This window comes from Oncorhynchus clarkii, chromosome 12, assembly GCF_045791955.1.
Source record: "Oncorhynchus clarkii lewisi isolate Uvic-CL-2024 chromosome 12, UVic_Ocla_1.0, whole genome shotgun sequence".
Classification (NCBI taxonomy): domain Eukaryota; kingdom Metazoa; phylum Chordata; class Actinopteri; order Salmoniformes; family Salmonidae; genus Oncorhynchus; species Oncorhynchus clarkii.
In genome coordinates, this window is record NC_092158.1 from 81360085 (window position 1) to 81430698 (window position 70614).

At 42.4% G+C, this 70614-nt stretch overlaps 6 protein-coding genes across 8 annotated transcripts in view; 3 read left to right on the forward strand and 3 right to left on the reverse strand.

Annotated features, from left to right (window-relative positions):
- The first annotated feature begins 2409 nt into the window (after positions 1–2409).
- Positions 2410–29956, forward strand: LOC139421451 (growth arrest-specific protein 7-like). Of its 3 annotated transcripts, XM_071172372.1 has the most exons (14): positions 2410–2648; positions 4785–4905; positions 6510–6587; positions 9517–9605; positions 12039–12101; positions 17677–17775; positions 18415–18530; positions 19682–19756; positions 19885–19963; positions 20710–20838; positions 21443–21566; positions 23605–23684; positions 23817–23915; positions 27831–29956. In XM_071172372.1, exons 4-14 carry the CDS (start codon positions 9549–9551, stop codon positions 27942–27944), a joined length of 1035 nt encoding a protein of 344 aa, XP_071028473.1. In that variant the 5' UTR covers positions 2410–2648; positions 4785–4905; positions 6510–6587; positions 9517–9548; the 3' UTR covers positions 27945–29956. The 3 variants fall into 3 exon arrangements, with proteins under 3 accessions (XP_071028473.1, XP_071028470.1, XP_071028472.1); XM_071172369.1 differs by lacking the exon at positions 27831–29956 and having other exon boundaries at positions 23817–25453; XM_071172371.1 differs by lacking the exons at positions 2410–2648; positions 4785–4905; positions 6510–6587; positions 9517–9605 and having other exon boundaries at positions 11242–12101.
- A 1057-nt stretch (positions 29957–31013) lies between these two features.
- LOC139422301 (recoverin-like) lies at positions 31014–32557 on the reverse strand. The gene is made up of 3 exons (XM_071173494.1): positions 32026–32557; positions 31556–31667; positions 31014–31403 (listed from the first exon to the last, which is right to left on the reverse strand). Exons 1-3 carry the CDS (start codon positions 32404–32406, stop codon positions 31285–31287), a joined length of 612 nt encoding a protein of 203 aa, XP_071029595.1. The 5' UTR covers positions 32407–32557; the 3' UTR covers positions 31014–31284.
- A 5618-nt stretch (positions 32558–38175) lies between these two features.
- LOC139422302 (germ cell-specific gene 1-like protein) lies at positions 38176–43399 on the forward strand. The gene is made up of 5 exons (XM_071173495.1): positions 38176–38476; positions 40219–40266; positions 40960–41112; positions 42761–42872; positions 43087–43399. Exons 1-5 carry the CDS (start codon positions 38176–38178, stop codon positions 43397–43399), a joined length of 927 nt encoding a protein of 308 aa, XP_071029596.1.
- A 1368-nt stretch (positions 43400–44767) lies between these two features.
- LOC139422303 (heparan sulfate glucosamine 3-O-sulfotransferase 3B1-like) lies at positions 44768–49973 on the reverse strand. The gene is made up of 2 exons (XM_071173496.1): positions 49525–49973; positions 44768–45439 (listed from the first exon to the last, which is right to left on the reverse strand). The coding sequence occupies exons 1-2, from the start codon at positions 49971–49973 to the stop codon at positions 44818–44820; spliced, it is 1071 nt and encodes a 356-aa protein (XP_071029597.1). The 3' UTR covers positions 44768–44817.
- Positions 49974–60178: 10205 nt separating this feature from the next.
- LOC139422566 (dehydrogenase/reductase SDR family member 7C-B-like) lies at positions 60179–63592 on the reverse strand. Its single transcript, XM_071173711.1, has 6 exons — positions 63582–63592; positions 61371–61527; positions 61138–61250; positions 60863–60941; positions 60530–60676; positions 60179–60447 (listed from the first exon to the last, which is right to left on the reverse strand). The coding sequence occupies exons 2-6, from the start codon at positions 61522–61524 to the stop codon at positions 60179–60181; spliced, it is 762 nt and encodes a 253-aa protein (XP_071029812.1). The 5' UTR covers positions 61525–61527; positions 63582–63592.
- Positions 63593–67193: 3601 nt separating this feature from the next.
- Positions 67194–70614, forward strand: part of LOC139421452 (splicing factor U2AF 65 kDa subunit-like) — a 7551-nt gene continuing 4130 nt past the window's right edge. The window contains exons 1-7 of the mRNA XM_071172373.1: positions 67194–67476; positions 68220–68415; positions 68549–68652; positions 68816–68967; positions 69094–69210; positions 69321–69459; positions 69582–69661. Coding sequence (XP_071028474.1) covers positions 67428–67476; positions 68220–68415; positions 68549–68652; positions 68816–68967; positions 69094–69210; positions 69321–69459; positions 69582–69661 — 837 coding nt within the window. The 5' untranslated portion in view covers positions 67194–67427. The remainder of the gene's footprint in view (positions 67477–68219; positions 68416–68548; positions 68653–68815; positions 68968–69093; positions 69211–69320; positions 69460–69581; positions 69662–70614) is intronic.

Genomic DNA, 70614 nt, shown 5'->3' on the forward strand with positions numbered 1-70614 from the left:
AATTCTGGGGCGGAGCTTAGCGAATGGTAATTTGCTGTTGAAAGCAATTTGAAGTTTAAAACTGTTACAGGGCACTCGGTGCACCACCAAAACTTCCTGGAGTGACAGTGAAAGGGCTTTGCCCACCGGGCCACACCACTGAGTGAGAGAGATAGGCCCTAAGTAGGATGGATACAATAGGCAGAGAGATACATTGACATGCAGAGCCGAGTGTAGAGAAAATCAGTCAGCGGTGAGGATTTAACACTAGGCCAGGCTCTTCCTTTAGTACCCCTGTCTCTAACCAGCTTCAGGTGCTGCACTATAATAATCCCCCTATTGCAGGTAGCACAAAGTGGGGTTAATGCTCTCATTCATTCCCAGTCATACCAATGAAGCCACAGAAGGGCATGCTAACAGCAAGAGCCCAGACTCTCCTCTGTAGTGGTGGGAGAAGGCCTGTCCTGTTGCTTTGTTGGTATTCAATGGGAACTGAGGATACTGGAGGGGAGTATACTCTATAAAGAGCCTCCTCCCAGGGGTTGCAGTGGGAGCACCACCGCAGAGGATTGTGGGATTTGGCAGGAGATATCCAGAGGATTTTGTCCTTTTAAATTCTTTGAAAGCTTGGACGCCGTTCCGCTTTATTCAACAGTTTTTTGCCAGGGGACATGTGAAATCGCTACAGCTCAGGGAAGTGAGATAAATCACATGTGATACAAATCTCAAGATAAGAATCTGTCATTTACATTTCTCTGGGAGGATTAATTAGTTAACGACTCATGTCTCCGGCAAAAAGTACCAGTTCACTGCTATTCCATGGTTCAGAGGATGGTATGCTGCCTAAGATGCATTAGGTCAGGGTTAGTAGTGGCCATTATACTTGTATAAAGTCTGATTTATGTTAAGCTAATGGACATTGTGCTCCTTGGTGATACAGTATGTTCATGATTTGTCTGACATAGTGTAATCACATACAGTATGTCCTTATTGGGAGCTTGAGGAAGGATAATGCATTTTATGAGCTCATGATAAATGACTGAGGACAGTTTTCTGCAGCACAGCATGGCTCGTCAATGAAGACGAGGTGCTTTGTATTGTACTCACTGCAAACTGCTCACTGCAAGCCCAGTGCTTTATATCAGAAAGAGAGACAGAAAGGAATCCCTTTTATCTTGTACATCAAACGAGTGTAGATATCAGCAGGATCTCTCTGCTTTATCATTCCATTAATATCCTTCTCTCCTCTCCTCCCTTTCCCCCTCTCCTCCCCCTCTGTCCCCACACTCCGCAGTGGATCTGGGGTAGGGTCGTGACTAGCAGCCAGTCACCATGTTAGAAGTGGTACAGGCAGAGTTCAGCAGGCCCTCTGTCAGATACAGCAGACAGCTTTGACTGGGCAACACACTGTTGCTAATGACAATGAATTGTTGGTCAGGCCATCCCTGTAGATTAAAGAGGACTTTTGCCTTATAAAGTACACTGCAGTAAATTCTGCAGTCGCAATGTGACCAGGAGATTTATGGGTGTGTATGAGCCTTCTGGGAACTGCTGATAAGGTCCAAGAAGCTGTTATTGTTATTTATCCAGATAGTGGATCATTGTGAATAACACCCTCCAACCAAGGGAAGGCACTGTGAAAGCCCTGAAGAAAGCACTGTGAGCCGAAAAGAATAGCTTCTAAATAATAACAGCACATCGGAACGGATGTTGTTTGCTTATGTGAGAATGCTATTCATTGACTACAGCTCAGCGTTAAACACCATAGTACCCTCAAAGCTCATCACTAAGCTAAGGAACCTGGGACTAAACACCTCCCTCTGTAACTGGATCCTGGACTTCCTGACGGGCCGCCCCCAGGTGGTGAGGGTAGATAGCAACACATCTGCCACGCTGATCTTCAACACTGGAGCTCCACAGGGATGCGTGCTCAGTCCCATTCCTGTACTCCCTGTTCACCCACGACTGCATGGCCAGGCACGACTCCAACACCATCATTAAGTTTGCAGACGACACAAGAGTGGTAGGCCTGATCACAGACAACGAAGAGACAGCCTATAGGGAGGAGGTCAGACACCTGGCCATGTGGTGCCAGAATAACAACCTATCCCTCAATATAGCCAAGACTAAGGAGATGATTGTAGACTACAGGAAAAGGAGCACCGAGCATGGCCCCATTCTCATCGACGGGGCTGTAGTGGAGCAGGTTGAGAGTTTCAAGTTCCTCAGTGTCCACATCAACAACAAACTAGAATGGTCCAAACACACCAAGACAGTCGTGAAGAGGGCATGATAAAGTCTATTCCCCCTCAGGAAACTTAAAAGATTTAGCATTGGTCCTGAGATCCTCAAAAGGTTCTACAGCTACAACATCGAGAACATGGCTGCATCACTGCCTGGTACGGCAACTGCTCGGCCTCTGACCACAAGGCACTACAGAGGGTAATGCGTATGGCCCAGTACATCACTGGGGCTAAGCTGCCTGCCATCCAGGTTCTCTACACCAGGCGGTGTCAGAGGACGGCCCTAAAAATGGTCAAAGACCCCAGCCACCCCAGTCATAGACTGTTCTCTCTACTACCGCATGGCAAGCGGTACCGGAGTGCCAAGTCTAGGACGAAAAGGCTTCTCAACAGTTTTTACCCCCAAGCCATAAGACTCCTGAACAGGTAATCAAATGGCTATTTGCATTGTGTGCCCCCCCCAAACCCTCTTTTTATGCTGTTGCTGCTCTCTGTTTATATCATATATGCATAGTGACTTTAACTATACATTCATGTACATACTACCTCAATTGGGCCGACCAACCAGTGCTCCCGCACATTGGCTAACCGGGCTATCTACATTGTGTCCCGCCACCCGCCACCCACCACCTACCACCCACCAACCCTTATTTTACGCTACTGCTACTCTCTGTTCATCATATATGCATAGTCATTTAACCATATCTACATGTACATACTACCTCAATCAGCCTGACTAACCGGTGTGTGTATGTAGCGTCACTACTTTTATAGCCTTGATACTGTATATAGCCTTTTTACTGTTGTTTTATTTCTTTACTTACCTATTGTTCACCTAACACCTTTTTTGCACTATTGGTTAGAGCCAGTAAGTAAGCATTTCACTGTAAGGTCTACCTACACCTGTTGTATTCGGTGCACGTAACAAATAAACTTTGATTTGATTTGATTTCAAGGGAACATGTGCAGTGGTGGACAAATATATTGGAACCCTTGAACTACTGAAATAAGTTAAAATGGAACCATTTTTGTCAACATTGCAGAACCAATTTTTTTGGGGGAAACTTAATTTTACAATGTTATTTAAGAAAATTATTTAAGTAAATAAATATATTTATAAGAACATTTCAACAAATGGCATGGACAAAATAAATGGCACCCAGGAGCTAATACTTGGTTAAACAGCCTTTGGCGAACATGACTGGAAAAAACACTTCTTCAGCTGCAAACTGCTCCAATTTTTCAATGTTTAAGTGAAGCCTTTCACCAACTGCTGTTTTCTGATCTCACCATAGGTTTATGATGGGATTCAGATCTGGACTCATTGCTGGCCACTGCAGGAGTAAAAGTCTAAAAGTATTTGGTTTTAAATATACTTATGTATCAAAAGTAAAAGTATGAATTATTTAAAACTCCTTATATTAAACAAACCATACGACACAATTTTCTTGTTTTTTTATTTACGGATAGCAAGGGTCACACTTCAACACTCAGACATCCTTTACAAACAAAGCATTTGTGTTCACTGAGTCCGCCAGATCAGAGACAGTAGAGATGACCAGGGATGTTCTCTTGATAAGTGTGTGAATTGGACCGTTTTCTGCCCTGCTCAGCATTTAAAATGTAATACTTTGGAGCACTTTGTCAGGGAAAATGTATGGAGTATAAAGTACATCATTTTCTTTAGGAATGTAGTGAAGTAAAAGTTGTCAAAAATATAAATAGTAAAGTAAAGTAAACGACTTAAATAGTACTTTAAAATATTTTTACTCAAGTACTTTACACCACTGACAGAGACACAGTTTTAGAACACTGGGTTGAACATTGCACTCCAGAACACCTTGATAATCTGCTGATTTCATGATGTCTTGCACACGTTCAAGGCCCCCAGTACCAGAGGCAGCAAAGCAAATCCACAGCATTTTCAAACCTGCCCATGTTTAATTGTAGGGAGGGTTTTCTTTTCTTTGTTTGCTTCCTTTGCTCATCGATAAACATAAGGCGGATCTGTGTTGTCAAAGAGCTCTAATTTTGTTCCATTAGGCTTGTTTAGGTGGGGGTTTGCAGAGTGCAATGGGGCTTTATTTTGTCTCTTTCAGCAGTGGGGTCTTCTCAGTTTACCAACAACCACATGAAGGGTTCCAAGAAAAGAACACCCTTCCTGCAATCAAACAAGCTTTCCCTTTGCTTGCCACAGTTCAATATTTCCTGAATGAATCATTATATTAATTATGACATTGTTCCTAATTAAAACAGATCTTTCCTACACAGCTGTGTCTGCGCCTGTGATCAGCCTGCTTTAGAAATGTGGGAGTACTTTGTACTGTAACTGGGTAGAAATGAGGCTGATACAACCCCTCGTTGATATGCAGATACGTAGTATGGAATATTATGTATACTAATCAAGTGCACAAATCAATTACAGTAAAAAAACAGAACAAAACCAACATTTCTCAATGAATAGTTAATATTTGTACTCACCATTTATATGAGCAAGACTGGGAAACAGTCCCAGCTTATATGAATTATCTGGTAGTGAAACGAGTGGTATGTTTGTGACAGAAGCCAGCGGCCACCAGCCCTGCACCGGGGGATGAGAGTAAGAGTGTCCCTCTTCCCCAAGGCTGGAGATGTTACAAGTCTCCCGAGGGATGCAGGTACTACGTCAACACCGGCAGCAAAGGTAAGCCAGGCACACAGCTCCACCACAACCCTACTGACATGCTCACTCATGTGAGAGGAGGATCAATATTATGAAGGGGGTGGAAGAAATCTGGCAGGTCCTCCACTCCTATTGGCTGTGATTCACCTTCTGCCAGCACCATAGATTTCTACAATACCTCTCTGACTATGTATATATAATGTATATATCTGCATTATTACTGTAGCTATATAACCTGCCCGATTATGCTGGAACCAATACATATTTTATCCTTTCACGAGCAAAAACAGTGTGATGCGTCCACACGCATAAAGCTTACTTCATTTTTTTTACTGCGTCAGGTTAGCATTCACAGATATTTGCCTTAACAGCCTTCTCCAGTGTGTAGGTTCACATCTTTTTAAATCAGAAACCATCAGTTCCATTTGTCAGTGTTTTGTTTGGTAACCATAGTTTCTAATTCTGCTGTGAAATGCTGCCGTCTCAGAGAGCTCATTACCCTTCCCCATCATCAACATCTCTCCAGCGCATTCATCTGAAGGAGGGCTTTTAACATCTCATCCACTTTCATCTGATTAGCCCAAATGTGTGGTGATGGCCGCCACTGCTGCAGGAACCTCAGCAGCTCTACCTATGTGTTCCACAAAGCCGTCCTGTGTAATGACATTTAAACAACCCCTGATTACTAGACAGAAGAAATACCTGCTTGTTTAATACCAGGGCTAAAAGGCAGCCAACCTTTTATACAGATGCTTATCGGACCCTTTTCATTTGGTGGTATGATTCTGCACTACACAGACAGAGCTGTGTGTGTGTGTCTCTGTGTGTGTGTGTGTGCGTGTGTGTCCCTCAATGGGATAGGAGCCAGAGAAAAAAACTGTTTCCCACAGGACAAAGCCAGGCTTCACCCACGGCAGCTCCAAAACTCTGGCAGGACACTGCACCTTGGCACACCACACACTGTAGTAGAGATAAAGACCCAGGGGCTATTTTATAAAACCACATGCTGTAACACTCATTATTATACTGAATTCTATCGTGGACTTTAATTCAACTGCATAATGATTAGAATGTGTTTTTGAATTACACTGATTCGAGATGCTATTTTTAAAGGGCACTCAGTTGTATTTTCAAGCAAATCTAACACTTTTATTACTCAAGAGCATGTAATGTACCGACGTTATCAGATCATTGTTTTTCAGTGTCTCTGCCTGATTGAAAGTCAAAAAGCCTCTCTAACACTGTCCAGATAACAAAGGACTACTTGCTCCACTAACTGAAAAGATGTTTCTTTGATGCCCCGGGAACATTCTCAGAGAATGCCAAGAATCTCAATAGTTTTTTCTGCAAGTGAATCATTCATTTCAATACTTTTCATTTCAAGTATTCTCGTCTTGTTTCTCTGTTCTCAACTGAACGAGAACACTGATTATCAGAACACTATAGTCGCCTTCTATAGTCCTGTGTAACCATGTCCTCTACAATACTTTCTGAACATTTCTGAATGGTTGTGCTCTCCACCTGTGTTCTTTAGAGTTTCATTCAGCGTTCATGGAAACTGTGGAACTGTGTGTCCATTGTGCCTTACTCCTCATTTGGCTTTAACTATTTATGTGTCCTTCCAGAAACAACATGGAAACGGCCCTCTGCTACTTATGGAACCCCAGTGAGACCACCGGCACAAAGGAACTCCTTACCAGAAGGTAACATCAAGCCTCTTCTGATTTAAATCTACCATATCTATTGAGTTAAATAAGTGTCAAAGTGTTGCTTGCATCGATATAGCAATTCCTCTTCTTCGCTGTGTAGTAGCTGTACAACTGAAGCCTTAGCAATCTAACTTGACCTAGCTCACTGGAACACTTGTTGGCTTATTTAGGGGCATTTCAGGTTCTGCCTCTCATTACTGTATGTCCGAGGAACACCATCCCAGGCCAGTAGATGGTATTCCACTGCTGGCATGTTCTCTCCACACACTAGGAGAACAACCAGGGAGAGAACAGCCAGCTGTAGGGATTTGTCAGACCAGACAAGGCTAATCCTCCCAGAAGGGGCGCGGGCAGTAACGGAGCCCAGGTTGAGGGATCTCTCTGCCTGGCTAGTCCAGCCCGGATCCTCCCTGGGCTCCGGATGCCCCGGCCCGGCACTGGAGACGAGCCCCAGGAAGTTAGGGATTGGGTGGATTGGGGGTAAGGTTAGAGAGGGTGAAGTAGTGTTGAACAGGAGGTGGGCTCAGATTACACTGCCTGTATCTGAGTCCATAACTCAGTCTGCTTGGATAATGCAAAGCATTCATGGAGTCAGCCATGGGTCTAGAATAAGTATGATGGCACCTCCATGGGCTCCCTATCTGTGGCAGAGCATTCTGTTGATGATACCACAGATACCTAGTGAGACTTCGTACCATTCCATTTTAGCACACTGTTGTTCTGAGACCTCGTAAAATAGCTTGATCCCTTGATATATATTTCTGTATATGTCTCTCTAACAGGGTATCCCCGTCTGATCCCTATTCACCTGGTCTCTGCTCCATTATGTGTGAGGTAGAGCTGGGTCATTATGTCGTGTCTTTACATGGCTGTGGTGCTCAGCTTCCCTCAGCGGTCATTATGTTGTGTCTTTACATGGCTGTGGTGCTCAGCTTCCCTCAGGAGTCATGCTGATGTACAGTTGAAGTCAGACGTTTACATACACTTAGGTTGGAGTCATTAAAACTCGTTTTTCAAACACTCCACAAATTCCTTGTTAACAAACTATAGTTTTGGCAAGTCGGTTAGGACATCTACTTTGTGCATGACACAAGTAATTTTTCCAACAATTGTTTACAGACAGGTTATTTCACTTATAATTCACTGTATCACAATTCCAGTGGGTCAGAAGTTTACAAACACTAAGTTGACTGTGCCTTCAAACAGCTTGGATAATTCCAGAAAATTATGTCATGGCTTTAGAAGCTTCTGATAGGCTAATTGACATCAATTGAGTCAATTGGAGGTGTACCTGTGGATGTATTTCAAGGCCTTGCTTGACATCATGGGAAAATCAAAAGAAATCAGCCAAGACCTCAGAAAAAAATATTGTAGACCTCCACAAGTCTGGTTCATCCTTGGGAGCAATTTTCAAACGCCCGAAGGTACCCAGTTCATCTGTACAAACAATAGTACGCAAGTATAAACACCATGGGACCATGCAGCCGTCATACCGCTCAGGAAGGAGACGCGTTTTGTCTCCTAGAGATGAACGTATTTTGGTGTGAAAAGTGCAAATCCATCCCAGAACAACAGCAAAGGACCTTGTGAAGATGCTGGAGGAAACGGGTACAAATGTATCTATATCCACAGTAAAACAAGTCCTATATCAACATAACCTGAAAGGCTGCTCAGCAAGGAAGAAGCCACTGCTCCAAAACCGACATAAAAAAGCCAGACTACGGTTTGCGACTGCACATGGGGACAAAGATTGTACTTTTTGGAGAAATGTCCTCTGGTCTGATGAAATAAAACAGGACAACAAAGTCAAGGCATTTTAGTGGCCATCACAAAGCCCTGACCTCAATCCCATAGAAAATGTATGGGCAGAACTGAAAAAGCGTGTGCGAGCAAGGATGCCTACAAACCTGACTCCGTTACACCAGCTCTGTCAGTAGGAATGGGCCAAAATTCACTCAACTTATGTGGAAGGCTACCTGAAACATTTGACCCAAGTTAAACAATTTAAAGGCAATGCTACCAAATACTAATTGAGTGTATGTAAACTTCTGACCCATTGGGAATGTGAATAAAAGCATAAATAAATCATTCTCTCTACTATTATTCTGACATTTCACATTCTTGAAAAAAGTGGTGATCCTAACTGACCTAAGACAGGGAATTTTTACTAGGATTAAATGTCAGGAATTGTGAAAAACTGAGTTTAAATGTATTTGGCTAAGGTGCATGTAAACTTCCGACTTCAATTGTAATAATACTCTAGCTCATTTTGAGATGGGCTTCCTTGATATGCAGAGACAGGCCATGAATCACGGCTGATGAGGAACCATTAGGACCCTGTAGGATGTGAGTAGGGACATTACCATAGACATATGCAGGGCTGTGACACACACACACACACACACACACACACACACACACACACACACACACACACGCACACACACACGCACACACACACATACACACACACACACACACACACACACACATACATACACACAGGATCATCTCCCTTTAGGCCGTTTGCATTATTTTAAGGCCATTGTTTTCTTATGGGCCAGAGGGAGAAGAAGATGAAAACACCTATGAGATATGCTGTGTACTGAGCCGTAGCCCAGTGAGATGGACTAAAGCTGGGACAAAGGAGGGATATAAGGGAGTGCAAACTGCTTTCTGTCTGGATGATGAATAGGGATGTATTATTCCCTACTGTTAGGATGCAAACGACTCCATAACATTAAGATGTCACTTGAAGACATTAGCACAACCTGACTTTTTCACTATGATGGATTGGTACCCAGTCCGTCACATGAAGGAGTTGTATGTTCCCCCATCTGTTTATGGTTCTGAACTGATTCAGTAATGAGCGGGTTTAATCTGTCAATCATCTCAATGACATTTCTGATCTTTTCCCCTGTAGTCAATGGAACACGTTACACCACAGGAAGTGCTATGCATCCCACGGACCCCCCTGGCGTGCCCCTACGGAGAACCACTATGGACAAACAGGTGAGACTTTCAACTCAGCAATGCAGTCTGCAATACCCTTTTTAAAAGGGACTTCACCTGATAAACCTATATTTTGTCCAACCCGTTAAGTCTATTACTGTTGGAACATTGCAATCAGCTCAACGTGTTGATCGGAGTGAAATAGTTGTCTGATATTGAATTCACATCAACATTAAGCAGCTCAAACTCAATAATGGTTCCTGTAACACCTATAACATGTTGCAGGCAAACTAATGAACATTTTTACTATTTTAATGCAATAATTCACTGTTTATTCTTGATATGGTATGCTTGAAATCCGTCGCACGCATCAAACATTCTTCAGGACAAAAATGGTCCTCTATGTTCCTCCCCAGTCCTGCTTTGAGCAGCTATGAACCTGGGCCAAGAAGTGTTACACGCCAACCCACGTGACTAATTACTCAGCGTTAGTGAGTACCCGTCATCAGCTAACGGGAGAATACATGGACAGATTTGGGCCATATGGGCAGCTGAGATTTGGACCATGCCGCAGGGTTTGTTGTCAGCTTTTGTAAGGACACCAGCAAGATAATCTTTATAGCTCAAACTGGGAGAACTGGGCGTCCTGGGCTTCTGGGAAAGTCCGCTGGCTGGATTGCCGCGCTCCGAGCAGCCCGGACACATCGGTAGGTGCTGGTCAACGGCGCCATGTTTCGGAGAAGGAAGGTGAGAGTGCGTCGATGCGAAGCATGAGGCTTTCACTGGGTTACTACAGCTGACTGTGTTGTTGTGTTGGCCTCTGCAGGGGGGTGTTGTAATAAGCAGGGGTGGAGAGAAGGGCACAGTGGGGTGGTGTCCTTGGGGCGATCACGTGTACGGACGGTGGCAGCTCTGCTTTTCGCTGTAAACATGCTGCAGCCTCTGGTGGAACACCCTCATTAGAGAGAGAGGGAGATAGTAGAAAGAGAGAGAGAGGGAGATAGTAGAAAGAGAGAGAGAGTAGAACGAGAGAGGGAGAGAAGGAGAGCGAGAAAGAGAGGATAAGTGTGGCTGCAGCCATGCCCACACAGATAACACTACCACACACTCGTGGGTAAACACACACACACCCTTTGGCTCCCTCCGCACGGACAAACGATGCTCTCACACGTGTACATCAATTCTTCCGCTCATCCACCCTCTGGACCCCCACCCCTGAAAAACATCCAAAGATGTATCAGCCCTCCACAAACACACCTCCGCAAACACCCACACTATTATCAGACATCCTGTACCCACACTCTATTATCAGACATCCTGTACCCACACACTATTATCAGACATCCTGTGCCCACACCGCGCTGTATTGTCATTAAGCTAACACACACCCACACAGTCAGACAGTATTGTATGCACATACACATCTCCCTAAAACACACACACACACACACACACACACACACACACACACACACACACACACACACACACACACACACACACACACACACACACACACACACACACACACACACACACACACACAGAGACCAAAGCTCTAAAGCTCATGAACACACATGTGGGGCCAGAGAGGCTGTTCATTGGTTGTGTTTTTCTCCCTCCTCCTCCTCCTCCTCCTCCTCTTTTCCTCCTGCCTCTTAATCATAATTAGCCTTCTAGTTATCATTACTAAGCCATTTCCCTCAGACCTTACCCCTTCTCCTCCCTCATTCAAAACCCTCTCTCTCCCCTCTCTCTCTCTCTCTCTCTCTCTCTCTCTCTCTCTCTCTCTCAATCCCTCTCTCTCTCTCTCTCTCTCAATCCCCCTCTCTCTCTCTCTCTCTCACAATCCCTCTCTCTCTGTCTCTTTCTTTCTATCTCTCTGAAGAGGGAAGAGGGAGGCATGGTGATCGAATGTGTAAATAAATCCCCACCTCTCCTTCAGCCTTCCATCTCTCAGCTAAATTCAAGGGGGCATTATTGGCATGGGAAACATATGTTTACATTGCTAAAGCACTCTCTCTCGCTCTCTTCCGCTGGCTCCATCCATGTGTTGTCTCACTAGTTTTCCGTATGGACAGTAGGGAGACACAGGGCTCCTTGCTGCATCTTCCCCCTGCCGTCAACCTCCAGACTCGGGTGACAGCAGTTTAACCGGAGGCTAGCCTCGTCACACTCCTAGGACTACGACCAACCACCTCCACCCCCTCCCTCCACTTCACACCTGCTCCTCCTCCATTCTCCCCCGCCCCTTACCCCCCCCCCCCCCCCCCCCCCTCCCGTGACGCGTCTCCACTCGACTCACCACGTCAGGCAGGAAGCAGGCTGTGAGAGGCAGCCTCAGTTGCAGGAGCAGGGTTTCCCCGTGAGGAGCAGAGAGAGGAGCAGAGAGAGGAGCAGGAGGAGAAGCGGTGTTGTGTGATGATGGAGGCGGCCAGCTTTGACACCGAGGAGAGCTTTGACGTTGACGATGCCTCCTGTCTCTCCCAACAGAACCCAGGGAACAATTCACCAGTCAAGAGGCAGAACAAGGAGATCAAGGAGACCAAGATAACAGTGAGTACCCTGGAGCTCCAAACCCAGAACCTCTCCATCTCACTACCCATCTCTCTCTGTCTCCTTCACTCTCTCTTTCTCTCTGTGTTCTCTCTCTCTATCTCTCTCTGTTTCTCTCTCTCTGTCTATCTCTGTTGTTTCCTTTCTCTCTCAGAGCAGCAGCAGCCTCAGACTGTGTTTAGGATACAGATCCTGTGCACCATTACACCAGGGAGAAGCAGCAGATGTGACAGAATGTTTATTTTTAGCTAGGATTATTCCCTTTTGAGATAATTGAACAGAAGAAAGAAGATAACAACGTTTTACCCGACAATAGGCTAGATGTTTGTGTATTTCATTCCACCATCTGCCAACGTTAAAATGTACTGCATCTACCCACTATGCTACAGTGTGTCTGTGTAGCAGTGTGTTTGGCTGCAGATCTCTGTGGAGTAATGGGGGAACCCACAGTGCAGGAACACTGCCGCCACACCAAACAGCCTATTGGATAGAACATTAGTCTTAATCAGTGGGGTTTCCACAGGTCAACTGCTAATCTTTTTCTCATGGACTGTACTGTGTCTACTCCCTTCGATCAGTCTTGTGGGGTCTTGTGAGGCTTGCACAAGCGCCATTTACACACAGGAGATGCGTCCTCAAGCAATGAAGAGGTTCAGATTTCTCTCAGTTCACAGAAGCTGCAGCAGACTTTGAGTGAGAATAGGTATCCCATGCAGCAAAGTCATGTTTTTATCATACTCTTTCAATGTATGATGGGCTTTGATTTTCTTGAAAAGCACAAGCACAAGACCTTTGTAGACAGATCCAGAATCTGACGAGCCCTCTGAGTCTTCTTCTCTAGAAAACATAGAAATATGTTATGTGAGTGTAATGCTGCATCCCTCCCATCCCCCAATGGACCCCACATAGCTGCAGGACAATGCAGTTCACCCAGGACTGCATTCACCAAAACACAACAACACTTCCACATTACAGCCATGATTATATTTCCGTTCTACTCTCCATCAACAACAGCTAATGAAAACATTTACATCACACACGCAGCTTGAATTCCTACTCCCACGTATCCATAACTAGCATTCATTAAACTCATTATACTCAGAAATATAGAAACTAATTTCTAGCAAATTAGGGATTTGTGTGGACCACATGTAACCAGATTTATGTAAAACATCCCTCAGAGTGTTTAAGTTGTTCTGACACTGGACCTCGTGGTTATGTAACCTATAATGAGGAATGTAGGAGGAGATGGTGAGTGCTGGGCTGAGGGCTGACAGACAGTTCTGTGTGTGCCCAGTGTTGGTTCTGCTCGGTGGGCTCGCTGACCTGCTCCAGCCACGGGAGCTGTCAGTCTGCCTATTGTGAAGCCCCACCGACCTGCACAGAGAGATGCAGCAAGGCCAGTTTCCATGGTTACAAAAGCAATAGCACACTGATTAATGGTGCTGAAATGGAAAAGACTGCCATAGGAAACACTGGAGCCATTCAGGAAACAAATTGAATTGATATTGTGGAAAAATAGAAAACATGTTTATTTTATTTATCTGTAGATCTTTTTTGACAGGTGAGCTTTGTTTGATAGGGCTTGATTGATGGCATTGTTGACAAAGGATTGGGGTGCTGTTGTGCACCCCAATCCTAAGTGTACGATCCAATCCTACATGAGCCATGATGGTCTGTACACATCCTCAACATTTAACCATGATGTCATGTCTTCTGTAGAAATATGAATGGATCAAGCAATGAATATCTCAGAAAAGGAGACCACTAGATTAGGCTACATTCATTCCATTATAATGCAGTTTTATACTTTGCGGTGTAAAAAGAAATCACATGAATGGGTAATTGGTCTGTGATTATTGATCTTCATGGTTTTGTTCAGGGACTCATTCATTGCGTAGAAGAAGTGGTGTCGTGTAATGATGCTGGGTATGGCATTCGTCATGATGTCAGTCCAGGAGGGTGTTTTACTGTTGTCCCATGATGCATGTTGCGTCACACGACCTGTCTTCCAGCTGTCATGGACAGATGAACGACTTTAACGTCCACCACTGGAGCATGTCTCAGATCACATATGGGATGGATCATGGCCCCTCCATTAGAGACAGTGGAGGCTGGTGAAGGGAGGATGGCTCATACTAATGACTGGAATGGAGTGAATGGAATGGTGTGTTTAATGTGTTTTAATACATTTTAATGAGCCTATCCTCCCATTTAAATTGACACCAGCCTCCACTGATTTGAGACCAGTAGACCCGTAAACTTGTTGTTACCTTGTCTCCTCCATATTTGTTATTATGGGGTATTGTGCCTTTACAGCAAAAGTAATTTGTCGCTTAGCAACAGTGGCTGAGTACCCTGCAGTCTCTCTCTGTGTGTGTGTGTGTGTGTGTGTGTGTGTGTGTGTGTGTGTGTGTGTGTGTGTGTGTGTGTGTGCGTGCGTGCGTGCGTGTGTGTGTGTGTGTGTGTGTGTGCGTGCGTGCGTGCGTGCGTGTGTGTGCGCGCGCGCGTATGTGCCGGGGGAAGAGTTATTTTCTGAAGAGTTATTTTCTGATAGTGTTAGCTAGATTAGATAGATTTATGTGTTGACACCCTGTGTATGTTTTTAAGCATGTGTTATTTTCTGTGTTTTATGTCTTTAAGCATGTGTTATTTTCTGTGTTTTATGTCTTTAAGCATGGGTTATTTTCTGTGTTTTATGTTTTTAAGCATGGGTTATTTTCTGTGTTTTATGTCTTTAAGCATGTGTTATTTTCTGTGTTTTATGTTTTTAAGCATGGGTTATTTTCTGTGTTTTATGTCTTTAAGCACTGGTTATGTTCTCTGTTTTATGTCTTTAAGCATGGGTTATTTTCTGTGTTTTATGTTTTTAAGCATGGGTTATTTTCTGTGTTTTATGTCTTTAAGCACTGGTTATGTTCTCTGTTTTATGGCTTTAAGCATGGGTTATTTTCTGTGTTTTATGTCTTTAAGCATGTGTTATTTTCTGTGTTTTATGTTTTTAAGCATGGGTTATTTTCTGTGTTTTATGTCTTTAAGCATGGGTTATTTTCTGTGTTTTATGTCTTTAAGCATGGGTTATTTTCTGTGTTTTATGTTTTTAAGCATGGGTTATTTTCTGTGTTTTATGTCTTTAAGCATGGGTTATTTTCTGTGTTTTATGTTTTTAAGCATGGGTTATTTTCTGTGTTTTATGTCTTTAAGCATGGGTTATTTTCTGTGTTTTATGTCTTTAAGCATGGGTTATTTTCTGTGTTTTATGTCTTTAAGCATGGGTTATTTTCTGTGTTTTATGTCTTTAAGCATGGGTTATTTTCTGTGTTTTATGTCTTTAAGCATGGGTTATTTTCTGTGTTTTATGTCTTTAAGCATGGGTTATTTTCTGTGTTTTATGTCTTTAAGCATGGGTTATTTTCTGTGTTTTATGTCTTTAAGCATGGGTTATTTTCTGTGTTTTATGTCTTTAAGCATGGGTTATTTTCTGTGTTTTATGTTTGGATTATTTTCCATGCTGCTAGTAATATTTATATCTATTCAGCAGAGCTAAACCATTCCAATGTGTGAGGTCCAGCTCACAATTTTTAAACGTCCAGGCAATGAATGAACCTTTCTACTTTTGCCTAAGCCTTTAGGGTGGAAATGAATGTATAATGAATGCAGGTGGAGGACAGACTGTCCCTCTGGTTGATTAGGCAAACTGGCACTTGTCAACAATGTCTGCTGTTGGGGGTAAGTGTAATTAGTCTGTTCTAAACTACAGGAATGACCATCATCATGTGAATCATTTATAAGCTATGACCCTGCCTGCCTCTCAGAATCTCCATAACACTGTCAGGCTGAACCATAGCACCCTCGATTTGCTGACTGTCCAAAAACATCAACTACTATAAACCACACAGTGCCAACAGTGCCATACAATTCTCCCTGGTTTTCACAGAGGTAATGAATATGAATCTCTGAGTCCTAACAGTGTAGCACCCCACTAAGAGCCCATAAAAGAGTAGTGAGCTATAGAGACAGCCATGCTGCAGATAGATAGTCTCATTTTCTGGAGGATGTGAGCAGGAGATAAACAACAGCAGTGATAGATGGCGAGTCAGTGTGATGGAAAATCTGGTGTCCGTGACAATCAGTCTGATCTCTCAGGCAGAAAATGAACAAAGTGACTGGGCTCCACCAACTATGTAAATCCTGTTGTGTAGCATTAGAAAGAGTCTACGACACTTCTATGTGTGTTTCTACTACTGTATCTCATGTGGTGTGTGGAAGCCTGCATATTATGCAGACTTATAGGTGTGTGTGTGTGTGTGTGTGTGTGTGTGTGTGTGTGTGTGTGTGTGTGTGTGTGTGTGTGTGTGTGTGTGTGTGTGTGTGTGTGTGTGTGTGTGTGTGTGTGTGTGTGTGTGTGTGTGTGTGTGTGTGTGTGTGTGTGTGTGTGTATTAGATGTCCAGGGGTCATTGATAGAACTGATTTCAAGCAGGAGTTGGAGATCTCTGCAGACGGCTGGTTGCCTTCAGGAAAGAACAGGGCTCATGTTAATATTTATTACAGAATAGCTTTTAGGGCTTGCTTCCATTGTTTGACTGTTTTTTCTCAGGAACTTCTCTAAATCTCTCCATAATTCTAAATAGTTTCAACTCCCAATACGCTCAATGATTTGCAACACAAAGCTTCAAACGATGTCATAGTTGCATAAGCAAATATGGTAATCAGCTAGTAGACATGTGCACAGTGTGTTTTGTCCTTGTCGTGTGCTTTAGCCAAGCAGTGAACACATAATACATATTTGTGCATCTGAGATTCAGCGTGTCTGGATGTCCATGTAGTCTGCTGGGATGTCATTGGCAGTATGGCATAGATAGAGGACATGTTGTTGTGCCAGCAGGGAGAGGTTACAGATGGTGAACATTACATAATTGCAGTCCTCTAAGGGTAATTGAAGACGCTGTGGACCAGAGTGTGTATTCAGTCTGAGTGCTGGGTGTGTTTAGCTGTGACTCCGCTCTACAGTAGTTTGGGTTGTTGTTGGTTGTTTCCTCTATATCACTGATTGTAGGTCTTTCTCTTCATTATGATGTTGTTTTAGTTTATCACAAAAAAGTGTAAGGATCGTAAGGCCAGGACTGGACGGTTTGTGCTCTCTCTTTCTCCCCCCTCTCTTTTCTCTCCCTATTTCTCTGTCCCTCTCCCCTCTCTCTGTCCCTCTCAATCCCCCCCCCCCCCCCCCTCTCCACCTCCGAGGGTTCTCTGGGTCACCATCTTGATGACCAACACCCCCGGAGAGTATTTACTCATTCCTGACCTTTACTCCCGTCCTCATGACAGACACAAACCGAGCCTCCATGTCCCGTCTCCAAATGAGAAGCTTCTATGCACATCTCCCACAAATGGCACCTTTGATGTCTGCTCTAACCATAGCGTTTCTCCCACATTCATTCCTGAGAGTTTAAGGCAATTAGTCTCTTTTCCTCCTCCTCCTCCTTTCCTTCTTCCTCTCCCTCTGATGTCTCACAGAAACCTCTCTCACTTGTCTCTCACTCTCTTGAATTCGTCTCACTATTTTTTTGCATTCAGATCAACTGTGTCACCTTCCCGCTGCCCAGTGTGACGCCAGATCAGCCAGAGCAGCAGCTACTGAAGCCCAATGAGTGGAGCTACTGTGACTACTTCTGGGTAAGATAGCGCCTGACATCTCTAAACCACTCTCCAGCTCATAGAATAAGATCCCTACTTCCTATGTTTATAGGAATCTCAGCCCTGTTACATATGACTTTGAATCCAACAGGGTAGATTTTGTCTGTCATATTAACGCCAACTCGTGTCTACAAACATGATTGTAACAGAAGCCTCTTTTCACTGAACTGTGATTTGGATGGTTGTTCTTGTTCCACTGAGTCATGTTCTCAGTGGCTGTCTGTATTTCTGTGGCATAATGTGCTCCACTCAGCCAAAGCTCAAGCCCATTGTGTGAATTGAATCTGTCACCTCTGGTTCACGTGGGGCTACCACATCACTCCCTGTCGTATCCGCATCCTGTTACACATAGTGGGATGTGCTGCTCCTTGTTCAACCCTTAGACACACACACACTCATAACTCACACGCAAATGACGAACACACCCACATGCGCATGCACTCCTTAACCCATACGTTTGTAGTTCTCTGACTCATACACTCATCCACACACACACACTCCCCAACACCCCTCACCACTCACACACACTCAATGTAAACAATGTCATTTTCTCCATGAAATGAAGTCTGTGGCTGTATAGGTCTGCGTGTGTGATTGATGCTCCATCCTCTCCCTCAGACTGACAAGAAGGACCCCCAAGGGACCCCCTCTGTGGGCGGCTTTGAGGTGCTGCTGCAGAAACAGCTCAAGGGCAAACAGATGCAGAAAGAGATGGCTGAGTTCGTCCGGGAGAGGTAACACAACATAGTCAGCTTGGAAGGGGTCAGTGGTACTGTGTATTTAGTGTGTTGGGAAATGTTATTGATTCTCTTTATCGTATCTTTTTTGATCGTAATCTTATTTGGACTGTTTGTCGTGTCTTATCAGGGTGAAACAGGGTTCTCTTGTCATTATGTTATTGTAGAGCATGGGTTATTTTGTCCTTGACAACCTGGCTCCACTCTATAGTATCTATTCATATATTTACAATGTATTTATTTAGCAGACGCTCTTCTTCAGAGCGACTTGCAGGAGCAATTCGGGTTAAGTGCCTTGCTCAAGGGCACATGGACAGATTTTTCACCTAGTCGACTTGGGGACTGGCCCGACACTCTTGACCCCCAGGCTAGCTGCCGCCCCAGGTGTATCATCCCCATGCACATTTGAATTCAGAGACATGTGTTGTACTGTACTAGGTTTATAACGTTAAGTTGTAGACGTACATAAAGTGGACATCCTAAACATATGCTTTCATAGGCTTCAGCATAGCAAGAGGCCCCATTTTGCGCCCACAACAAAAGTTCCCATTGACTCAATAGACTTGAGAATTAAGTGAACTTTCACTTTTTCCCCTGACTGTATTCACACAATTCATTTAAAGGTCCCATTCCCCAACATTCTAATTCATGGCTGACCTTTCTTCATTGGTTCAGTGAGACAGCTGACCTGATGTCAGATTCTGGCCATATCCATTTCTTTGGAATGGCCTTCGTGACCTCCCGTAGAGGACAGGTTTACTCAGATGTGTATGGTTAATGGGTATTTGTGGGATAATTGAATGTCACAGAAATATGGCTGGCATTTCTGAGTCGCCCTCAGGGTGGCCATGAGTAAATAGCCTCACATCATTCCCATCTCTGGCCTTTCCACAGGAAAGTGCATTAACTCATATCCAGGCTGTTGTTAGAGGATATCTTCTCAGCACAGAATAATAGGCTTCTGCCTTTGAACATCATAGTGGCCACAGTGTTGTATGTCTTTGGGTGTCGGTGATATACTGGAGGACAATGTCTCCATGCACCAATGCTCCTCTAAAACTCTGTCAGCTTTAAAAAATGTTCTCCTCTATTGGTCTTCCCTGGAGTCCCATACTTTAGAGCCCCATGGCTGTCTTTGTCCGTTGCAGGATAAAGATTGAAGATGAATACTCTAAGAACCTCTCCAAGCTCTCCCAGAGCCCCTTGGCTGCTCAGGAGGAAGGGTGAGTGAGTTAACAGAATAGATTTCTATTCGTTCTATATTCTTCACCATATACCTGTTTGCTACTTGGGTGTTTTCCCATCCATTCTATCCAGTTTGGTTGATGTCTCTTGTGTGATCCCATTCCAGAACCCTTGGGGAAGCTTGGGCCCAGCTGAAGAGGAGTTGTCATGACGAGGCTGAAGTCCACCTCAAGTTCTCCAACAAGGTTGCTGTCTTGCTAGAAGATACTGTGGATGTTATAGATTGCATGTACTGTAACAGACCAAGAACATTCTAAAATGTCCATGTGAACTGATGGAAGTGGACAACATCCATGCTTCACTCATACCTTCAATAACATTATAAGATGTATTTTCTATGGCCTATGGAGCCCTCAGAGAAGGCTTAGTTGGCAGTCAGTTTATTTATGTGTTCCTTTGGTCAATCCAAGGCCTCTAGGACCACGTACTGGGGTGTTTGTTTACCTCACTCTGGTCTGACATGGGCAAAGAAAAAAGAGGGGGGGCTTACAGCAGCAATTACCAGTGAAGAAAAAAACTCTACTGGGTCTTAAGAATGCTTAAAATAAATCAGAGGTAGCCTTGAAGCTATACATAGCCTCCATTGTCTGATTAATTAGTGGTGTCTTCTGATGAGCCCCAGGCTGCGGACATGCAGCCCGCCATGATCCCCTCTCCTCTGAGCTCGGAGACACCACGGCTGATGGGATGGGGTTAGGTAACCTGTGGAAGAGTGAGAAATCCTCTTGAACATATAGTGGCCTAAGTGCACTTTTCATGACTATTTATATCCATGCTTTATGCAGCTAGGTCACATATATCCTGTATAGGACTACCAGGACTCTAAATTGGTGTGTTTATATAGTAGTTAGATAGGCAGGTACAATGTAGTTACAGTGTAGTTACACATAAGTACATATCAATTACAACTGTAATAACTGTACCTCTTCAGCTCCAGTGTGAGGTGGAGAAGCCCCTGCTGACGTTCAGAGACAACTTCAAGAAGGAGTTGAAGAAGTACGATCACCACATCATAGATCTCAGGAAGCAGCTGGCCAGCCGCTATGCAGGCGTGGAGAAGGTATGGACCATTCTAAACCAAAGCATCCAATAATCCTTGTCCTACAATTCAGGTTTTCCCAGAGAAGCTTTAAATGATCCAAAATGTATGTCAGAAGAAGTGTTTTAGGGTTGATCTGACTACACCACAGCATTATTATGTTGGACTATTGAAACCATTCACCGTATTATAAGATGAACTGTTTTTCTGCTCAGGAAAAACCTGTTGCTTTTTGTTGCCTATCTTTCTCCCCATGGTAATCATATAGACTAGATTAATCAATCCATCATAACGTCCTGTTCGTTTTATTTTAGTTGGCATCCATTACACACAGGAGATTTTGTGGGTTTACGGTTCGTGCCTGCCAAGTGCTGTATTTACATTTCCAACAGTGTTACATCATGACATTGGAGAATTGCCTCAACAGACGAGATGAAGGAAGATCCTGTGATGTGAAATAAGAATAGATTAAGGGATGAGGCCGGGATTTGAGTGGAGAAATAGGTAGCTGACATGAAAGGGCTGCAATGACTGTGGTAATAGTTGTAGGTTCAGTAGATCTGAGGACTAGCATGAAATGACTCATATTGTTTCTGTATTCACACTGCTGCTTGGGTTGCTGTAGGCCCGTAAAGCCCTGGCAGACCGGCAGAAAGATCTGGAAGTGAAGACCCAGCAACTGGACATCAAGCACATGAACAAACACGAGGAGGACATCAAGAAGGCCCGGCGGAAATCCACACAAGCAGGTCAGGGGTTAGACACACCGTGTAGCATATGTAGAGCAGCCGCACGTCACAGTTCCATGAAACGCCAGCATAGCGGTGCCGATTCTACCCCCAGAGAGGAGAGAACATGCACCCAAAGCATGCTGCATTCTCAGGTGTGCTTTTTATTAACTTACCACAGTGTACTTCTAAAGGCGACAAATTGCCTCTCTCCTTTCAAATCTGAGCCGTTCAATTCACCCACAGCTGTGTTTCTTGATAAATCAGCCCTGTATCGCTGAGCAGCCGCTTTTATGTTGCGTAAGCCGCTTTTGAGGCCACTCTTGCGTTGCACGCAATTTACCTACCCTTGTGATGTTGTGCTGCCATTGTGTAAAGTTGTGGTGGTGTTTTCATCAGCAACAAGAGGCATAGCCGACAGAGTGAGAACTCTGAGGGAAGCATCCCCTGGCACAACACCAGAACACATTGCAAAAGAGAGCCAGTAGTATTTCAACATGGAAACAAGTTTAATGATCTATTTTTGTGGTGGGATAATAAGTCGGCTTGGAGAGGACCATTACCCACAATCCCCAGGACTAATCTTTTGGTCGCAGTGAACAAGGGTATGAATGGAGGACTTGTCCCATCCGGACCAGCCAGGCATCCCAAACAGTCCCAAACACATGGCCGGGTCTGTTGTGTAAATGGAGCAGAGACAGGGTTGCGGACAGTGCAGATATGTTTCACACGCTCAGGGTTCAGACTTGGGGTGGATTCCCAGACTGTGTTGCCTAAGAAGACTATGTTTTCCCCAGCAGGAGGCAGAGGGGGTGAGGTGGGGCTGTGCTGCAGTCAGATAGGGAATGTGGGGGCGTTCAGTCAGACATGGATGGGGTTTGAGAACTCAGACAGGAGGCCGACAACACTAAAGCTCACTGCCAACAGCAGCCCATAGTAATGTAATGATACTAAGCAATTAGCTTAGTCAAAAATATTGAGCAATGTCTCTTCATTTATACTTAAAACCATCTGTTATACTGCAAGTATATTTTCCAGTGTTTTGTGTTGTACTGTGGATCTCAAAATCATTGCATTATCATGTGCTTAGGAGACAAACAGATCTTGCTTTGCATTTATATTTAAATGTGGAATCATAGTGAATATGCTTAATTCAGATAACATGAGGCTATGATCAGCCATGCAGTACAATGCCTGGGGCTCCCATTTATCTGTATTCCAGATAGTATGATGGTACAAATAGTTCTGGCGCCAAGATTGTAATTGCTTTTCCCATACATATCTATGCACACACTTTAGAGGAAAAAGCCAGTGTGAAAAAATAAATAAATAAAAGCTGGCATCTTGTTCATTCTCACTCCCACTCAGATAATTAGTCTCAGTTCACAGCTCTAATCAATAGATCCCGTTAGGCAAGCTTTAGATGATGTCTGCCTTGTGTCTTTCACTTTTTCCAGGGGCAAATGTCATTAAAAACCCTGGCCTCATTTCCATATAGATTGAGATGTGCTATTATTGGAGAGGCTGGATTGTAAAATAACTTCCTCTGTAGTTTTGTTTTAGGTTGTTTCTTACACCCTTTCTACAGTAGGCCTTTGGAATATATGTCTAATAGATTGAACTGAAATGTAGAAGAACGTCTCTAGGTCAAATTTGCTTTGCACTTTTCTTCAACCCTATTGAACCAAGCTTTATAGACTTAGCATCGGAGGTTAGCATCGGAGGTTAGCATCGGAGGTTAGCTTCGGAGGTTAGCTTCGGAGGTTAGCCTCTGCATTACGTTGCATCGATAGAGATGTCCCACACTGCAACAGGCATGGTTACTGAGTGCCCTTTGCTGGAAACATAGGGACTGAGTTCATGCACGCTTTTCCTCATGCATAAGTTCATCTAGGGCCTACATTTAATGTAGTAAACACTTCAAGGCCGTAGTACTTCATCTTTAACTACCTCAATTTAACTGCACAGGTATACCAGAAATGTAATGTTAATTTGTTGAGTATTACCTCCTAGTCAAATACACTGTGTTGAATGACCACTCTGAATCTGTTCTCTACAGGTGATGACCTCATGCACAATGTGGACCTGTACAACCGGGCCCAGTCCAAGTGGTTTGAGGAGATGGTCACCACAAGCCTGGTAATGCAATTTAACTAACTCTTCATAGTCTCATTGTTGACAACAAACAATATAAGATGATCACGTTCATCGTTATATTTGTTTTGACAGTGAGGTTGATTCCTTGTCTATGTATTTCCCTCTGTTCTTCAGGAGCTGGAGAGACTTGAGGTTGAGAGGGTGGAGATGATACGACAAGATTTACGCCAGTACACAACGCTGCGACATGAAACTGACATGTTCAACCAAAGTGTGAGCCATGTGTCCATTTCACTTACAGTACAAGTGGCTGTTCCCTTGAGTCAGCCTGACAGAACATGTGGCTGTTTGCTGGAGGCAGACAACCAATCTGTCAGTCATGACAGCCTGGACTCAAGGGTAGAATACGGTCACCGTAACAGACCTAGACGTAACATAGTAAAAGTACACCCCAATTAGCATGATATTGGACACCCCAATTAGCATGATATGTTACGTTTTGTATGGTATGTATTCATTTGTAGATGTCCATCTATTTCGTATGATATGTTACAAATTACAATTCATATGTGATGAATTGCAATTTGTACAATATGTTACGAATTATGAATTGTAATGTTAGCTAGGTGGTTAGGGTTAGGGGTTAAGGTTGGGTTAAGGTTATGGTTAAGGTTAGTTTTATGAGTTAGGTTAAGGGTTAGATTAAGGTTTAGCCAACCTTTTCTGACATGAGAGCTACTTTTAAAAAATGAAACATGTCACGAGCTACTCATTTTTTTCTAGGCTTAAAATAGTCACATTCTTCTCTTCTCCTCTCCCCTCCAGCTCTTCCCTGGGACCTTAGTGTACAGGAGTAGTGCATTATGTTTTCTGTCAATATACCTGGTAATGTTTGTTAATAAACAAATCTAAAGGGGGGGCTCTATAAAATCCAAATGGTTTTATATTTTCCCAAATTATGTTATTTCAGTTTTATTTTTCCTGGTTTAAGATTGTTTTTGTTTTTCAATTTCCAAATGACACTTGTTCATAGAGAAACGAAATTGGATGTTCTGAGTCCATGTCAATGCCTAAATCACATCAGAAGACTGAAGACACGTTTAGATTTAAGTATAATTCCCCTTTAATTGTGCATCTAACCCTTTAATTGCGCATAGAGAGTGAGCAATGTGCCATCTAATGTGCCGGTCTAGCAATGGTTCTGTACTACTGATGTACTACTGATGCTTATTTAATGGTAACGTTTGCAAATAATAGACACAAATGATATACAGTACTTCTGCCAAGTAATAAATTAATTGGCAGATATCGTGTTAGGTTTGGCTTTTTAAGCGAATAGTGGCTAACCAATGGTGGGATAATGTCAATGTTGCGTTGATTAGATTGTAGTTGGGATCTTGCGGTCTCTGATACTTTGTTTGAGATTTGTTTGTCCGTTTTTATTTTCATTTGATTTATTTCACCTTTATTTAACCAGGTAGACAAGTTGAGAACAAGTTCTCATTTACAACTGCGACCTGGCCAAGATAAAGCAAAGCAGTCCGACACATACAACGACAACGACACATACAACGACACATGGCGTAAAACAGACATACAGTCAATAATACAGTAGAAACAAGTCTATATACGATGTGAGCAAATGAGGTGAGATAAGGGAGGTAAAGGCAAAAATAGGCCATGGTGGCAAAGTAAATACAATATAGCAAGTAAAACACTGGAATGGTAGATTTGCAATGGAAGAATGTGCAAAGTAGAAATAAAAATAATGGAGTGCAAAGGAGCAAAATAAATAAATAAAGAAATAAAATAAAAACAGTAGGGAAAGAGGTAGTTGTTTGGGCTAAATTATAGGTGGGCTATGTACAGGTGCAGTAATCTGTGAGCTGAAAGCTAGTGAGGGAGATAAGTGTTTCCAGTTTCAGAGAATTTTGTAGTTCGTTCCAGTCATTGGCAGCAGAGAACTGGAAGGAGAGGCGGCCAAAGAAAGAATTGGTTTTGGGGGTTACCAGAGAGATATACCTGCTGGAGCAGGTACTACAGGTGGGTGATGCTATGGTGACCAGAGAGCTGAGATAAGGGGGGACTTTACCTAGCAGGGTCTTGTAGATGACCTGGAGCCAGTGGGTTTGGCAACGAGTATGAAGCGAGGGCCAGCCAACGAGAGCGTATAGGTCGCAATGGTGGGTTGCATATGGGGCTTTGGTGCCAAAACGGATGGCACTGTGATAGACTGCATCCAATTTGTTGAGTAGGGTATTGGAGGCTATTTTGTAAATGACATCGCCGAAGTCGAGGATTGGTAGGATGGTCAGTTTTACAAGGGTATGTTTGGCAGCATGAGTGAAGGATGCTTTGTTGCGAAATAGGAAGCCAATTCAAGATTTAACTTTGGATTGGAGATGTTTGATGTGGGTCTGGAAGGAGAGTTTACAGTCTAACAAGACACCTAGGTATTTGTAGTTGTCCACGTATTCTAAGTCAGAGCCGTCCAGAGTAGTGATTTTGGACAGGCGGGCAGGTGCAGGCAGCGATCGGTTGAAGAGCATGCATTTAGTTTTACTTGTGATTAAGAGCAATTGGAAGCCACGGAAGGAGAGTTGTATGGCATTGAAGCTTGCCTGGAGGGTTGTTAACACAGTGTCCAAAGAAGGGCCAGAAGTATACAGAATGGTGTCGTCTGCGTAGAGGTGGATCAGAGACTCACCAGCAGCAAGAGCGACATCATTGAGAAGAGAAGAGAAGAGAAGAGAGTCGGCCCAAGAATTGAACCCTGTGGCACCCCCATAGAGACTGCCAGAGGTCCGGACAACAGACCCTCCGATTTGACACACTGAACTCTATCAGAGAAGTAGTTGGTGAACCAGGCGAGGCAATCATTTGAGAAACCAATCAACCAACCAACCAGTTTGCGGTGGAACGTGAAAAATGCATGCACTTTCAGAATTGTTGGCGAGCTACTCATAGGTGGGCTGCGAGATTGATCTGTTGGAGACCCCTGTGCTAAGTCGTTTCAAAGTATCTAAAAAGTAGTAAGGAGTTGCAAAGTTGCTAATGAGCTAAAATGCTAATGTTGTCTGTGATGAGATTCGAGTACGCAAATTTTGGATTGCTAGACGTTCGCGTTATACCCGTAACCTTCTGTCTTATGTAACCATGCCAAACGTAACATATCATACTAATTTTAGTGTCCTGTATTTACATTTACTATGTTACATCTAGTCTATAAGACCAGACTGGCCATGGGCAGCCTAGTTAATTGATGAGCCGTTTGGAACTGTTAAAGAATGAAATATACAACATAGGTTGCACTTTGTGTGATGATTACCTTCTTTTGGAGAGCATAGTGCTACAGTAAAACAGAATGGTCATCAGTGAAATAGGTAATTTGGAGTGTGGTGTATGTTGATTTTTTTTAAAGCAGATCCATTTAGCTAACAATTCTAGATCAAGTATCCCAATACAAAGGATTTGTGCAATGTACTCAGATCAACGTTTTGGTAAGCATGTTTGTTGTGAAAATGCTGGCCAAACAGTTAAAAGGATTTCACTGCCTCCAAACTCGATCACCATACCTGTGTCACCCCTTCACCAGCTGTTATCACTCCCTGATGACTGTTTTTACTGGGCCATACTTGAACAGGGAGAATGAACCCAGATGCTCTCCTCATTTAGGAGGTGCAAACACCTGCAGATCTAACGAGACGTTGAGGGTCCTGTACCAAGGGTAGTGCCACTTTGGGTGATGGTGAAGGCCAATTACAGGTGGCACACACTACTGATCAGCCTAATAAGGAGGTTGTCCTTTAGAGGGCCACTATAACAAGCTCAGCTGATACCTGCTGGCACACTTCTTTGCCTCCAGTTGTATTAGCAAAAGGCAGCTCGATGTGTCTCCAGAAACAGTACGCTTAACCCTGTCCACTATGGATAGAAGTGTCTGTCTCTCCCCTCATTGTGTTCTGTATGAGCATCTATGAGTTCTCTAAGCATTTACATTGTCTATGAGATGTGTCAGTGTTGGCTTCATGTGTGATGAAAGTCCATATGAGCGGTGTGTGTGTATGTGTGTGTGTGTGTGTGTGTGTGTGTGTGTGTGTGTGTGTGTGTGTGTGTGTGTGTGTGTGTGTGTGTGTGTGTGTGTGTGTGTGTGTGTGTGTGTGTGTGTGTGTGTGTGTGTGTTGGCAGACGGTGGAGCCAGTGGATCAGCTGCTTCAGAGTGTGGACCCAGCCAAAGACCGAGAGCTGTGGGTGCAGGAGCACAAGACCGGGGATCTCCGCCCTGTGGACATGGACATATAGTTAACTACACTGACGTACCTCAAGCAGCCAGAGGCAACACCTCCACCTCCATACTGTCAGAATCCCAGGCCTCTCACAAAACATTCCAACTACAGCTACAGGTGCAGGTGCATGTATGTTCAGGATAAGGTGAGGCCTGTACATTCTGTCTATGATGACATCAGAATAGCACAATGTTATCTCAGTGATAACTGGAGAAAAGTTAGCATTCCCAATGCAGTGCTTTTGAACCTACAATGGAAAAACAAGAGATCAATAGTCCAAATACCAGCATGTTACAGTAATACAATGTTTGATAGTTTTACTCTGTATAATGAATGCCACTAAACAAGCTTAAACAATTATTTTGGGTTTTATCTGTTGTAAAATTAGAAGTTTCCACTATGAAGAATGATTAATTTTTATGTATTTGAGAAATAGATTGGATGCATTGTAAAACCTTATAATTTTGGCATATAAACTGAACAACTAATTTTTAACATTTCACTTTATTTTAGATACTGGAACATGAAACATTATGTGATATCCTAGATTAATTATGATATATTTTCATATTTACGCCCATTCATTTTACCTGTCAAGATTTGCATGTTTTGGGAAAATATCTTACATTAACTGTATATGGTTAAGTGCATATTTGTGAAATATGATGGCTGTCTTGGCACTGTAGTACAATGTATATGGGATGTGTTTACAGAAAGTATATACTCCAAGTTACTGCACTCAATGAACAAGAGTGAATCAACTCATTAAGGTTTGTCATGAACATGAATTTATGTACAACAACCTCGCTCAAAGTTGAATAGGGTAAGATGTTTAGGATTGTGAAACAGCATGTTGTCACACGTCACCTCGTGTGGCAGATTGGAACATAGGCCTGAGTCTATTTTGGATCAGTGGTGAGACAATGATGACGACGATCCATGTTACAATGAACACCTTTTAGTGCCTCAAGGTTATAAACAGTACCTGGAATGTTCTTGATATATTCTATTCTGCATCAGTGTATATTTGTAGATACAAGCTAGATGTATTTTGCTGTTAACTGTTTAAGTGGCCTTGCACTTTCGGTCAACTAAATGTTTGTACCTTGTTGTTTGTCAATGAATTATAACAGGATAATAGTCAACAGATTCTAAAGTCATTCATTCATTTTGCACGCCACTTTGTGTGTCAACCATTGCTTAGAGTTGGGAATTGCTATTTTGCATTTATCCTAAATACAGTCCACTTTGTATATCCAAGAGGAGTCATCACTTGGAAGCTCCAAGTCACATTTTAATGACTCGCAAAAGCTCATCAGAAAAAGTGGTCAGTGTTACTGACCATACATTTCATACAGTATGCTATTAACAGATAATAGCATAGCCTTTAGCCAACATATCCACCTAAACAAGCGTACATAACATGATATAAAATACTGCATGTTTGTGTGTCTGTCTGTCTGTCAGTCTGCGTTTTGCCGTTAGTTATTCTGGAAGTGTAACAAAGCAGGGACTTTCTGTGTTTATGGACCATCTCCTCAGACTATCACTCCTTTCATATTCTAATGTGGATAATACATTCACTATGCCAAGACATGCAAACAGAGAACACATCTATCAGTATATAGACAACGTCTATTCAGTATATACATGCCTTATCCACATTGTTTCTAGGTGAGAAAATATGAAAATACCACTGAAATTATTTGCATTATTCTATCCCAAACTAATCCAGATTGAAATGTTGTACTTATTGTATAAGTTATCCTGCTACAGTATGTGTCAATGTTATGTGTTATGGTAAAGTTCTTACATTAGAAGTTAATGTACTTAACTTAACCACTCATTTTGTAGTAATGTTGATTTAATTGCCTTTTGTTAACTGATTTCCATTTCTCATGTACATCAATTCAAATGTTTCCAATCTTTAAAGAAATGTCAAATCATTGGTGACCTTTGTCCAGACAATATACTGTAGAATGCTGTGTTTACAATAAATCGTTTCCTTGGAAATACGATTTGACAAGACTTAAAAGGGTTTTGTTTCATTATCATATACTGGCTTACATACAGTTTGGCTTACTTCAAGTCCTGGGACATGTTTAAATGAATTGGATTCATCCCAATAAGCAGATGAAATTCAGCCTTTTGCCTCTGGCTTTTAAGGTCAATCCCCTCCCCTCTGACTGTTTGTGGATTGGCCAGGGAGATCCAGGGAGATCGGCCAGGTGGAGGAATATTGACATGAAACCAGGCCATGCATTACTGGGAGCCAAATCAGGCTTTAGAGAGAGAACGAGTCAAGCCCTGTGTTTCTGACCTTACACCTTGGACAAGTTCAGTGCCAAGATGACATATGATTGGAGTTAAAGCACATGTTCTGTAATTCATTATTTGACGTGTGTAATGTATGGAGCGGGCTGCTCCTCGCTCTAGATCATCTTTAATATTGCAGATTGTGGGTTCTATCAATGTAATCGTTTGCGTCATTTCCAATATTTTGTTCTTTATTATTTCCCCCTAACCCTACCACCCCTCCCCTAATTGGAGTAAACAAATGTACAACAATACTTAGACTTATACTCCCTGCTTATACAATATATTTTACAGGAACAGTACGTTATATTTATGTTTTTAGAACCCCTTTATAATGTCATTTTTCACAGCGCTTTTAATTATGCAGTTTCCAGCAGTCTCTGACAGCATCAACAAAATGTCAACAATATTCAAGAAAAAAGACTCCTTTTCCTTTGGTCTACCAGTTGAATACTGTACATTGTATGAGGTTTCAGTCCTGCTAAGCACATTATAAGACACATTCTATAGACATGATTACCTTCATAACAAACCTCTGCCAGGATGTTTCTAAACTGACCTTCACATACTAATAGGATTGATAGTAAGACAGGGATTGTTAACTTCAGCCTAAGTCCCTTCACAAGGAGCTCCCCACTGGGCACAGATGTCAAGTCTATGTTGGTTCGACGTCATTTCATTTAAATATCATGGAAACAACATTGATTCAACCAGTGTGTGCCCAGTGGGTCCTTTCCTGGTGGCTTTCTCTTTATTAAACTAAACAGCAGCAGGCAACAGAATCCTGGAAACCATTCATTCATTACGAAATAGAAAAGAATACCCAGAGTTCTAGAGCACGGAACAGTTATTTGAGTGGGAAGAAAAGTCCAGGTGGCTCATAGACAAACAGGTCATCCACCACAATGTGCGGTACTTCAATGTGTAAGCCAATGTTGTCTAGCGCACAAAGAGCCCAGGTCTGGCAGGAGAGTTGGGTTTGTAAACAGTAAAGCTTTGAACAGTCTTATAGAATTCAAAATAATGATTTTGTCGGAAAGCTATTGTTTCTTCTCCTTCAGTTTGTCCTTGATTTTCTGGGGCTCATCATACTGAATCAACCGTAGGATGTCCTTGTTGTCCATCACTCCTTGAATGAATTCCCTCTCTGCAATCTTGTCTGGAAAGGAAACATAGAAAATGTCATTACTGAATCAACATTATTATGGTTGTTTATTTAATGTATCTAATTGTGCAAAACACATAGGAAGTCTCTCATGCCAGAAGTTCTCATCGCATCACATTTAGAAAATTCTTCACAATCAAAATTACCATCTTCTTTCTTTCCAAAAAAGTCCCAGACTTTGTCTGCTCTCTTATCAGGTGTGTTCTCATCTTCAGGCAGGTCCTTTTGGTCTTCCTCGGGGATCATGTTAAATATTGACTGTAAAGCAATAAAACAATAAGGAAAAACATGTCACTTTCAAATGTAGATTAAATACTGAATTCAGCAAATGTACTATAATAGCACCGTTCAAAAATGCAGACTACATAAAGATTGTTCTCCCATCATATTTTTACGGGATGACTGAATACGTAGAATATTAAACAACTCACCTAATCATTTCACAAATGTATGAAATAATATATGTTCTGCTTTTAATTTGATTCATCTTGTTGCACTTTTTGGTTGTAACTAAGATCTTTGTTTATGTCCATTCTGTATACTGAGTGGTTCAGTAATTACCACCACCACCACTGTGTCTTCACACTAGAGGCAGAGAAATGGTTTGTTTGTGTACCTTAACAATCTCTTGGATCTCATTTTTGCTGATGGTTCCGTTTCCATCCACGTCGTAGAGGGCGAAGGCCCACTCTAGCTTCTGCAGGGTCTTGCCTCCGGAGGTAAGGTGCAGGGCCACAATGTACTCCTTAAAGTCCAGTTGACCATCTGCGTTGGTATCAAAGCTCCTAAAGACATGCCTTGCGTACTCAGTAGGATCTGCATTAGGGAAGAAGCTGGCATAGATGCCCTCAAATTGCTCCTTGGTGATCCTGCCTGTGGGGCATTCCTTGAGGAAGGACTGGTACCAGACACACAGCTCCGCCTCGTTGTACTTAGTATTGGACTTCAGGTCCTCCAGAAGTTCCTTGGACAGTGCCCCACTCTTAGAATTCCCCATACTGCAAAGAAACACTATGGTGAAGTGATAATATTGTTTTTTTCTTGTTTTGTGTGTACTACCTCTCTCATCTGACTTGGAGGAAACCACCTGTTGGCTTCTTCCTGACTTGGTCTGACTCTCCTTCTCACCCTGACCACTTCACAATGTGCTGAACAGGATTATGGTCATCGCTACCTAAATACCAGACAAGCTGTCTTGAAGATAAAGAGGATAACTACGTCATACGAGGTTGACATATTTTCTAGGGTCCAATGAGGTAGTAGTGTGTGCATCATACAGGCACAATGACATCAAGCTTTACATAATACAGGTTGATGCAGTTTAAGATTAGCTAAGGATTAGATTGAGCTTTCTATGTCCATTGTTGCCAAAATAACGATGTTACATGATTTCCATTGAAAGATATTGATACCACCATCCTATTTCATTTGACACTACAGTGATGTTCCCTGACTTACTTTTTATTTTCCCTTTATTTAACTAGGAAAGTCAGTTAAGAACAAATTCTTATTTTCAATGACAGCCTAGGATCAGTGGGTTAACTGCCTTGTTCAGGGGCAGAACGACAGATTTGTATCTTGTCAGCTCGGGGATTCAATCTTGCAACCTTTTGGTTACTAGTCCAACGCTCTAACCACTAGGCTACCTACCTGGTTTGTGGTAAACAAGATATGTGAATGAGCAGGGTGAAAGGTGTGCAAGTTTAAGCCCACCTGTAGAGCAGGGTATTCGTGTCTGTGAAGCAGCTCAGGGCTGTCCCTGTAGATAGCATAGGGAGATGAGATGAATTGTCTCTCCATTGTAACAGTCTCATGGCAGATAACTGGGCCATCTGCTGTTTTAGTAAATGGACCTCAATGAATTCAGGAATTGAGCTGAGTAAGTGCTGTGCTGTGAGACTGATGGCTTTACTCTGACAGCTCTGTCACAGCATCATACACTCCTCTACTAGAGTTGGCTAATGCTCAGCGTAATTAGAACAGTTGGCTAATTTAGATGAAATATTTGCCAATATTGACACCCATATAAGATGACCCTGCTCAGACCATGTCAACATTGCCATGTCATTGACAGATGTCAAGTTTGTTTACGTAGTGTTGTAAAGCAAGTCTTCATGTTTATTTCAGTATTGGTTACAGAAGGTAGGGATTTAAACAAGGAAACTTTGTTATATACTATCCTCAAAAGTATGTGGACACCCTTTCAAATTTGTTGATTGGGCTATTTCAGCCACATCCATTGCTGACAGGTGTATAAAATCGAGCACAGGGCCATGCAATCTCCATAGACAAACATTGGTAGTAGAATGGCCTTACTGAAGAGCTCTGTGACTTTCAATGTGGCACAGTCATAGGATGCCACATTTCCAACAAGTCAGTTTGTCAAATGTCTACCCTGCTAGAGCTGCCCCGGTCAACTGTAAGTGCTGTTATTGTGAAGTGGAAACGTCTAGGAGCAACAACGGCTCACAGAATGGGACCGCCGAGTGCTGGAGCGCGTAGAACGTAAAAATCGTCTTTCCTCAGTTGCAACACTCACTACCGAGTTTCAAACTGCCTCTGGAAGCAACATCAACACAAGAACTGTTCAACTGATTTGAAATTCAGAATTATTATTTGAATGATCAATAATATGGATGCCTATAATACCATCTTCAAGTCAATTGTTATGACTGGCAATGGTATTAACAGCATGAAAACTGTAAATGATCGTGAAACAATTAGCATTATGTGTGTTAGTGGTATGTTGTGTAGGTACCAGGCTAAGATGTCAGTGTGCTGAGCTCAGCTCAAGCTATTTGCGTTGCCCTCTTGTTACAAGAGAGTGAAGTCTAAGCAACCCGTTTACAGTACTGTACGTCTGATCATCTATGATACAATGGGGGAAATGGTATTGGTGTTAATGTCAGCATCTTTATAACTTTATACCGTATATCTTTATAACTTTATACCGTACCTAAATAACTTTCAGGGTTTTCAGGGTATTTTGGTGGGACGGTGTGTATGAATGTGTTATTAATTTAACTGCATCTCATTTTAGTTTTGGCAGCCCCAGCAGAGCTCATATCAGCTTAGGTCTTGATCTAACGTGTTACCTAGTCAAACCAACTGACGTCATAGAGGGAATGAAACTAGTGTAACCAGCTTATGTCTGACGTGATGGCAGTGGTACACAGGGGACACAAACATAGCTGTGCAAATCATAACTGCTGAGCACAATGTTCAGCCAGATGGATTCCTAACTCATATTTATGTACTGAACATTTGAATGGATTAAGCACTCAAAGCACTCCTATGCCATCAATCTGGAATTTCTCTTGCATAATCAGATGGCAAGTTAACCCAATCACAGTATCTCAAATATACTGTATGTAAGCAGCATTAAGAAATACTACTGTAAAAAATGTGTTGGTGGGAAATTAGATGGATGTTTTAGTCATTACTGATGTTCATCTCTTTATAATGGTCAGGATATAGTAGTGTAGGTTGAGTTCCAGTTATAATCATTTCCTGGCTATTTACAGAAAAAGAAGGAAGTGGACATCTAAATCCATAACAACACACTGAGTGGTGTTGCCTGTAGAGCCTCAGGACATAGCAGCCTACAGTACCATCATGATGCCAAAATCAAAATTTCTTACATTGGCATCTAAACTCTCACAAGTATATCAGGTCCAAATGTATTCTTATTTTATGTTTGCTTGCTTCTGTACAGCCCAGTGTATGCATGTTTCTCATGACATCCAGGAGCCTGGACAACAGCTGAGCGTCCTGACATGTTCAGAGCAGTGTGTGGAACAAGGTCAGTGTCCTCATCCATCAATGGTGCTCAGTTTGCCTGGCAAACATGAAAGGATTCAGATTGAGGATAATCCCGATGGAATACCTTTGTAAGCTTTGAGTTTTAAGGTTGCATGTTTCATCTACTGCTGGTCATTTTTGATTCTGTAAATTGTGGATTCTGGCCAAAAACAAAAACAATACAGGTATAGTTGAGAGGGGAAATCATGTTCATTTTTTATTGGTTGTTATATAAGAATAGGAGGAATTGGAAGTAGACAGTTGTTGTTGAATGTTTTTCAACACTACTCTGAAGCTGGTGAAGATATATACTTTGGGCATTTGGCAAGTGTACATTCCAAAATTATATATCAAAATCTCCTCAAACAGTATGGACTCAAAGTAATTGGGTCATAAGCATATCATTGCACATAATATTGTAAATCAACTAAGATGGCCCCATAATCAAGGGTAGACTTTATTTCCTAGGGAAAATATTACCCAACCCTCAACATACTACAGAATTGAAAGATGACCACAAGAATACAAGGAAAATGTCTCAAACCCTCGGTCTGGTTCCACCCACTTGAAAGTAATGTTTTGGTACTTGTGCCTTTTTTAAGGTGAATAGCACATGGAATGTAATGTACCAACATATGGATTATGTTTACAGAATGGATTATGTTTACAGAATAGCACATGGAAGGTAATGTACCAACATATGGATTATGTTTACAGATTATGTTTACAGAATAGCACATGGAAGGTAATGTACCAACATAAAGGATTATGTTTACAGAATAGCACATGGAAGGTAATGTACCAACATAAAGGATTATGTTTACAGAATAGCACATGGAAGGTAATGTACCAACATATGGATTATGTTTACAGAATAGCACATGGAAGGTAATGTACCAACATAAAGGATTATGTTTACAGAATAGCACATGGAAGGTAATGTACCAACATAAAGGATTATGTTTACAGAATAGCACATGGAAGGTAATGTACCAACATATGGATTATGTTTACAGAATTTCTGACAAAACATCGTTGTGATGCAGTCGTATACTCTCAGCTCACTGGGTTTGCCTTACTTTCCAATAGGAGGTGTCCAATATTATGTCAAATATTGATTGATTACACATCCGTTTTATTGCCCTGTTTTCCCACTACTTGAATCTGCAGAGTCATCTCTGTCATCCCTGTTTTCTGTTGGATCTATTAAGTGACACTGCCCCATTAAGTCACAAGAGAGTACATTTAAGGATTAAGAATTAATTCCTCATTCCCTGATCTAACAATCCTTCTGGGTCCTTTGTTTTTACGGTCTGTGCAGAAACGTTTGGTCTCTCAGAAAGCTGAGTACACATGCCAGTATCAAATTCTCTCAATAGAAACAATTATTCAGTGATGTTGGATGTTAGCGCCATGTCAAGAATTACTGCACCTCACAAACACAGTGGAGATTTTTAGATACCTGTGACCCTGTGTCCATTCTGTGTCACTCAAGTCAGCTCCATGCACTGAACTCCAATATGTAGGCCACAACTGCTGATCAGTGAAGGAAGTGGCACTTGCTGCCCTCTTGGTATTCATTGGCCTAGTGGAGAGTAGTTATGGACAAGAGAAATCAGTTGAAGAAAATGCAGGATCCTTTCTCCCAACATCTGTCTACCAACATCTCTTAAGCCTATTTCCCATAGCAGTTTGCCTTCATTTGCATGTAACATCCTGCATAAGCCAATCACCAGGCTATCAAATAGGAACAGATTTACTTTGCATGCACACATGTTGATACTTGATCTGCAGCCTCATGCAATAATGTGTGTTTCACAACCTAAAGTCACTGTCACACTTTGAGTTGATCTGACCTTTATGATAGCAGGTACAGTATGATGAAATTATACACTGAGGGTACTACAAAACAAATATTGAGTTGCCCCCTTTTGCCGTCAATCAATTTGTCGGTGCATGGACTCCACAAGGTGTCGAAAGCATTCCACAGGGATTCTGGACCATGTTGACTCCAATGCATCCCACAGTTGTGTCAAGTTAACTGGATGTCCTTTGAGTGGTGGACCATTATTGATACACACGAGAAACTGTTGAGCGTAAAAAACCCAGCAGCGTTGCAGTTCTTGACACCGTCAAACCGGTGCGCCTGGCATCTACTACCATACCCCTTTCAAAGGCACTTAAATATTTTGTCTTGCCCGTTGACCCTCTGAATGGCACACATACACAATCCATGTCTCAATTGTCTCAAGGCTTTCCAATACTTATTCATCTGTCTCCTTCCCTTCATCTACACTGATTGAAGTGGATTTAACCAGTGACATCAATCAGGAATCATAGCTATCTCCTGGATTCACCTGTTCAGTCTATGTCATGGAAAGAGCAGGTGTCCTTAATGTTTTGTACACTCAGTGTAGTTTGTGAAAACATGCATCAGTAATGCCCAACTATGCCAGAGCATGTCCAGTCCAATGTTTGCATTGGCGAGAGCCTTGTTCCAGATTAAAGAGTAAGCCCAAACGAATATGTTTTGTTACTATGCTCACAGAAACAGCCTAGGTTTAGATATGACAATAAAATGGAGGTCTAGAATATAATTTGTCCTGTGTAATAAATTACGCATTTGGTGAGTGGGTGGAGAAAGATGGGAGAAAAAGAGACCACAGCAAGCAGAAGAGAAAAGAGAGAGAGAGAGTTCAAATAAACAAGGGAGAGACAAAAAGAGTGATTGGAGGATTGGAGTATAAGGGAGCGCAAGCAAGGAAGAGAACGAATCCTTCAATAAAGGTATCAGGCAGCACATCCTTAGAGCCACAGGAGAGATGCACATACAGCATCACTCAAGGAACCTCAAATGCCACAAGATTATGAAGATTTGAGATATATTTGAGAGGCAAAACACGGCGGCGACATATCGAAAGCCTGGATTAGTTGCCTTTTCATTTCATTTTGCCCAGCCTCCAGCATGGGGACAGAGTGCAGTCGGCGGGGGTCCCTGGCGCTCACCCTCAACATTGTAGCATTTACGTGTGCCCTGTCAGCAGTGACCACTAGCTTCTGGTGCGAGGGGACCAGGAAGGTGGTCAAGCCTTTCTGCACGGGGCCGGTGACGACCAGGCAGTCGTACTGCATTCGCTTCAACAGCAGTAACATCAATGACAGCCGGCTGGTGCAGTACATCTGGGAGTCGGGAGAAGAGAAGTTCCTGATGAGGAAGTTCCACACCGGCATCTTCTTCTCCTGTGAGCAGGCTGCTGACATGAATGGTAAATAACGTTCATGTACAACTTGCAGAAATGTTGAAATAGAACATGCGACTATGTTGGCCGCTCAGCAGCTGGTCCTGTGTGACCATGCTCTCTAAACCTGATGTGTTTTGGGTAGATTACAACAAGAAGTGAAGGAGGAAGTACATTGGGAGAGACTAAAATAATATCAAGATGCAAATGATTTGACAGTCTGCTATTTACTTGCATAATTACATCATCATGTTGTTTTGTCTTTTTTTTGTCTTTGAGATTTGATAAAATAAGCCAAAAGTAATGTTCTATTTGGTATCAGGTTACTTGTGTTGACTTTACTGAAATGGACTGACATAATGATGCATCCGTTTTAGTAAGAGTTTTACAGTACGGAGGTCATTGAGTGCAAGAATTGGAATGTTTGCAGAAACTCTGTGACCCAACAATGATTTGCTATGATTGCTGTGAGAGTCATCAGTAGCCAGTCCTGAGGTGTGACAGAACAAACAGCTGTGAGAGTCATCAGTAGCCAGTCCTGAGGTGTGACAGAACAAACAGCTGTGAGAGTCAGCAGTAGCCAGTCCTGAGGTGTGACAGAACAAGCAGCTGTGTGAGTCAGCAGTAGCCAGTCCTGAGGTGTGACAGAACAAACAGCTGTGAGAGTCAGCAGTAGCCAGTCCTGAGGTGTGACAGAACAAACAGCTGTGAGAGTCATCAGTAGCCAGTCCTGAGGTGTGACAGAACAAACAGCTGTGAGAGTCAGCAGTAGCCAGTCCTGAGGTGTGACAGAACAAACAGCTGTGAGAGTCAGCAGTAGCCAGTCCTGAGGTGTGACAGAACAAACAGCTGTGAGAGTCAGCAGTAGCCAGTCCTGAGGTGTGACAGAACAAGCAGCTGTGAGAGTCAGCAGTCGCCAGTCCTGAGGTGTGACAGAACAAACAGCTGTGAGAGTCAGCAGTAGCCAGTCCTGAGGTGTGACAGAACAAACAGCTGTGAGAGTCAGCAGTAGCCAGTCCTGAGGTGTGACAGAACAAGCAGCTGTGTGAGTCAGCAGTAGCCAGTCCTGAAGTGTGACAGAACAAACAGCTGTGAGAGTCATCAGTAGCCAGTCCTGAGGTGTGACAGAACAAACAGCTGTGAGAGTCAGCAGTAGCCAGTCCTGAGGTGTGACAGAACAAACAGCTGTGAGAGTCAGCAGTAGCCAGTCCTGAGGTGTGACAGAACAAACAGCTGTGAGAGTCATCAGTAGCCAGTCCTGAGGTGTGACATAACAAACAGCTGTGGGAGTCAGCAGTAGCCAGTCCTGAGGTGTGACAGAACAAGCAGCTGTGAGAGTCAGCAGTCGCCAGTCCTGAAGTGTGACAGAACAAACAGCTGTGGGAGTCAGCAGTAGCCAGTCCTGAGGTGTGACAGAACAAACAGCTTAGTGGGATAGAAAAAGGACTGGAGACATGAAGACTGGAGACATGAAGACTGGAGACACCACTATCAGATAATGGATAGGGTCTGATTTTAAAAGTGGTAAGCGATTTATCTTGGGGAGTAATCGGTCAAACAACATGAAGGTGAAAATCTTGATCATAACCATTTAGCTGATGCTTCTGTGCATACTAACACATTTATATTTCATTTATAGAAAATAACAAAGAAGAGTAAAACATTTTTGGATTGCATTACCTATTTCTAAAACTACAATTTACATAAGAAGATAAGAAAAATAACAAGACTAGGCTACATGAACTAAATGAATGTTTCTCTGCTTCCAGGTTTTAACTGCAGAGACTTTAAAGACATTGCACCTGACCATGAAAAAGGTAGGTAAAACCCATTTATAAAACGATTATCTTTCCGTCTAGTGGTGTAAAGCCCTGATAAATCTATATTGTCCTCTTGACCACAACTTTATATGAGTCCAGTCATCAAAAATATATAAAGACAGTGATTTTATAGGATGATGCCATTTGCAGGTGTCCCCTTTTTCACTCTCAACAAAATCTATATGAAGCATCAACAATTGTTCATAATCTACTGTGAAAAGAAATAAAGACAGTCATATCTGCTCCCAATAACTGAATGGGTAAACGCAACACTAACCCACTACGTTATTGGTAGTATATATAGACTTTATTTCATTGTTTTCAAAAGTGTACTATTCCTCTGCAACTTTTTTTGGAATGTCCGTCAACTCTTGCCTTTTACTGGAACATAATCTACTGTGACTCCAATCAGGGCTTCCATAGGAAATCCTAAATAACAGCCTAAAAACTAAAGTAAAGCTGTTGTAGTAGTTTTACATTAGAAGCAGCTTTCATCTTGTTATCAGTGGCACCTGTCGTCTCTATCCAAGTCCCACCGGAGCAGGCCTACAGAGAGCTCAGGGGTCTCTTCCTGTTTGGGTCTGTGGAGTCTCCCTTCCTATAGGTGGGATTATTTAGTAGAGGGAAGTGGATTCTAGAGGCGACAGTAGTACTCACTCTGACTGACTCCTCTCTTCCTTCTATTCCCAGGGGTCCTGTGGCTGTGCATCACAGCTGAGTGTCTCTACCTCATCCTGCTGTTCACGGGTGGTGTACTCATGTGGTTAGAGCTGTGTCCTTGCCTCAGCGTCATGGACAAGCTGAAGCTCAACGCCTTTGCTGCCATGTTCACCGCCCTGTCAGGTAACACATCTGTGCCTGGGAATGATGTTCACGGTCATATATATATATTTTTAAATGTGACGTTCACCATTTGTCAAGTGAACAAGTCATCAAAGAATACTTTCATACAGTCACTCAAAGCTGATCACCAGCCACTGAGGAGTTGATTATCTCTCCCTGCATCCTTAACTATGAAGTCGGCTTCACAGAGGGGGCACACTAGTGAGTGGACATCCCCTGGCTCCGTTTCTCAATGACCAAAGGCCATGTCAACCTCCATGCCACGCTATCACACTAAGGCTGGCACTGGGCTGGTCAAATTGGATAGAGAGCCTACAGTAGACAGGCTTTGGGAGTCCCAGCTACACAGTAGATCAGAGTCCAGCGTGTCTGTGTGTAACACTAGCCACCAAGGGGATTACATCATCTAATACCATGCATGCAACCCACTAACCATCCCAGGCAGGCAGAGGCCGGCCAGAGTGACCGTGGCTAGTCCATATCCTAAATGGATTATTTCAATTTTACAGATACGATATTCAGTACACTGCTGAATCTACTCTAAGTTTTCATCCGTTCATCCATTCAAAGACCCTTTCCAAAGCTGAGGAATCAAGATGATGTTGAGAAAATGTTTGTCAATCAGGAGTCATTTTCATTTAGATTCACTCACTGTATTGTCAATCATGGTTATTGTGTTGCTATCAATCTGTCAAACTGTATTGTGGGGGTAAGTAGGAGTGAATATACACGTTTAAAATGTGGTTTATGCACTACAGAATTTGTGGAATCCCTACAGCTAAATCTCCTTGGGTCCGTGGAACAAATATGAATGTGAATATGAATATGATTTTGATAGCAGAAAAGCAGAGCAATAATAGTAGCAGAGTGAAATGGGAGCCTTGCTCAGGGAGGTACGGTTGTAGAGAAGCTAGCCTAGCTAAGTGCTAACATAGCGCGTAGAGCAGTGGTCTATGGTCTGTGTCCAATACCTCTGGGGATTTGCTGGTTTCTGGACTAATCGGATTGGAGATGGGGCAGTGGTTTTGGTCCAAGACAAGGCCTACCCAGAGGAGTACCCCCACCCCTCCCCTCCCACCTTCCCCTGACTCCCTCCTCTTGTTGTTAGGGCGTTAATCCCAAGTAAAGCAGCTGTAGACGAGCAGAATGTTGGCAGAGAGATGGCCAAGAGGCAGCAGAGAAAGAGAGAGTAGAGGGAACACTGTGCTGTGGTGGGCTTTGATTCTTCATCATTCTCTCTTCTATCTGTCATTGTTATGAAGGGGAATGGCTGCAACTGTATGAATGTATCAGCTTCCCCAGTAATACTATAAACTGAATATCCAGTGAACAAGGAAGCATGATCATGGAGAAAATTAATGGACTGCACTCAATGTTGTTCACACTAACACCTGTCCTCATGCAAGGTTTTTAAAATAAGTGAAAGGTATCCAAACTGATAGCCCTCAATTCATAACATGTACAATACTGCCACGTGTGGCTACTAATATCAATTGCAGATACTATTTTTTTAGCTGTACTTATACCAGTGCTTTTGAAAGGTACAACCATTATACATGAAAAATATATAGTCTCATATATTATCTCAGGTTTTCATTCACCAACATTATTTGCGTTTTTGTATTGTGTTGTGTCCCTCGGGATCCAGGCCTTTTGGGGATGGTTGCCCACATGATGTTCACCACGGCCTTTCAGCTGGCTGTGGCTATGGGTCCGGAGGACTGGAGGCCCAAGACCTGGGACTACAGCTGGTCCTACATGTATGTACTGACTAGGTCACTTACCGTTACACTAGGTGCTGTACAATAGGAGTTGTCTCTGATTAAACTCTAATATCCAGCTATGTGATACTCGTGCAATTTTAAGCGACGCTAGCATTCTGAGGCCATGTACAGTAGCACAGTCATGATGGAGAGAGCATGCATTCTGAGGTTAATCACACCCTCTGTACTTCTTCTTCTTCCCCCTCCCCAGCTTAGCATGGGGCTCCTTCGCCACCTGCATGGCTTCTGCGGTGACAGCACTGAACAGGTACACCAAGACCATCGTAGAGTTCAAGTACAAGCGGCGGAACATTGAGAAGAACCTGAGGATCAAGCAGAAGCTGCTGGAGATGGACCTGCCAGAGCAGATGTGGGACATGTACCTGACGGCTGTGCCTGCAAGGGAAGAAGGAAATGCTGGGCCTCTGGACCTCCCTGTCAATGGGCACAAACCCTCCACTGGAGCAGCCTATGTCATGGGCCTGGACAGCATGACAGAACCACAGGGAGAGGCCTACTGCTAAGACAGTGGTCACCAACCCTGGGCCTTCAGGGCCCCATTCCAATACTGTTAGAATGTACCTTCCATCCTCCCTTCATTGAGGTTATGACTGCTCCAACATGTTTGGATAGGTTCCAAATCAAAACACAAAGGGGAAGAAGAAAGGATGCATTTTCACAGTATCAGAACAGGGCCTAGGAGATCTATAAGGCTTTACAGGACCAGGCTTGGTGACCTCTTCATTAAAATGGCCATAAATTGGCTCTCATATACAGGATACCAAACTCACTGGACTATATAGGGCATAATGGATCCCATTGAGAAGATCATTACTAATATTATGGCCAAAGGAACATGGAGCTGACTGAATAAACAACACTTGTCCCCAACTTCCTCCTGTATGTTTCTAGAGCCAAGGCCATGACTATTCTTATCATTAATGTTATTCTGGAGCAGATGGTAAAGCTGTTTTTACAAGCTATGTTAGTAGTTTTGTTGCCACATTCGGCATGGGGCTGCAAATATCAGCCAAGTCTAGTTGCCATATGGATGCTTGGTGTACAGACGGCTATTTCCAACACGTACAGTAGGTTACAATATGGTGCTTATGTTTATATGTGCTGTATGTAAGTTTGTGTTTGAGAGAAAGTTGGATCTTAATATTTGCTTCAGAATGTAATGAAGAAAAAGCAGCACCCATAAACATACACAGGAAATGTATTGAACACAAACTTTGTCAGAAATTAAGGACAATACAGACTGTGAATCTGTCTATGATTCTTGGTAATATTGAGGAAATGGGTTTAAATGCCCCTCATAACTAGGGAATATTTAAATGAAAACCAATTGCAAACGACTACAGACTGAATGGATCAATGCAGGACTCTACTAAATATTTCAAGTATTTGCCCATGCAGCTGCCTTGAATTGTCTTGGACTTAAATTAAGGGATGCCATGTCATTTCTTATGGTAATACTTGCTCAATCTGACTACAGAAAAAAATGTGTATGACGATCATGACCACAAATCCACATTTTTCCAAGTAGTTTACAGTACTTCGACAATACTGTCTAAGCCTCTGTTGGTGAAGGACTGCCATCTAGTGGAGTAAAGGGTAAGTTCACACTAGAGTTCTGAGGACCTGCTTTCCAACGGTAGATGTTGCTGTCACTTTCCTCTGTATGTCCATGGTGTTACACAGTAGGCCTATGGCATTACTCACGTTACTTCTTGCGGTTTAACTGTCACAAAATAAAGTGTGACTGTTTTGATTTGTTTGCCAATACAGGTTGCATGAGGACTTGAGTTACTCCAGATGACATCAGGACCGTCACAAAATACACCAATTCAAGCTTTATCCTGTATCCTCTTCGTGTAGCCTGTGTTTTGAACGGTAAAGATGGTACCATCTTTTTTCCACCTCATTCTAGGCTCCCATCCTACCAGCCAAAGTCCTGCCCTGTCATCTGGTAGAAGCGCAGGTTGTGTGGCTGGTAGAACTGACGTAACCTGAGGATGACCTGAGGGTGGATGTCAGCATGTGGCCTGCCCTTGGTTCTGCCCAGGCAGTGGGGCTTGCTGCTGCCCTCTGGCTTCTTCAGGCAGGGGAAACCCTTTGTCTTGTTGAAGTAGAAGTGTTTGTCTGTGATGATCCTCTGAAGGCCCAGAAAGTCTTGGACTCTGCCCAGCTCCCCTGCAGGGTCGCTCACCAGCCTCTCCCCATGGACAAAGTGGATCTGGTCCAAGGGGAAGTGGGCCAGCCACCTCTCCAGGTGCAGAGCATACAGGCCAATCCAGATGGGGCTCCACAGGGAGTCCACCTTCAACGCCTCCTCCGTCCCGTTATGGAACGTCAGGGTCTCAAAGCTGGGAACGCCAGGAGTCTTGGATATGATCTGGGTGTAGTCAGAGATGGCGCGGGTCACAGGGTCACGCACCACCACGATCAGTTTGACCTCCTGGGACATGGAGTGGATCCGGCCGGGGCTATCCGCCGTCACAAAGTACCTGGGTGTCTTCTCCAGGACCACCTGGCCCTCCAGAGCTTTGGGCATCAGGTTCCTGAGAGGGACAATGAGGCTGTTCAATCTTATATCAAATACACAAAATACAGCCAAATTAGAATATAACCATATCCATTTGTTTTAGATCGAAGAGAGGGTTAATTCTTTGAATAACCATCAACCAATCCAAGGTACTATTGATTGAGGCCTATAGCCAAATAAAGGGACTGAATCATCCCTTAACACCATGATCTATCTGGTCATGCTCACTCCCCACAGATCTCTATGTCATCCTGTGCCAATGAAGCCAACATGCCTGCTGGTTCTTAATAATTTACATGGTGTTATATAGTTTTCCCCAGTGTGCTCTCCAGCCTCACTCAGCTCTTCCTCCCTGCCAGATGTTAATACACTCCCATTCAACTGAACGAGGGCTGAGGGGCACTGAAACTTGTACACACCCCTTGTAAGAGCATGTGCTACCAGGGAGAGAGAGAGGACACACTCGGCTGTCTGCCTGAGTAGAAATCCAGATGAAGGACAAGAGAGAAAGAATGGAAGGAAGGAAGAAAGAGAGACTGGGAGAAAGGAGGAGGGAGGGAGCACACAAATACAAGCAAAGTCCATTAGTGAGCCCACTTTTGATTTTCCCTGGAGACCGATGGCAGAATATGTCGTTTTTGTGTTGCATTGACTCGCTTGGCATTTGCACTCAGCTTTTCTCCCTTGGAGCTGTTATCTAACCATTATCAAGATTGAGTTCAATTCCATGGGTAGTGTTTCAATAAAGAGCCTTGATTATTTTCCTCTCAGCAGAAACAATGCATACACCAGTGCATATTCTCATTAGACAATGTGGTGCTATACTTTGATCAAGCAGCTTGATGAATATTTCCATTTTGGGAACAGACAGTATGATACTTCAGACGTCAACAGTGCTGAGCGATTAATGCTTTTTGACGATTAGTGCTTTTTGAGGTCAGTTCGGTCCGATTATTAAAAAATAATCACGGTTTTCCATTTCAAGTTTCAATCATTTTTTAAAACATTAAATGCACTATGCATTGTGTGGCCTGAATGCTGTAACAATACAGAATAAAACCATCAATAAAAGTCACATGATGGCAGTGACTGTCCATTACTGCTTATCCCTTATTAACCATAATTTATTCACATTACTTTAATAAAATATTTCAGTTGTTGTGTATATTACATTTGTTTTATTTAGTAACTTTATTATTTAATTCTAAGTCATGATCTCATCTCTATTGAGCTGTTGTCTATGCAGTCTGACAAAATCACCATTTTGTAGTCCTTCAAAGTAAATAAGGCATACTTTTATGACTGCTGAATGCCAAATATCAATCACTTAGATCATGTACAGTATTTTCAGGTAGAGATAAACCCTCGTGAAGCAACAGCTGCTCTATAGCACCTCATTATCGCACATTTTTCTGTCTCTTCCATAGCAGGCGCAAAAGAAACAAAGACCGGACAAGTAGATGCGCAAGGGATTGTGGTCATTGTAGTTAATTCTCACGTTTTACGCACTAAACAATAGAATATTGGCCTGTTGGAAACTACAACTCTTTACTACATCGCACAGATGAGGCTAAATCTGATGTATCTCGAGAGAAACTGTACAATGAGCGCATTGAGCGCACTGAAGAAAACTGAACAAAATGGAATTCAAATAATTGAACCAAAGTTGGTCAATTAGTTGTTTAAAAAACTAAAAATAACCGCTCACCACAGACATCAAACAAGGGAGAGAACAATGTCCATATTGTGGGGCACTGTTAGTCCAAGCACCTTGAAATGCATTTGTTGTAAGAAATGTGCTATATAATAAAGTTTAATTGATTGAGTGATCATGTAGCAGATGTTAGGTTCAGGAGTTGGGAGAATGTTTGGTACATTTATTTGTTTTTGGAGAACAGTCAAAATGATAAAATAATAATGGCATAGAGAACATTGCTGCATAATATTTGTGTTACTGATTTTACAGTTGTTCTTCAGAGTGTATGTATGGGCTATGTAGGGCTCCCGAGTGGTTCAGCGGTCTAAGGCACTGCATCTGAGTGCTAGAGGTGTCACTACAGACTCTGGTCCGATTCCAGGCTGTATCACAACCGGCTGTGATTGGGAGTCCCATAGGGCGGTGCACATCTGGGTTAGGGTTTGATGGGGCTGGGGCTAGGCCGTCATTGGGGCTAGGCCGTCATTGTAAATAATAATTTGTTCTTAACTGACTTGCCTAGTTAATTAAAGGTTAAATACATTTTTTTTAAAGTAAATGTAGGACAGCCCATAGAGAAATTCTCCCAGCCATTAAATAACCTCTTTAACTTGCAATACACACGGCTGACCATGAGCAAGCAGCAATTCCAAGGAAGAATGTGCATCATTCTACACCTTTTGCAAGTTGTAAACATAATCAGAACGCAAACAATGAAACCCTCCTGTCAATCAAATATACACTGCTCAAAAAAATAAAGGGAACACTAAAATAATACATCCTAGATCTGAATGAATGAAATATTCTTATTAAATACTTTTTTCTTTACATAGTTGAATGTGTTGACAACAAAATCACACAAAAATTATCAATGGAAATCAAATTTATCAACCCATGGATGTATGGATTTGGAGTGACACTCAAAATTAAAGTGGAAAACCACACTACAGGCTGATCCAACTTTGATGTAATGTCCTTAAAACAAGTTAAAAAATGAGGCTCAGTAGTGTGTGTGGCCTCCACGTGCCTGTATGACCTCCCTACAACGCCTGGGCATGCTCCTGATGAGGTGGCGGATGGTCTCCTGAGGGATCTCCTCCCAGACCTGGACTAAAGCATCCGCCAACTCCTGGACAGTCTGTGGTGCAATGTGGCGTTGGTGGATGGAGCGAGACATGATGTCCCAGATGTGCTCAATTGGATTCAGGTCTGGGGAACGGGCGGGCCAGTCCATAGCATCAATGCCTTTCTCTTGCAGGAACTGCTGACACACTCCAGTCACATGAGGTCTAGCATTGTCTTGCATTAGGAGGAACCCAGGGCCAACCGCACCAGCATATGGTCTCACAAGGGGTCTGAGGATCTCATCTCGGTACCTAATGGCAGTCAGGCTACCTCTGGCGAGCACATGTGCGGCCCCCCAAAGAAATGCCACCCCACACCATGACTGACCCACCGCCAAACCGGTCATGCTGGAGGATGTTGCAGGCAGCAGAACGTTCTCTACGGCGTCTCCAGACTCTGTCACGTCTGTCACGTGCTCAGTGTGAACTTGCTTTCATCTGTGAAGAGCACAGGGCGCCAGTGGCGAATTTGCCAATCTTGGTGTTCTCTGGCAAATGCCAAACGTCCTGCACGGTGTTGGGCAGTAAGCACAACCCCCATCTGTGGACGTCGGGCCCTCATACCACCCTCATGGAGTCTGTTTCTGACCGTTTAAGCAGACACATGCACATTTGTGGCCTGCTGGAGGTCATTTTGCAGGGCTCTGGCAGTGCTCCTCCTGCTCCTCCTTGCACAAAGGCGGAGGTAGCGGTCCTGCTGCTGGGTTGTTGCCCTCCTCCACGTCTCCTGATGTACTGGCCTGTCTCCTGGTAGCACCTCCATGCTCTGGACACTACGCTGACAGACACAGCAAACCTTCTTGCCACAGCTCGCATTGATGTGCCATCCTGGATGAGCTGCACTACCTAAGCCACTTGTGTGGGTTGTAGACTCCGTCTCATGCTACTACTAGAGTGAAAGCACCGCCAGCATTCAAAAGTGAGCAAAACATCAGCCAGGAAGCATAGGAACTGAGAAGTGGTCTGTGGTCCCCACCTGCAGAACCACTCCTTTATTGGGGGTGTCTTGCTAATTGCCTATAATTTCCACCTGTTGTCTATTCCATTTGCACAACAGCATGTGACATTTATTGTCAATCAGTGTTGCTTCCTAAGTGGACAGTTTGATTTCACAGAAATGTGATTGACTTGGAGTTACATTGTGTTGTTTAAGTGTTCCCTTTATTTTTTTGAGCCGTGTATATAAACAAATATCAACCAAACACAAATGTGTGTTTCAGCATTATCATTCTAATCATTCTAATCATCATACTCATCATCGATGGGTAGGTAGGTACATACCTGTACCAATTCAACCCACGTGAGTAATGTCTGTCGAAAAAGTGAGGTTCAGAGCCAAGTGCTCGAATGTCAGGATGAAGTCTTAGGAATTCCAAAAGAGCTCGTGTTCCGCCCTTTTTCACCCCTATGATGATTGCTTGGGGTAGTCTCCTTGCTGCGGTCCAGTCCTTACCAACATTGGCTGATTGCGCACCAACTGCACCTGCTGAGCGCACACCGACATCTGTAGCCCTCTTCTCAAATGAGGCATTCTTCCTTTGGAAAAGCTCAGTCAAAGGTAAAAGTTGAGAGGTTTGCTTCAAATGTTTCGCAGTATCCACTAAAATAAAATCACAGCAGCCGGAGAGAATGAAGTACAGCGACGCGCAAACCACAGCAAGGGAGAACACGAAGAGAAGTTTATGCAGGACTCGCGGAACGTCTTGTTGAATGTGATGAGAACCAGCCATACCTTCTTCCACAAACAAATTGAGGCCATTCTATGAACAACACATCTCTTCTTTCGGTACATCTGGTATTCTTGTAAGCAAAAGCACATAATCATAATTCCATGCCCAAAAACATGGTGCACCGGCTGTTCCAAGCGAAGTGCCAAATACGCTTGTCATCCCATACTGACACGTTGTTGATCTCTAAACTGTTCATCGCAATAAATTGTTCCTTCTTTCTATAATAACAATATTTTGTTGGACATAAACGACGGTGTAATTTTTCCACACAGTTAGTATAGTATGTTCTTGCTCATCTGACACTGCTATATTAACCATAATCTGGAGATGCTGTGCGCATCTTTCAGTGCTGCTCTACCTTGATTGGAGGGATGGTAGAGAAGGCGGGTTTCACTGCTCAACCTTAAACTGTTGAGCCATGATCCTGTAACATCAGCTTTAGGATAACTTTCTTTCTCAATGTTTGCATTAGATATGCAATTTGCTTTCCTTCCTCAGGCTATGGTATTATGTTGGTCAGGAGGGAAATAACACCACAAGGGAACTCATTTCAGCTTTGACAATTTTCAGGTGACAATTTCCTCAATAAATATAGATTTATGCAATTCATATTACAGTTTTTGAGGCATATATGGGAACAGCTGACCATGCAGATTTTTTGGGGGTTCCTTGCATGACTTAACACACATTGTTTTGCAATGATTGAATATTGTTCTTTGCATCCACAGACAGAAAGCCCTGTACATAGGCATCATGACGTAATAGTTGGTAATACAACCAGGATAATCTCCTGGCAGAGGTATTAAGTTATACAGGGAGGGGGTTTGTGTCTGATTCTGCTTTTTTTCACAGCATCATAGTGAAAATCTTTTTTATGGAAGGACAGCCCAATAATGACTGCATTATGGGTCATATGGGTCACTTTTGATACTGTGAAATCTCATCTGAACAGGAAACTGTGTATTGTAAGCTTACACGGTTTACCAGGAAATTGTCACTGTACAATCTGACATTGGAGCCAACTCCACTTATGTCCCTTAATTTAATATGATCTGTGTACTCTGGTGGAACCTTTAAAGAGCAATCCATGCTATTGTAATCAAATAATGCCATTTCTGATTCAAACTCAGATGTAGTTTACCAGAAATCCAATGCACATCCTTATAAGTGAAAAGCTTTGACAAACAATAGACGCAAGAGGCTGAAGAGAAGCCTTCACATGGAGAGAAACCTTCATCTGGAGAGAAGCCTTCACGTGGAGAGAACCCTTCACAACCTTCATGTGGAGAGAAACCTTCACAAGCCTTCAGGTGGAGAGAAGCCTTCACAAGCCTTCAGGTGGAGAGAAGCCTTCACAAGCCTTCAGGTGGACAGAAGCCTAAACAAGCGTTGCAAAAATAAAGTCACCAGGAGATTCATATTGGATCAAATAATATGCTGTGGAAATATCAGTGAAAATAATCCACTGGGCACAGACTTCAGTTCAATGTCTAGTTTTGATTTAAATTTGGTAGAGTTGTCAACTAACGTGAATTCAACATGAAATCAAAAAAAAATGTCACCATGTCTTTGGATTTAGGTTAAAAGTGACTACATTCCCTTACGTTGATGTCTTTTTTCAAATCCAATCAGTTTTCTACATTTATTCAACATCATCACATTTAAACAAAGATTTTATTGTTACATTTGAAGCAAGGGTCATGTGAGATAGGACAAGTTATTTTATTGTGTTATTTTTTACATTTATTTTTGACTTTAGTTTATTTAGTAATTATACTTTCTTAAAACTGAATTGTTGGTTAGGGCTTGTAAGTAAGCATTTCACAGTAAGGTCTACCTACACCTGTTGCATTTGGCGCATGTGACAAATAACATTTGATTTCATTTGAAGAGAGAATTCAAACAGTTTGCTGTGAAAGCCCAAGGTATTGCCACCAATGATGTGGCTTCAATACGGGGACCCTGTCTTTCTCTTCCAGACTCACATCTGAAGGTTGGCAAAATAATAGAGGCTTTCATCTACATCTAAATTAGACTGTGTCCATCACTGGTTTCCTAAAATACACAGCATCAGCTGGATATGTGAGTTCAACATTCACCTTCTGCTACCATTTCTGTCAAGCCGTTTACGCACACAGTATGATGCATACATTCGATAAATCCAACATATGCACCACACAGAATGCACTGCAATGCCTCTGCAACGCAATGCTGCAAGGCAAACGCAGCGTCCCACTGGAAATGAATGTACTTCTGGTGTACCAAAATGCAATAACTGTCGGTGTGATCGAGGCATTTCAGTCATGCGGGATACCTGCTGTGCAGTGCAGGGTGACTTGGTTTCTGCATCACATCTGGGATCATTGTTTAATAAGACCCGGTGCATTGTAAATACATAGGGATTAAAGTTCACTTTAGAAAGCAGAGACATGTCTACGCATCTGTTATCTCAGATAAATCCCTGTTTGTTCTGGAAAATGACCACATTGGATTATAGGGTGGAGAAATGATGGATGAAGATGTGAGGATGCTGCTGCTACCCTCTACTGAATTCACCTTCCTACGGCTTACATTCCACAGCCTCACATGCCCCAAGCATCTCTGATTGTGTGTGTGTGTGTGTGTGTGATAATTCGTAAAAATCCAAATAACTTCACAGATCTTTATTGTAAAGTGTTTAAACACTGTTTCCCATGCTTGTTCAATGAACCATAAACAATTAATGAACATGCACCTGTGGAACGATCGTTAAGACACTAACAGCTTACAGACGGTAGGCAATTAAGGTCACAGTAATGAAAACTTAGGACACTAAAGAGGCCTTTCTACTGACTCTGAAAAACACCAAAAGAAAGATGCCTAGGGTCCCTGCTCATCTGCGTGAACATGCCTTAGGCATGCTGCAAGGAGGCATGAGGACTGCAGATGTGGCCAGGGCAATAAATTGCAATGTCCGTACCTAAGGGATGCCTAAGGGAGACAGGACGGACAGCTGATCATCCTCGCAGTGGCAAACCACGTGTAACAACACCTGCACAGGATCGGTACATCCGAACATCACATTTGTGGGACAGGTACAGGATGTCAACAACAACTGCCCGAGTTACACCAGGAACGCAGAATCCCTCCATCAGTGCTCAGACGGTCTGCGGTAGGCTGAGAGAGGCTGGACTGAGGGCTTGTAGGCCTGTTGTAAGGCAGGTCCTCACCAGGCATCACCAGCAACAACGTCGCCTATGGGCACAAACCCACCGTCGCTGGACCAGACAGGATTCACGTTTATCATTGAAGGAATGAGTGTTACACTGAGACCTGTACTCTGGAGCAGGATCGATTTGGAGGTGCAGGGTCCATCATGGTCTGGGGCAGTGTATCACATCATCATTGGACTAAGCTTGTTGTCATTGCAGGCAATCTTAACGCTGTGCGTTTCAGGGAAGACATCCTCCTCCCTCATGTGGTACCCTTCCTGCAGCTTCATCCTGACATGACCCTCCAGCATGACAATGCCACCAGCCATATTGCTCATTCTGTGTGTGATTTCCTGCAAGACAGGAATGTCAGTGTTCTGCCATGGCCAGCGAAGAGCCCAGATCTCAATCCCATTGAGCACGTCTGGGACCTGTTGGATCAGAGGGTGAGGGCTAGGGTCATTCCCCCCAGAAATGTTCGGGGACTTGCAGGTACCTTGGTGGAAGAGTGAGGTAACATCTCACAGCAAGACCTGGCAAATCTGGTGCAGTCCATGAGGAGGAAATGCACTGCAGTACTTAATGCAGCTGATGGCCACAACAGACTGACTGTTACCTTTGATTTTGACCCCCCTTTCCCCCCTTTGTTCAGGGACACATTATTCAATTTCTGTTAGTTACATGTCTGTGGAACTTGTTTAGTTTATGTCTCAGTTGTTGAAACTTGTCATGTTCATACAAATATTAACACATGTTGTTTGCTGAAAATAAACTCAGATGACAGTGAGAGGACGTTTCTTTTTTTGCTGAGTTTATGTTACACAGTACCACTGCAGTATTATTGTGACACTCAAATCAAGTTAAATGAGTGATAGAGATATTTGTCCACTGTAGGTTTGCTGCTAAGTGGTAAGTGTCATCTGTTGAATTGTTAGTCTCAGGAAATGTAGATGGTAACTCACTCAAACTCTGAAGGGAGATACATGTAAGTGTGATCAATACATTTGTGCTATGTCTTACTTCATAACGCAGCAGAGCTGCTTCTCTGTAGTTAACAGGAAGAGATTTTTCTGCAACTGAAATGACAGGTCTTTCTCACAGCTGCTCCAAGGCAAGTCATAATTGGTCTGTTGTGAGGTTAAATCAACATTGTGCTGTAATACTTCTTCCAAATAATTATTTCATGGCTTGTGGTTCTGTTTTAGTTCTTAGGGCTTTGTAAAGGTAAACTTTCCTAAACATGTTCTTAAATAAATAGGTATACTATGAGAAATGACTATAATGGTCATTGTTAACTGTTTCTATAGAACCCGCTCCTCTTCTCTTCCAACGTGCTGAATCTCAATCCAATTCTCTGAATCCAACAGATTACCTATAGAGATCTTCTTAAATGTATGCAGAGGCATGTTCACAATAGTACGCTAATGTGGCCCCACATGTGGCATTTTTACCTTGTACGCCTCCACATCCTGCAATCACAGATAAGACTCTTGACCTCTGAGCTGAGTACTAAGAGATTGTTATGTCATGTTATTTTCAAAAGGTGTATTGCTCATCAAGGATCTTTGGTCTATACCCAATCAAGTCATCTTAAAACGCCCCCAGAAAATGAATTAGTCACCACCGGCCCACAATAATCTTTCCTTATTATCACACAATATAACTGCCCTCGACATGTCCAATGAATATTTAATACAAAATGTTACATTAATTGGAACTAAAAAAATTGTCTGGAACGTACTGTAGTAATAGCAGCTCTTTCAACAAACATTGTCCTTGTATCATCAGTGCGGTACCATTACAATAACCGTATTTTGTCTCTCCAAAAACCAGTCCAAAGGATAAGGTTACTTTCCAAATCCCCCTAGTACAGTAGTAATTGTAGAGTTATAAGGTCTGAGCACTATACTGCTGTCCTGAAAGGCAATATCCTCTTGATTAGAACTAAAGCCCTTAAACCCACTGTCACTTCCAGATAATACTATTTTAAAGGAGATTACTCTTTACTTCTTGAGTATTCAGAGATTAGTACAGGATCCCTATCTATGACTAGATTAAAAACTGTAATCTGATTTGCAAAAAACATCCTGTTTCTTAATCCTATTTTTATTCTGTACAAATCCTGAATTGTGATGATTCAATCAATAAAGTCTATCCTCTATTCTGCAGGTGTTATATTTCTTGAGAACAAAAGAACAGCATTACGAAGACCCGGACTAGACTGGGTAGCTCTCTACTGAAGACATGACAAGGAGAGGGTGTTTGATATCAATGCAATCTATTATAGAAATGACAATTGTTCAATCAATGAAAAATGTACAAACAAATATAAGAGATTATTCAACAGATAACTTTATAAAGAAGAATTATTTCTATCAATATCATTTTTCCTTTCTGATGGAAATAGTAAGCTACATTTGAAGTGACTCAGACATGGTTGCTTATTTTGGCCTCTCATTGAACGTACTCCTGAATAAATATTTCTCAAAGGCATGGTCAGAGAATGCAAAATAAAGTAGACTGCAAAATAATCCATATGTATTATTATTATTTTTTAAATATATATATATATACATACAGTACCAGTCAAAGGTTTGGACACACCTACTCATTCAAGGGTTTTTCTTTATTTGTATTTTTACATTGTAGATTACTAGTGAAGATATCAAAACTATGAAATAACACATATGGAATCATGTAGTAACCACAAAAGTGTTAAACAAATCCAAATATATTTTAGATTCTTCAAGGTAGCCTTGATGACAGCTTTGCACACTCTTGGCATTCTCTCAACCAGATTCACCTGGAATGCATTTCCCACAGTTTGAAGGAGTTCCCACATATGCTCAGCACTAGTTGGCAGCTTTTCCTTCACTCTGCAGTCCATTTAAATTGGGTTGAGATCGGGTGATTGTGGAGGCCAGGTCATCTGATACAGCACTCCATCACTCTCCTTCTTGGTCAAATAGCCCTTACACAGGCTGGAGGTGTGTTGGATCATTGTCCTGTTTAAAAACAAATGATAATCCCACTAAGCGCAAACCAGATGGGATGGCGTATCGCTGCAGAATGCTGTGGTAGCCATGCTGGCTAAGTGTGCCTTGAATTCTAAATAAATGACTGACAGTGTCACCAGCAAAGCACCCCCACACCATCACACCTCCTCCTCCATGCTTCACAGTTGGAACCACACATGCAGAGATCATCCGTACTCTGTGTCGCAAAAAGACACAGCGGTTGGAACAAAAAATCTCACATTTGGACTCATCAGACCAGATCAGTCTAATGTCCATTGCTCGTGTTTCTAAGCCCAAGCAAGTCTCTTATTATTTATTGGTGTCCTTTGGTAGTGGTTTCTTTGCAGCAATTTGACCATGAAGGCCTAATTCATGCAGTCTCCTCTGAACAGTTGATGTTGAGATGTGTCTTTTACTTGAACTCTGTGAAGCATTTATTTGGTCTGCAATTTCTGAGGCTGGTAACTAATGAACTCATCTTCTGCAGCAGAGGTAACTCTGGGTCTTCCTTTCATGTGGTGGTCCTCGTGAGAGACAGTTTCATCATAGCGCTTGATGGTTTTTGCGACTGTACAACTTTCAAAGTTCTTGTCATTTTCCGGATTGACTGACCTTTATGTCTTAAAGTAATGGTGGACTTCCGTTTCTGTCAGCTGTCATCAAGGCTACCTTGAAGAATCTAAAATATATTTTGATTTGTTTAACACTTTTTGGGTTACTACATGATTCCATGTGTTATTTCATAGTTTTGATTCTCTTCACTATTATTCTACAATGTAGAAAATAGTAAAAATAAAGACAAACCCTTGAATGAGTTGGTGTGTCCAAACTTTTGACTAGTACTGTATATACTGAATACATTATTTTAAAGTATTTTGTATTTTTATAATTACCATTCTTTCCAACCACTATTCATCAAGGATGCAGTTTATTCAGAATATAATAAGATGCTTATAACCAAGAAGTGGGGTTTCCTCAACATATTTCTTAATATAACAACAAGATATATGGGCCTTGAGGTTTTCTTCCACTAGAAAATCCATGGCAGCCTGAATAGAGGAGAGAATGGTTAAAATGTACTAACACATAATAATAATAATATTGCAATTAAAAAATAGGACCAAACATGCAACTATTTATTTGTTACCACAGGCATAATGAGTCATGTGTGAAAGCCAATTCCCACCACATAAAAAGAAGTCAATACTATCTAAAATGTAGTGATGGGAAATCATACATATAGTATATATATTTTTTGACATTTAACCTTTATTTAACTAGGCAAGTTAAGAACAAAGTCTTATTTACAATGACAGCCTAGGAACAGTGGGTTAACTGCCTTGTTCAGGGGCAGAAATACAGATTTTTTTATTTTGTCAGCTCGGGGATTCGATTCAGCAACCTTTCGGTTACTGGCCCAACGCTCTAACCACTAGGCTACCTGCCGTGCCATGTTTATTTATTTGTAGCATTGTGTGGTGATTTCCATCTGTCAACTTAAGCACAAACTGATCAACTGTAGCCTACTGATAACAACCACAGCTGCAGGTAGCCAGAGAAGCCTAAGCACTCTGATTCCCTCTGGGCAAGGGAAACAAAGCAGTAACGTCATGTATTTATAGCCTAAGCTATGTATTTACAACCTAAATTATATATTAAATATAGGCCCATTTATTTGAGTTAAGAGAAAATATGAATGTGATCAAATTTGATTTATATTCAAACTTTGTGCAGCTAAGCTACATAGACCTTTTCAATCCAAAATGATTGACTGCAATTAATCAATCAACACAATAGCGATGGTTTGTTGTGTGATTAACTTTTTAATTACAGATGCAAAGTCCTACATGATGCAACCCTGCATAAATCATGCTCAGCACTTAGCTCTATTAACCACTAACAGTTGTTGTCTCTGTGTCTGTGTAAAGGACCAGGAGTCCTCCCTAGGGCGAGGACTTAATATCTCAACATTTTATAGGACACATCACTGCACGCTATACTCCTCTGTAAACTGGCCATCTCTGTATACCCGGCGCAAGACTCACTGGATGATGCTTATTTATAAAACCCTCTTAGACCTCACTCCCCCCTATCTGAGATATCTACTGCAGCCCTCATCCTCCACATACAGCACCCGTTCTGCCATTCACATTCTGTTAAAGGTCCCCAAAGCACACTCATCCCTGTATCGCTCCTATTTTTAGTTTGCTGCAGCTAGCGACTGGAACGAGCTGCAACAAACACTCAAACTGGACAGTTTTATCTCCATCTCTACATTCAAAGACTCAATCAATCATGGACACTTACTGACACTTCCCGTGATGTATTGTTGTCTCTACCTTTTTGCCCTTCGTGCTGTTGTCTGTGCCTAACAATGTTTGTACCATGTTTGTGCTGCTACCACCATGTTGTGTTGTTGTCATGTTTGTGCTGCTACCATGTTGTGCTGCTGCCATGTTGTGTTGTTGTCATGTTGTGCTGCTACCATGTATTGTCATGTTCCTGCCATTTTATGTTGTTGTCTTATGTCTCTCTTTATGTAGTGTTGTGGTGTCTCTTTTTGTGTGATGTGTGTTTTGTCCTAAATTTAAACAAGTTGGGCCCCATCCCCACAGGAGGCCTTTTGCCTCTTGGTAGGCCGTTATTGTAAATAATATTTTGTTATTAATTGACTTGAATAGTCAAATTAAGGTTAGAAAAAAGTATCTCAAAATGTTGACTTACGTATCTCAAAATGTGTAGATACTACCTAGAAATGTTTAGATAGAAAATTATTATACTAACGTCAAATGCAGACGTTTTTAAAATTCTCAATATCAAATCATTGCTGGGTAACAATTAAGTACTTTACAGTGATTGTTTTCAAAATTGTTTTCAATTAGCAAAGAGCAATTTCTCAAGCAATAATTTTGCTAGGACTGTCTGGGAGTGGTCTGAGTAGGGAGGGGAAAACTGAAAACTAGTTGTTATTGGCAGAGTAGTTTGGAACAATATGTAATTGGACTATTAACTCATTTACCGCCTGTTGATGTCACCAGGCAGGCCAAAACTCCATCCCACCAAAACAGAATGACATTTCAAACTGTTCTTACACTAAAAGGACATTATTTTCACAATTTCACAGTATTATTCAAACCTGTGTGTAAATATATATAAAACACAGTAAAACACGTTTTTGACTTCATGGGATTCCAAAGTCATGAGAGTTTACCTTTGACAGAAGAGCTGCAACACCTTTGCCCCTGAAAGACTCGGGTACATAAGTTGACAGTAGATCTACCTCCTTCTTGCTCGTAAATTTGTAGCGCAGCACCGCGCTATCCTGATGTCCTGTGCCAAGAGAGTCAAATGTTATTTATATGTGTAACATATTATATTCCCCACAGTCATGCGTTCCTAACTAGGAACGTTCCCAAGTGGGCCATGCATGAACACCGGCCTCGAGTTACTATAACACCCTGGTTGTAAATTGCAATCCCTGCTCTGTTTCACGCTCACCTTCGCCGTCCAGGTTGATAGAAAAGCAGAGGTTGTATCGGTCATGTTTTACTCTCAAGTCGGTGTTAGGACTCAATACACTAAAGGCAGACATATGAGTATTCAAACCCTTTACAGAATGAGGTGTGCTGTTCAATGCATAGACGCAGAAAATCAATTTTCGTACAGCCATATCGATTGTCTTGTTCAAGAGTCAGTTCTCGCTCGTGGCTGTGCGCAGTCTTTCCCAATGCAATTCCATTGATGTCCACTAGCCAGCGTAAAATAGTTACTTCAATAGTTACAACATTTTTCCAACATCTTTTTCAGTCACCTGTGTCCATTCAGCATTGAAAACATTCCAACATTTCAATAATCGTTTTGTCTTCTTCTCTTTTCATTCCGGTCTCAGCTGGTCCTCCATATTTGACAGTCATAAGTGCTGGCCCAACACATCATCTTATTCCCAGTTCTATGTGGTGTGTATCCAGAATCCAGTGCCAATCCAATTCTTTGTTGACTACAGCTCCTCTGAGTCTGCTAAAGCTGCAATATTATTCACTCCTGCAGCATTATTCATTCCTGCAGCATTATTCACTCCTGCAACATTATTCACTCCTGCAGCCATCACAGCGAAAAATACATTTGGGAAAAGGGATCTGGCATAGATGGCCATCTTGGGGAGGGAGTGAGCCATGACCACCTCTCTCTTCTTGCTGTTCAGAATCTTCAGGATCTCATTGGCAGCCTCTGCTGGTGTGATGCCAATAACCTTCTTTTCGGAGAAGACTGGGGGGGGGGGGGTAAGGTTGGTTAGAGTAGACCAACACAACACACAGTTTTAAGATCATCAACTGAGACAGCAGCTTACTTGACCAGATGGACTTCTTGGTATTTTCCCCAGATGGAGGGGAGATGATGAAGGTGTGGTAGACAGTGCTGACAGAGATGCCATACTCCTGGACCTCAGCCCGCAGACAGTCAAAGAAGGCTTGGACCGCATGCTTAGAGGCAGCATCTGAAACCCAGCAAAAGCCAAATTCAGACCCTGATCTCCCGCTCATACAATTGTTTCATTATTGAGGGAACTCATACTGTACATCTGAATACCTGTTAATTCAAACTTCATCAAACTACATTCAGAAGTAGGCCTACTGTCAGTATGAAAATGACTGAACTCACAAGTGGCACGGAAAGGCATAACACTCCAGCGTCTCTGCGATCACATCCGGCATGTTGTTCATATCACCGAAATCCACCAGCACAAGTTTAGGAGGGAAGGTCTAGGAAAGGGAAAGAGGATTTCACAATGATGCAGGACCAAATTATTGTAATATATGGTTATTAATCTTTAGGATATTCATGATCACTTTACAATTGATGCATATTCATATAAATGCTAATAAAACGTAACTTTGTATCAGGCATATAAAGACCATATATTTGCTCTGTTGGGTTTAAGAGTTATGACATACTTACTAATTTAGGGTCTGTAGCGCTAGTCAGGTTATCAGCAAAACCTTCAAGTTTTTCCAAAGTTTTTCCACAAAGGATGACTCTAGCTCCTCCCTCGTGAAACAACTTTGCACGTTCTGCAAAGGTTTGGATTAATACATTTACAGACAGAATACTGTTTTAGTAACAATGTAACAGTTTTCTACATGCACTTCATATCTGAGCTTTGTTTTTCAAAATCAAAATGAAGGATTTACCCTTTCCCAGTCCTGTTAAGGCATCTGTTATCACGACCACCTTGTTGCGCACCGTTGCTGTGGACAAGAACTTGAGCACCAGATGGTGCAGGAAAATAACCACTGCTGTTACCACCACCACAACAGGCACCAGCAGAATTGCAGCTGGGTCCATACTCTGGAAAAGACCAATGGGAATATAATTTTCAGTAGCATATAGTGCCATGTTTTAGTGTTTAGTGAGAAAACGTAATAGTTTTGAATTAAAAATACAGGCAGTAAATATATTGTTCAGAAGTATGCAGGGCATTCTTATAGAAATACACGTCGGTCTACAGTCCATTATATGATATGATGAAAGCATGTCAAGATGAATCAATAATCAATGGATTGACAAATGGATGAGAAGTGATACACAGAATAAGAATTCAATTCAAATTCTATGGGTGATTGTATAATCAAAGTGAGAATATTGAACATTCTCAAAATGTATTTCATACCAACAGACATTCCAGGCCCATGATTTTGGTATCCAAAAGACCCTGTTAAAGACAACCGTTAAAGGTCCAATGCAGATGTTTTGATCTCAATATCAAATCATTTCCGGGCAACAATTAGTACCTTACTGTGATTATTTTAAATTAAAATGGGCAAAAATAAGAAGAAAAAAATGTTTTTAGAAAAAGGCAATTTATCAAATAAGAATTTAGCTAGGACTGTCTGGGAGTGATCAGATTTGGAGGAGAAAACTGAAAACTAGCTGTTATTGGCTGAGAGTGTTGGAGCTCTCTTTCTTATTGGTCTATTAACTAATTTACCAACTTGTGATGTCACCAGGCAGGCCACAACTCCATCCCATCAAAACAGGCTGATTTTTCAGGTGGTCTTTTCAAACAGCTCTTACACTTAAAGGGCGTTATCATCATGTTCCCAATTTCACAGTATTATTCAAACCTCATAATGTGGAAATATATATAAAACACAGAATAATCACATTTTTGAATGCACTGGGCCTTTAAGCCTTTAGTTACTCTTATAACTCTGAAATGGAAACTGAAGAGACAGATTTTGACCATGTACTGTAGTGACAGAGCAAGTTAAAAGATTTGGAGGAGAAAACTGAAAACTAGCTGTTATTGGCTGAGAGTGTTGGAGCTCTCTTTCTTATTGGTCTATTAACTAATTTACCAACTTGTGATGTCACCAGGCAGGCCACAACTCCATCCCATCAAAACAGGCTGATTTTTCAGGTGGTCTTTTCAAACAGCTCTTACACTTAAAGGGCGTTATCATCATGTTCCCAATTTCACAGTATTATTCAAACCTCATAATGTGGAAATATATATAAAACACAGAATAATCACATTTTTGAATGCACTGGGCCTTTAAGCCTTTAGTTACTCTTATAACTCTGAAATGGAAACTGAATAGACAGATTTTGACCATGTACTGTAGTGACAGAGCAAGTTAAAAGATAGCGCGTATGATCACTCTAATAAATGCTGTCTGGTTGTTTCATCAGAAGGAGCTAGACATACTCCTTGATACATGACCTCAAATTATCACAAAGGGCAAAGTGAAACCCATCTTCAGTTTGGACAGTGTCAATGTGAAGCATACCGAATATGTCAGACAGTCAAGGTGACTCAACATTTCATAGCTCATTCATACAGTATAAGATACAGTCACTTTACAGTAACTTTCTCTCCTAAGATTAATATATCTTTGCAATAACCACCTACGACAATCCCAGTTTGTCCCATTACAGTTTAAGTGTGATTGGTCCACAGTTTTTGTTCTACTGAGTGTTGTAATAGCACTTAAGCCACAGTTTACCATGTACTGTACAGTGTGTGTCTGTCCAAAGGGAGACTCCAAATATACCCTGACCTAAAAATACTATAGCAATGCTATAGCAATGCAAAAGCTGTACGGTAACATCAGCACAACTCCACGATAAATGTAATAGTTCCAAGAATAACATGAATGAAACAAATGCAATAAAGACACATTGTGAAAAAAAACGAAGGACCGTAATCATAGATGTTATTCTGCCATCCCTACACAAACTACAATGAAATCAGAACATACGGAACTATAGTTACAGTAACAAGTTTCCCTGTGTCTCAACACAAAACGTGCAAATACTGTCCTGGCTGTGTGTCATTGGCTGACTGTCTCCATTTCACACCTATAGTATGGTTTGATATCATTCCCACAGCTGCCACTTACGGTTTGGGGTGGCTAGACCACCTTGTGGAAAAATGTCTGCTAGTATTCCTGGTTAGGTCTTCTCATTTGGGGCAATGTTCCCAGCCTCAGCCCATTCAGAGTGTAGCTCTGACCAGCAGTCCCCGTCCCCCCAGCAATACTTTGGGATTTGAGCTTATTTAATAGTGCACAGCTGAGTCAGTCATTTTCCATGCATGTTGTATACATGTTATGTTTAGCATGGCAAGGCAGCTCACACCTCCAGGAGGCAGGGGTCGTGGGGGAGATGGTGTCCCATTGGTAAGGCCTTGCTCTATTTAGCTCTGTTTTCATTTAGTGCACCACAAAGCAAGGATATGGTATAGAAAACAAACTGAATCACACACACTCACACAGACGTACCAGTGAGCATGCATAGCATACACACACACACAGACAGAAAGACAGACACATACACACAAAGGGCCGGCTTACCGAATGGGTACGCAGGGCATGTGCCATGGGGTCCCGACCTCCAGGGGACTCCAACCCTCCCCTCCCCCCAAAATAAAAGTTAATATTATTATTTTATTTTGGGGCGTTGAGAGCAGACTGGAGGTCAGGCCCCCCAGATAGCATATTATGAACACATCGGTTGAGGGCCCCCCAGATAGCAAATTAACATCACATCAAATCAAATCAAATTTATTTATATAGCCCTTCGTACATCAGCTGATATCTCAAAGTGCTGTACAGAAACCAGCCTAAAACCCCAAACAGCAAGCAATGCAGGTGTAGAAGCATGGTGGCTAGGAAAAACTCCCTAGAATGGCCAAAACCTAGGAAGAAACCTAGAGAGGAACCAGGCTATGTGGGCTGGCCAGTCCTCTTCTGGCTGTGCCGGGTGAAGATTATAACAGAACATGGCCAAGATGTTCAAATGTTCATAAATGACCAGCATGGTCAAATAATAATAAGGCAGAACAGTTGAAACTGAAGCAGCAGCACGGCCAGGTGGACTGGGGACAGCAAGGAGTCATCATGTCAGGTAGTCCTGAGGCATGGTCCTAGGGCTCAGGTCCTCCGAGAGAGAGAAAGAAAGAGAGAAAGAGAGAATTAGAGAGAGCACACTTAAATTCACACAGGACACCGAATAGGACAGGAGAAGTACTCCAGATATAACAAACTGACCCTAGCCCCCCGACACATAAACTACTGCAGCATAAATCGTGGAGGCTGAGACAGGAGGGGTCAGGAGACACTGTGGCCCCATCCGAGGACACCCCCGGACAGGGCCAAACAGGAAGGATATAACCCCACCCACTTTGCCAAAGCACAGCCCCCACACCACTAGAGGGATATCTTCAACCACCAACTTACCATCCTGAGACAAGGCTGAGTTTGGCCCACAAAGATCTCCGCCACGGCACAACCCAAGGGGGGGCGCCAACCCAGACAGGAAGATCACATCAGTGACTCAACCCACTCAAGTGACGCACCACTCCTAGGGACGGTATGAAAGAGCCCCAGTAAGCCAGTGACTCAGCCCCTGTAATAGGGTTAGAGGCAAAGAATCCCAGTGGAAAGAGGGGAACCGGCCAGGCAGAGACAGCAAGGGCGGTACGTTGCTCCAGAGCCTTTCCGTTCACCTTCCCACTCCTGGGCCAGACTACACTCAATCATATGACCCACTGAAGAGATGAGTCTTCAGTAAAGACTTAAAGGTTGAGACCGAGTTTGCGTCTCTTACATGGGTAGGCAGACCATTCCATAAAAATGGAGCTCTATAGGAGAAAGCCCTGCCTCCAGCTGTTTGCTTAGAAATTCTAGGGACAATTAGGAGGCCTGCGTCTTGTGACCGTAGCGTACGTGTTGGTATGTACGGCAGGACCAAATCAGAGAGATAGGTAGGAGCAAGCCCATGTAATGCTTTGTAGGTTAGCAGTAAAACCTTGAAATCAGCCCTTGCTTTGACAGGAAGCCAGTGTAGGGAGGCTAGCACTGGAGTAATATGATCACATTTTTGGGTTCTAGTCAGGATTCTAGCAGCCGTATTTAGCACTAACTGAAGTTTATTTAGTGCTTTATCCGGGTAGCCGGAAAGTAGAGCATTGCAGTAGTCTAACATAGAAGTGACAAAAGCATGGATTAATTTTTCTGCATCATTTTTGGTCAGAAAGTTTCTGATTTTTGCAATGTTACGTAGATGGAAAAAAGCTGTCCTTGAAATGGTCTTGATATGTTCTTCAAAAGAGAGATCAGGGTCCAGAGTAACGCGAGGTCCTTTCACAGTTTTATTTGAGACGACTGTACAACCATTAAGATTAATTGTCAGATTCAACAGAAGATATCTTTGTTTCTTGGGACCTAGAACAAGCATCTCTGCTTTGTCCGAGTTTAAAAGTAAAAAGTTTGCAGCCATCCACTTCCTTATGTCTGAAACACATGCTTCTAGCGAGGGCAATTTTGGGGCTTCACCATGTTTCATTGAAATGTACAGCTGTGTGTCATCCGCATAGCAGTGAAAGTTAACATTATGTTTTCGAATGACATCCCCAAGAGGTAAAATATATAGTGAAAACTATATATTTTCTATATATATAGTCCTAAAACGGAACCTTGAGGATCACCAGTTGAATTTACAGTTGATTTGTCAGAGGACAAACCATTCACAGAGACAAACTGATATCTTTCCGACAGATAAGATCTAAACCAGGCCAGAACTTGTCCGTGTAGACCAATTTGGGTTTCCAATCTCTCCAAAAGAATGTGGTGATCGATGGTATCAAAAGCAGCACTAAGGTCTAGGAGCACGAGGACAGATGCAGAGCCTCGGTCTGATGCCATTAAAAGGTAATTTACCCCCTTCACAAGTGCAGTCTCAGTGCTATGATGGGGTCTAAAACCAGACTGAAGCATTTCGTATACATTGTTTGTCTTCAGGAAGGCAGTGAGTTGCTGCGCAACAACCTTTTCTAAAATTTTTGAGAGGAATGGAAGATTCGATATTGGCCGATAGTTTTTTTATATTTTCTGGGTCAAGGTTTGGCTTTTTCAAGAGAGGCTTTATTACTGCCACTTTTAGTGAGTTTGGTACACATCCGGTGGATAGAGAGCCGTTTATTATGTTCAACATAGGAGGGCCAAGCACAAGAAGCAGCTCTTTCAGTAGTTTAGTTGGAATAGGGTCCAGTATGCAGCTTGAAGGTTTAGAGGCCATGATTATTTTCATCATTGCCATGTCATTAGCCATGGCAAAATATATAGAATAGTTTTTAAACAATGCTTTAAAACTGCAAGATTTTCTCTAAGTCTCATGGCACATCGGCCCCAGATGTGCGGTCCAGCCCTGCACACACACACACACATGCACTGTTTTGTCAGCTTCACAGCTTCTTTGAGCTGTCTCATTCCATGCCAAATGTTCACCCAATGTCTCCATCTCCAACCTGTATCAAATAAACTTTATTATAAGTGTTGTAGAGAAAACATGTTGCTATCTTCTCATCTTTGTACTAATTAATCCTCACGTGGCATTCAGTTTCTCATATTGATTACGATTACAGGATTGACTAAAACTCTACAAAGTGTGATTGCTCTACGTACAAAGTGTGATTGCTCTTGAACGCTCCCCTTGCGCGTCGTTTCTATGATATTCCCTGATCTGCACACTGTTGGAATGTTTGGCTACTCTCGCATCTGGGTAGCTATGTTCTATCACTCTGTGGAATGGGTAGCGCAAGCAGTTTGCCTGGACGCCTGGAAAAATCTATGGAGCCGTCTACTACAGTACTGTGCAATCACAGCTAGCTGGACTCTGGACAGTCTGGTCCGTCAAGGCAGTTAGGCAGATACAGAATATCATCGGTTTAAAATATTGCATTAATCATGGCTGATTTTGAGGAATTCGAAAAACAGCTGAGCGAAAACCGACAGGGTGATTTCCCATTTTATTTCAGCCTTCAATTTTGGATGTGTTGCAATGGTTCTAGCTATCTATAAGCTTTTTGATAGCTAACTAACATTAGCTAGCTAACTAGCATGCATTATTGTGGTTATGTAGCTAGTTGTCAAGTTAGCTAGATAGCTTTGCTAGAAGAGCTAGCCATGCTATATGCAGATGTAGCTTATTTGACTAGCTAGCTAATTTAACCATTAGCCACTTAATTTATTGATTAGCAAACATGGCATGGCTATAGTTCGAGTGAATTAGCTTATCTAACGTTACCTAGCAAAATTGATAGTTAACTAGCTAACTATAGCTGCACCAGATATCTAGATGCACTCACTGATCTATTGCACTAGCCAGCTAGAGTTAGCTAGCTAGTTACCAAAATAATCAAGCTAGCTATCCCAGACTGACTGATCAATTTCGTTTGCTTGGTCAGCTTGCAGGTAGGTTAGCTATATCTTGGTCCATAATAAGCATCCCACTGGAATGTTATGAACTAATTTCTGTCAAATCTATTCACATAGCTGGAAGCAGCTTCTGTGTATTTTACCCCGATCAAATTAAGTTTATTCAAGAGTTCATACTAGCTTATTACAACCCCTCTCTGCATGTTAGGTATGTCAGGTGTATTATAGTGACCCATTGTGCTTAATGATGCTGAAACATGATTGAATATAGCTACCAAAAGCTTGTCTTATGTTCCATCCTTTCTCTTCCCACCTACATAGAGAGAGAGAAGGAGAGACGCAAGAAGAGGAGCGGGAGTGGGTCTCAGAGCCATAGTGAGAAACATCGTTGCTGGAGCAAAGACCGGGGCAACCGGAGCCGAGAGAAGCGAAGCCGCAGTAGAGACAGGAGGAGCGGCAGTAGAGACAGGAGGAGCCGGGAGCAGAGGAGCACCTCGCGGGAACACAAGAAGCACAGGTGAATATTTAGCCCCTGGTACAGTACCTGGAGCCACTCACTGACAGAAGGTAGCATGTCAGGTATACTAAGGTATTGCCTTTTCAGTGTTACCTTTGCCAACAATGAGCCAACATGTATTCCGTTTACTCAGCTATTCTCCACGAAGAACAAGGAGGAAAAGGACCTGCAGATACTGGGATGTGCCTCCCCCTGGCTTTGAACACATCACACCATTGCAGTACAAAGCTATGCAAGGTATCTGTCAGCTTCTCTTTGCCTGTGGCTAATATCCTACTGTAATGTTCCCCTGTTTTATTTATTTCCTGTTAAGTTCATACATGTAAGAATTAATTGTCCAGAACAGTGCCAGTTACTAAGGTTGTGTGAAGTTTCTCTTGCTCTCTACTTTTCCCTTCAGCGGCTGGGCAGATACCCACAATAGCCCTGCTGGCATCATCTGCCATGAGTGGGTTGGCAGTAACACCCACCCAAGTGCCCATAGTTGGCAGTCAGATGACTAGGCAGGCTCGACGTCTCTATGTTGGCAATATTCCCTTTGGTGTGACAGAGGTAAACTTCCCAGAGGACTTACGTTGTCTTGCACATTGAAGTGACAACATCGTATTTCACGGTATTTTTGCAGTTACTGTATGGGTTTCAGCTGTTATTTTTTCCTTTATTTATTTCTGTTTTTAGGAGTCCATGGCAGAATTCTTCAATGCCCAAATGAGGCTTGCAGGCCTATCACAAGCCCCTAGCATCCCTGTGCTTGCTGTGCAGATAAATCAGGATAAAAACTTTGCATTCCTAGAGGTAGGTTGCCTTGTGTCCTCTCTCTTCTGTATATGTTGGTGTGTAACATTAGTTGCCTTGCATAACTTACTTAAACTGTCTAACTCCCTGTTTGGCATCTTCCTCTCCAGTTCCGGTCTGTCGATGAGACCACACAGGCCATGGCTTTCGATGGAATAATTTTCCAAGGTCAGTCGTTGAAGATAAGACGACCACATGACTACCGGCCCCTACCTGGCATTTCAGAGCAACCTGCTTTTCATGTCCCAGGTTTGTACAGTGGCAACATGCTTTCTTAGTTATGTAGTTCACATTCATAGCACCAGTAGATATCAGCTACAGTACAGGTATATTGCAGTTGAACGTGTTTATTGTTGTTTTTGTCTCTCTAGGTGTCGTGTCCACAGTGGTACCAGACTCCCCACATAAACTGTTTATTGGAGGCCTACCCAACTATCTCAATGATGATCAGGTACTTCACTCAAACAGTCATTTCACATTGACAACACAAGCATACCTGACCCTTCTCATTTGTATTACTTTCTTGAACTGGTCACTGAAGTGACAGACTTACAGTATTCTGTTCTGGTTGGGTGGGGGAGAAGTGACCTTTGTCCTTTACACTTACAACCATGTTGAGGCCACAGGAGGTTGGTGGCGCCGTAATTGGGGAAAATGGGCTTGTGGTAATGACTGGAGCGGAATCAGTGGAATGGTATCCAGGTGTTTGATGCCATTCCATTTGCTCCTTTCTGGCCATTATTATGAGCCGTCCTCCCCTCAGCAGCCTCCACTGGTTGAGCTACAGTGAGCTAAATAAAGCTTATAGGCACACGTGAATAAAACATACTAGGGAGTAACAATGGGAATAACATTTGGCCTAAAGTAGACAGTATGATCTTAACTGTAGCTGATGCTCTTTCCCTGGCCATAAGTCCATGACAGGCATTTAGTAGTGTAGAGATGCTTATAGGAACTAACACATTCAGCACTGACAGCATTTGCTTCAGTCAGTGCTTTTGTGCTAAGCACAATGTACACCCTACCCAAAGGAGAAGTTGCTGTTTGAAAAACATTGAATAATTGACCTTCAATTGAATTATGAATTTTAACAAAATTGTATTTTTTCAGGTTCTGTTTTCATTGTCTACAATTTGACCAGTGTTGTATGGAAATCAAAATATGAATGTATTATTTATGTCTGATATTTGTGAAGATGCCAGTAACTCCTCCTTTTATGCAGTTTGTTTTTACACTTCTGTTAGAAATCATGAGATTACATTTCATTAGCATTATTCATTAGCATTAGTTAATGTGAACACATTATTTTTCACTCCATGAATCGCTCTGATGTGTTTGAATAAAAACTCAGCTAGTGATTTCATGACTGAACTAAATTGTGAATTAGTATTTACACACATTATT

Excerpts from the sequence above, each read along its gene's own strand:
- LOC139422301 (XM_071173494.1), bottom strand. The coding sequence starts at position 32,406 with ATGGGGAATTCTAAGAGTGGGGCACTGTCCAAGGAACTTCTGGAGGAC. Across the intron at positions 31,668-32,025 it reads AGATCCAAGAGATTGTTAAG|TCAATATTTAACATGATCCC; the intron begins GTACACAAACAA and ends ATTGCTTTACAG. Across the intron at positions 31,404-31,555 it reads TTTTGGAAAGAAAGAAGATG|ACAAGATTGCAGAGAGGGAA; the intron begins GTAATTTTGATT and ends TTTCCTTTCCAG.
- LOC139422302 (XM_071173495.1), top strand. The coding sequence starts at position 38,176 with ATGGGGACAGAGTGCAGTCGGCGGGGGTCCCTGGCGCTCACCCTCAAC. Across the intron at positions 41,113-42,760 it reads CATGTTCACCGCCCTGTCAG|GCCTTTTGGGGATGGTTGCC; the intron begins GTAACACATCTG and ends CTCGGGATCCAG. Across the intron at positions 42,873-43,086 it reads GACTACAGCTGGTCCTACAT|CTTAGCATGGGGCTCCTTCG; the intron begins GTATGTACTGAC and ends CCCCCTCCCCAG.
- LOC139422566 (XM_071173711.1), bottom strand. The coding sequence starts at position 61,524 with ATGGACCCAGCTGCAATTCTGCTGGTGCCTGTTGTGGTGGTGGTAACA. Across the intron at positions 60,942-61,137 it reads GCGCTACAGACCCTAAATTA|ACCTTCCCTCCTAAACTTGT; the intron begins GTAAGTATGTCA and ends TCCCTTTCCTAG. Across the intron at positions 60,448-60,529 it reads CAAGAAGTCCATCTGGTCAA|TCTTCTCCGAAAAGAAGGTT; the intron begins GTAAGCTGCTGT and ends CCCCCCCCCCAG.
- LOC139421451 (XM_071172369.1), top strand. The coding sequence starts at position 9,549 with ATGCATCCCACGGACCCCCCTGGCGTGCCCCTACGGAGAACCACTATG. Across the intron at positions 19,757-19,884 it reads TTGGCTGCTCAGGAGGAAGG|AACCCTTGGGGAAGCTTGGG; the intron begins GTGAGTGAGTTA and ends ATCCCATTCCAG. Across the intron at positions 21,567-23,604 it reads GCGGAAATCCACACAAGCAG|GTGATGACCTCATGCACAAT; the intron begins GTCAGGGGTTAG and ends TGTTCTCTACAG.
- LOC139422303 (XM_071173496.1), bottom strand. The coding sequence starts at position 49,973 with ATGGCTGGTTCTCATCACATTCAACAAGACGTTCCGCGAGTCCTGCAT. Across the intron at positions 45,440-49,524 it reads CGTGGGTTGAATTGGTACAG|GAACCTGATGCCCAAAGCTC; the intron begins GTATGTACCTAC and ends TGTCCCTCTCAG.